Consider the following 72089-nt stretch of genomic DNA (forward strand, 5'->3'; position numbering starts at 1 on the left):
CCAGTCTTCTTTCTCTCTTCTCTGGTAAGAAAATCTAACCATCTTGCGATTTTTTGTTTGTTTTACCATTCGTTTCTGTTTTGTATGCTTTTTGCGAACATTTTTCTTCATTTATCTGCTCTGCTTTTGTACTTTCTATGAAGAAACCAGTAGAACTTGTATGTGTATGAACTGTTATGTAGAAAAACAAGCCTTAGATCCAAAATCACATTGCGACCGAACTAGGATTCTGTTTGCCCCTAATATGTAGATTTCTGTAGTCAATAACCGAGCTAGAACTTGTAGGAATGTCAGTAGTTTATCCTGAACCACTCTAGCCAAGATAAGATTACCGAATAAGCTTGCACATACCGAACTAGGTACTTCGGTCTCCAACCGAGGTAAGACCTTGGGGCCAAGCCGGCTTTCTTAGTTCTGAAACCGAACTCAGAAAGCCGCCCCTAGGGGCTCAGCCGGAGTAACTCTCCCCACACCGCAACCGATTTAGGCCTTGGGACTAAACCAGCTTTCTTAGTTTTTTAGACTGATCTCAGAAAGCTGCCCCCAGACGTTAAACCGGTCTAAACTGCTCAAAACCGAGCTAAGAAACCTTCTGATGAGCCGAGGTAGAGCCAGCCCACTAAACCGAAGTAGGATTTGTATATCTTGCTTATCATTTGTAGCGCGGTCCAACGATCTGTGCTTAACCCCTTTGTTTTCTACTGTGCAGACTTAGGTTGTCCAGGCACTCCTGCGTGTGCTCAACCGAGCTACTGAGCCTAGTTTTTGTACCGAAATAATTTATTCATAAATTATACAATAAATGGGTAAGTATAGATATTTAGTCGAAACCCCTGGTGGCCTGGCCGAATTTAGGCAAGATTACCAGATTCCTGATGATGTCCATCTGGCGTTGGCCGAAAAAGATGCTACCCCCTGGAACAATGAAGGCTTCGTGCCCTTTACCCTTCAATCCATAATAGAAACCGGACTACGGTTTCCTGTCCAACCGCTAATCTGCGAATTTCTTAGACAGACTAGGTTATGTCCCACCCAACTATCCACCAATACATACCGTATTATAATGGGGATAGCCGCATTAAACCACCAAACCGGACTGAATCTTGGTCTAGCCGAGATCTTTCATCAATACTCTATCGGCTCAAAGAATGCTGGGTGGGTCTACTACCTTAGAATTCGCCGTCGCCGAGAGAAGATAATCAAGCACACTCCGGACAAAGATCTTAACGATGATGATTTCTTTTGGGTCTCTGGGAACTTTGAGGATTTTCAAGCTCAAATTCCTGGCTGACCTATAAATTGGAAAATGGGAGAGCCTGGTAATTTTACTTCGGTCTTCTGCTTTGTAAGTTATCTCGGTTGTTTAGTCTATTAGCCGAACTAACACTTCTCTTTTTTGCAGATTTCGCCCATCTCCATTCCTTGTATAGCTATCCCAACCTCGGAGTTTTGCGAGCCGCATTTCGGGTTAAAAAAAGAGATTGGGCCAAGCTTCTAAATTTCGAACCGACCTACCGCTACAGCGGTCGACGGAAAGCAAAGGTAACCGATTTTCTTCTCGAGGAAGACCCAGAACCGGACCCAACTTTGCCCGAGATAAGACTTGTTCCACTAACAGCTGAAGAAGAAATGGCAAAGAAAAGCAGAGTTAGGGCCCTCCTGACCGCAACAACCAGGGCCGAAGTAACACCAACTACTGAGGTTCAGCCCGCCGTCGTAGCCCTTCCTTCACAACGGCCTTCTTCATCTCGCCCTTCAAAACGCGCCCGATCTATGTCAGCCGAACAGCAACTTGTTGACGAAGTCGAATCCGTCCCCCAAAGTCCTCATCCTGCCTCCCAACCAGAGCAAACTGACCGAGCTCGTTCTCCGAAGTGGGCTCCGCCTTTGATCTTCAATGACCGAAACATCAAAGCCACTGATTCGGTCGTGGCTGAAAAAGACCACCAACTGGCCTTTAACCTGGCCAAAAGTGTGTGCCTCCCCAAGGACATGGAGCACCACTTGAAGCAACTGAACACCGAAATGAAATCAATTCGGTCTGCTTCCAAGTCCATGATCTTGGTAAGTAGCTCTGTCTGCTTTATCCTGTCTAAATTTTTCAAACTTTTACTTCGGCTGAGATGAGATTTTTGTTTTGCCAGGCCTTGCAAAAGAACAATGTCACTTATAGGAAAGTCCAAGAGCTCCGCAAAACCACAAGGCAGGCAATGGCGGAGGCCGAAGCCAAGTCAGCCGAACTACTACAAGCCGAAAAGAGGATGGCCGAGCTAGAAGCAGAAAACGGCCGTGTTGCCGATCTAGTTAATTCGGCAGAAGCGGAGAAGCAGAAAGCTGCCATCGTTATGAAGGACAAGTATTTGCGGGAGTTGGTGAAGCTTGAGAGGAGGAAAGACGCCGAAATAGGCGAATTAAGAAAAAACATGGTGGAAGCCGAAAAGGAGGGCTATAAACAAGGTTACAAGAAGGCCGAAGACGCCTACGTCAAACAATGTGACGCTGCAAAGGAGCTGTTCTTCAAATGCGGCTGGAGGGCGGCAGTGGAGAAGCTCGGTCAAGATCAACAGACCGAGGTCTTCAACCCTCCAGATTATTTTATACCGAAGTCCCTGGCGGAGTACGCGGCTGCTCTGCAACAACAGTTTTTGGAAGACTCTGACTCTGATGATGCCTCTGATGAAGATACTCCGGCCGAAAATGTGGACCAGCCAGTTCGGTCGGTGCCCACTGCGGAAGACCTAACTGTTGATCCTCCCAGTGGAACCGTAGCCGAAGTGGCTCACCCTAGTGTGAATGAGCTCCCTCCGGAGACCGGTCTTCAAGTTGATGCCGATGCGGTTTTCGACGCTGAAATTGATGAACTTTTCTCTTGATTTTTTACTTTTTCTCCTTTGTAACCGAACTAAGCCCCCTTGTAATGACTTCTCTTTGAATGAAAATTTTACTTCTCTTATTCCGGTTATTATGTGTATGCTTGCGTTTGTAATGTCTTCCTTTCACTCCAAGTGTTATTTCGGTTTTTGGTTGGTTAAACTATACTTACCAGCCAACCACTCCTTAGCCGACATAATTACTTCGGCTGAGGAGTATTAAGTGTTGGTTTATTCCAGCCAACCACTCTTCAGCCTTACACTTACTTCGGCTGAAGTGTAACAAGTGTTGGTTTATTTCAGCCAACCACTCTTCAGCCTTGCACTTACTTCGGCTGAAAAGTTACAGGTGTTGGTTTATTCCAGCCAACCACTCTTCAGCCTTGCACTTACTTCGGCTGAAGAGTTACAGGTGTTGGTTTATTCCAGCCAACCACTCTTCAGCCTTGCACTTAGTTCGGCTGAAGAGTTACAGGTGTTGGTTTATTCCAGCCAACCACTCTTCAGCCTTGTACTTACTTCGGCTGAAGAGTAACAAGAGTTGGTTTATTCCAGCCAACCACTCTTCAGCCTTGCACTTACTTCGGCTGAAGAGTAACAAGAGTTGGTTTATTCCAGCCAACCCCTCTTCAGCCTAACACTTACTTCGGCTGAAGAGTTACAGGTGTTGGTTTATTCCAGCCAACCACTCTTCAGCCTTGCACTTACTTCGGCTGAAGAGTTACAGGTGTTGGTTTATTCCAGCCAACCACTCTTCAGCCTTGCACTTACTTCGGCTGAAGAGTAACAAGAGTTGGTTTATTCCAGCCAACCACTCTTCAGCCTTGCACTTACTTCGGCTGAAGAGTAACAAGAGTTGGTTTATTCCAGCCAACCACTCTTCAGCCTTGCACTTACTTCGGCTGAAGAGTAACAAGAGTTGGTTTATTCCAGCCAACCACTCTTCAGCCTAACACTTACTTCGGCTGAAGAGTAACAAGTGTTGGTTTATTCCAGCCAACCTTTAAGTTAGTTTTTCCGGCCAACTTATAGTATTTGGTTATTCCGACCAAATGTCCTGCAGCCTGGATCCTTATCCTGGGCTTAGGAAGGGTGTTGGTTTAATCCAGCCAACCTCTAAGTTAGTTTTTCCAGCTAACTTAGAATAACATGTTTGCAATATACTTAAGTCTTGAGAGCTAATTTTTACAAAGAGTAATTTGTGCCAAAAAGAATTTCTCATTTTATTGAAGGAAGAGAAAATTACATGTTTGAAAAAGAAAAGCTAAAAGTAAAATAACTTGAGATTGGCCGTATTCCATGGCCTAGGGATTGCCTTGCCATCCTTGTCTTCTAGGTGGTATGCCCCTTTGCCGGCTAACCCAACCACCTTATAGGGACCTTCCCAATTTGGGCCTAACTTGCCGTCTCCTGGGACCAAGGTGTTTCCCATTACTTTGCGCAGTACCCAATCGCCAATTTTGAATTGTCTTGGATGAACCTTTTTGCTGTATTTTTTGATTAACTCTCGTTGGTATGCGGCGATGTGGACCAACGCTCTTTCTCTTCTTTCTTCTGCAAGGTTGAGTTCTAAGGCTATGGCTTCTCCATTTAAGTCTGGGTCAAAATTTTTGCTTCGAATTGTGGGAAGGCCAACTTCTAGTGGGATCACTGCTTCCATGCCATAGGCTAAGGAAAATGGTGTTTCTCCAGTTGATCGCCGAGGTGTGGTGCGGTAAGCCCATAAAACATGAGGAAGTTCATCCGCCCACTTGCCTTTTGCTTTCTCTAGCCTTTTCTTTAGTCCGTCCAAGACGACTTTATTTGATGCTTCAGCCTGCCCATTTGCTTGAGGATACGCCGGTGTGGAATTGTAGAACTCTATCTTGTATTCTTCACAAAAGCTTCTGAAGATTCTGCCGTCGAACTGAGTTCCATTGTCTGAGATCAGTGCTTTTGGTATGCCAAACCGAGTGATAATATTTTGCCAAACGAACTTCTTCACATCTTTTTCTTTGATTGATGCCAATGCTTCTGCTTCCACCCATTTTGTGAAGTAGTCAGTTGCTGCGAGAAAGAATTTTCTGCCTCCGGATGCTGTTGGAAGTGGTCCTACTATGTCTAAGCCCCACATTGCGAAAGGCCATGGGCTAGTTAAAGGTAGGAGTTCTCTTGCTGGTTGATGTATTTGGTGCGCGAATTTCTGGCATTTTTCACACTTCTTCACATATTTCTCTGAGTCTGCTTGCATATATGGCCACCAATATCCTTGTGAAATAGCCCTGTAAGCGAGCGACCTTCCCCCTTGGTAACTTCCACATACCCCTTCATGTATTTCGAACAGGAATTCTTCTACTTTGCTGGGATGAACGCACTTGAGGTAAGGCCCAGAGAACGACTTCTTATATAATGCCAAAGATGGAGATAGCCAAAACCGCTGCGATTTCGCCCTTATTCTGTTGGCTTCTTTTTTCTCTTCTGGTAGGATGCCGTCTTTTAGGAACAGGATGATGGGATCCATCCAAGAGGGCCCTAATTCTGTGCAATACACTTCTTCTGCTTCGGGGTCTTCTATGCTTGGTTTTGGTAAGAAGTCGACGAGTAATGGATGAGGGATTGATGTATCTGCCATTGAGGCAAGGCCTGCTAGCTCGTCCGCTCGGCTGTTTTCCTCCCTGCCAATTTGTTCTATCCTTACCACATCAAACTTCTTGATCTCCGTTCTGACTAGCTCTTGGTACTTGGCCATTCTGTCATCCTTTGCTTCGTATTCGCCAGAAATTTGGTTTACCACCAGCAGTGAGTCACTGTACACCATTAGTTCGGTTGCTTTCATGAAGTGTGCCGACTTGAGTCCTGCGAGAAGCGCCTCATACTCTGCTTCGTTGTTGGATGCTGGGAAGCCAAGGTTGATTGCTTGCTCTATAACCAGGCCGTCTGGAGAGATGAGGACTACGCCAAGCCCTGCACCATGTCGGTTGGATGCTCCATCCACAAAGAGCTTCCACATCTCTCCAACGAATAGTTTCCAGCAAGTGGAAGGATCAGATAATGTCGTGAGGTCAAGAAGGGTGTTTTCTTCAAAGTCCAGGTTGGCTGTCTGCCCTTCGTCCTCTGTTTGAACTGCTGGTGAGCCTTTGTTTGGCTCCTCCTTGTTGTCCTTAGTATGGTCTGCCTTTGTGCTTGATGGACTACCTTCCACTAGGGGTTGCGCTATTCCGGCGTCAACTTCCGTCCCTAGTTCGGTTGAGTCAGTCAGGTCGACTGGGCAGATATGATGACTTCCAGGAGTAAACTCTGCGACGAAGTCTGCCAAAGATTGAGCTTTTATTGCGGTCTTGGGTTGGAACTTGATGTCGAATTGTCCCAACTCTACTGCCCATTTTAAAATTCGCCCACTGAAGTTCGCCCTTTCAAACAGAGCTTTTAATGGAAAGGCTGTGAGGACGACTATGGTGTGGGCGTGAAAGTAATGCGCCAACTTTTTGGATGCCATCATTAACGCTAATGCTAGCTTCTCTAAGGGCAAGTACCTTGTTTCGGCTCCCAACAATGTCTTGCTTACATAAAAGATGGGCAGGTGTTGTATTCCTTCTGCACGAACCAACACTGCGCTAACTGCGTGCTGAGAAACTGCCAGGTATAAAAAGAGCTCTTCACCAGGAACTGGAGTTACAAGTAGTGGTGGGGAAGACATGTACTCCTTCAAGCTTTCCAGAGCTCGGTCGCATTCTTCATCCCACTCAAACTTGGCTCTTAAAGCTTGGAAGAATGGTCGTAGTCTGTCTGACGACCTGCTTATGAACCGGTTTAGCGCAGCCGCCATACCAGTGAGATGCTGTACTTCTTTGACTGAGTTTGGTCTCTCCAACTCCTGGATTGCTTTGATCTGAGAGGGGTCTGCTTCTATACCTCGGTTGGTCACCAGGAAGCCCAAGAATTTGCCAGATCCAACTCCGAATGCGCATTTGGATGCGTTGAGGCGCAACTTGTGTTTCTTCAGGATCTGGAACATCTCGCCCAAATCTTTCAGATGGTCATTCTTATCCTTGCTTTTGACCACCATGTCGTCGATGTAAGCCTCCATTGTTCTGCCTAACAATGGTTCAAACATCTTGGTGACCATCCTTTGGAATGTCGCCCCTGCGTTCTTTAGGCCAAAGGGCATGACCTTGTAGCAATATAACCCCCTTGGTGTTGTGAAGGATGTGACCTCCTGGTCTGGTTCATGCATGGCGATCTGGTGGTAGCCTCTGTATGCATCCAAAAAGCTAAGTCGGTTATGTCCTGCCGTTAAGTCCACCAGTTGATCTATCCTTGGTAGAGGGAAACTATCTTTTGGGCACGCTTTGTTGACTGTTTTGTAGTCGACGCAGACACGCCATTTACCATTCTTTTTTGGCACTACGACGGTGTTGGAGATCCATTTTGGGTAGTGCACTTCCCTTATCGCTCCTGCCTCCAGCAGGTTGCCTACCTCTTCTGCCACTATTTCGGCGTGGTGGAGTGCCGATCTGCGTGTGCGTTGAATGACTGGTCTGGCGGATGGGTGGACATTGAGTTGGTGACTGATGAAGTTTGGATCAATGCCTGGCATGTCGTAAGGTGTCCAGGCAAACACTTCGATATTAGAGGTCAAGAATTCCAAGACCTCTAATCTCTCAGCGCTGGATAATGATGAGCCAAGCAAGAAGAACTTATCCGGGTTCTTCTCATCTATTTTTACCTCCACCAAGTCTTCCACCGCTTTCTGATCAGCCTCTTTGCCGACGTCCGCGAATAGTTCATTACTCTCTGGTTCTTCCACCGAATGAACGTATCCTTTGGCAGCTCGGCTTCCATTTGCTGTGGCGAAGCACTGTTTTGACATGATCTGATCGCCATAGACTTCTTCAATTATACCGGCGTCATTGGGGAACCGTATTACCTGATGGTATGATGACGCTACCGAACGCATGGCATGCAGCCATGTTCTGCCCAGGATGATGTTGTAGGTGGAGGGGACCTTCAATACCCAGAACTCCACCTGTTTTGATACACTTCCTGCTCTGACTAGAAGGATTATTTTGCCGACAGGCCACTCTGGCATGGAGTTGAATCCAATCAGGGGAGAAACTGCAGGTGCCAAGTCTTTGTCTTGCAGCTTTAGTTGTTTGAATGTGTCGTAATACATGATCTCACATGAACTACCCTGGTCAATCAGAATCCGCTTGACGTCAAAATTCTTGACTCGGAGAGTGACAACCAGGGCATCATTATGGGGGCAGTAAATTCGTTCCAAGTCCTTATCCGAAAAGGACATGACGTTTGTTGCTTCTGTCCTCCCCTTCTTGATGGCGGGTTGGGCACTTAATACTTCCCTAAAGTGTTCAGCCTTCTTGATTGAACCTCTAAGCTCGCATACGCGCTCAGGTTCAAAAACTCCATGAATTACATTGATAATGCCTTGTGGTGGTGCATCGTTTGGCATTCTGCTGGGTTGGTCATTATGATCTTGGGGGGCCGGATGCGCTCCTCCTTCAATGTATTCGTCCAAGTGGCCTGCTGCCACCAATTCTTCTAAATGCTGTCTTAGTGACGTGCAATTCTCAGTTCGGTGCCCCTTTTCTTTGTGGAAGGTGCACCGTGATCTGTCGTCGTAATTCTTCTGAGCTTCCCCAAGCTTGGCTGGCCACTTGACAAAAGGCTTGTCTTTGATTTCGCTCAGAATCCGATATATTGGTTTTTTGAACACCGTTGTTATGGCAGTGCGGATTCTCAACCATCTTTTGTCTGGGTCTTCTCCGTTATCTCGTCTGCCACGTCCATTCTTGTTGCTTCGGTCAACCGTGTTGACCTTGGCAGGGGTTTTCTTTTCCGATGCTGCGGTCGTGCTTGATCTTGCTTTAGCACGCGCGCCATCCTCTTCTACCCTGATGTGCTGATGCACTCTTTCCATCAGGGCCTCCATGGTGAGGGGTGGCGTCATGGTGATCGAGTCCCTTAATCGGTTTCCTACTGGTAGGCCTCTTTTATATTGCGCAATGGCTAGATTGGTGGGGCAGTCTCCAATCTGGTTGAATGTCTCCCAGTAGCGGCTGTTGTAAGATCTGAGGGTCTCTTTTTCACCCATGTCGATGGAGAGTAACTGGTCTATCTCCACCGGTGTCTTAGTATTTGTCCGAAACCTTGTTACGAACGCTTCTGCCAATTGGGCCCAGGAGGCTATGCTACCCTCTGGGAGCTTTTCGAACCAAGTCAAGCCCAGGTCGCCCAGACTTGATGGGAAAAGTATGCACATTAAGGCCTCGTTTCGCCTGTACACGGCCATGACTTGGCGAAAGTGGCTCAAGTGTGAATACGGGTCCGTCTTCCCTTCATATGTATTGAACTTCGGCTGAAGGAAGCCTGATGGTAGGGGTGCGTTTTCGATCGCTGGGACAAACGGCGAGGTCTGTAGTCTTGCCAATGCCTTGTCCGTTGGTTCGTAGGCCGGTCGCGGTATTGGCATTCCAACCTCGACGCTTCCGTGCGTCCGAGGAGCCAACCGTTGTAAGGCCGAAACTCGGTGTGGATCCCTTGCCCTGGCATCTTCCTTGCATCGTGCTTTTTCTTCTAGCACGGTTCGTAAGTCGGATGACCTGGGTAGCTCGGTTTGTCTGGATCTGGTTTGGTGTGAATGTGAAGGCCAATACGTGCTTCCTTCAGTGTTTGATCTTTCGGATCTCGTCCTCTCAGACCTGGAGTGACGAGTCCTTGAAGATAAGCAGTGAGTGTCGCCTGTCCTGAGGCTTCTGCTTTCTCCTTGAGAGGGTGTAGTATTCCTACTACGACTTTCTGAGTGGCGAGGGGGCGTCTTGTGCTTGCGCCCCTCTCCTGTCGCCACATCTTTGGTCTTCATCTGGCGTTTCAAGGCCTTCATGTCCGCCGCCATCCTCCGAATCAGTTCATCCTGTTCCTTTACGCGATCTTCCAGGGCTTGAGGATCAATCCTCCTCCTTTGCCTGTCGGGACTTTGAGAGTGACGAGGGCTGCCATTCCGCCTTCCCCTGCCGCTCCTCCTGGAATTATGTTGTTGGGGCTCCAAGTCCGCCATGGGAGGGACAGCAGGTAATCCCTCACGCCTTGCGCCCCCTTCTGGAGTTAGTCCGTCGACGGCGGACTGCGGCAAGTCTTCAATGTGTGCCATTGAATGAGAAAAGGAGAAGCTTAGTCAAGAGGTTTTTGTTCTTGTCTGTTATTCCCACAGACGGCGCCAATTGTACGGGGAGGAAATAATTCTCCTCGTATAATCCTGTTGACCAAGTCCATGCTTCTCCGTACGACGTCGCTCTGTCACCTGAAAACACAAACGTGAGCTAGCCGGCGGGTGTGTGCCGGAAACCTCTCCGATGCCTAAGTCAGAAAACTTGACAAATAGACAAAGCTCTAAGTTCTCAGAAAGATTGTGTTCAATTACCTCCTCCAAGGTGATGCTTGTGAGCTTTTATAAGTTTCATATGGCACAATCCTAGTAGGACTTGTATTTCTCCATGTAGAGTCCTCCTAGGATTCATTCTCCTAAGGATAATGCTTATCCTTTTACACCCTCCCCCACTGCTTAAACCAAGTGGGATGGTTTTCTTTATGGACGAACTTCCATTTGACCGAAGTAAAATTGGCTATACCGAGCCGCAGAGGGCCGAACTATCCTTAGCTCGGTCTTCTCCTCCAACTCTTTACTTCGGCTACCCTGTTCAACCTTGATGTGCTTAGTTCAAACTTCCAAGTAACAAGTTCTGACCGACCTAACCAGATTGTGTCACGACCGGACTAATTCTGAAACCGGTCTTCCCAGAACATACTGCGACCGGACTAACTCTAAGACCGGCCCTACTTCGAGTTGTCTCTGGACCGGAGTAGCCTTACTCTTCCTTGGGCCGAAGCAACTATCTCTTCTTGAGCCGGAATAAACTCACCTCCTTGGGCCGAAGTAACCTTGCCCTCTAGGCCGGAGTATTCAGTACGGCCTTTTTACCTAGTCAGCTCGGCCCAATTTTCCCAAAAATTACCCTCTCATTATACATAGTATTGGCCACCACCAGGTCAGAAGCTAACGCAAAATCTAAGATTCTCTCTCCAGCCTCATTTCTGTCACCAAAACTGTATCCACCATGCATCCTTTCATAACCTAGTTTATCTCTGCCCACATGGCTATTAAAATCTCCACCTATAACCAGGTTTTCTCCTACGGGTATCTCCTGTAAGATCTCATCCATCATAAAGCCCTATAGAAACAAAGCAAGCAGAGAACAATAACTCGATTGTTGTATGTACTAAATGAGATACACTAAGATATAGTTTTATTGTGTTAACAGAAAATGCTTGTGTTTATCATCATGACTACTGAAATTTCTGTCTGTTTTTATAGTTTTTCTTCAATTTTTCCCCCTAGTAACATATAGATTCCACTCCACTTATATTCTGCAAAATTAAATTGACTACTTCTCTTTTTGAAGTCCTGTCTCTCCCATACCATGTTTCTCAAATGTCACAAACAACACAATACTAATGTGAGAAATATAGAAACTTGCTCCTTATTGATTTTCTTTCTTTTGCTTCAACCTTGTACTTCCCCTTCAACAAAATATGATAACCTACACAACAATTGTATTATGTTAGGATGACAAAGCAGTAAAATTGTATTGGTTGACTGGAATGTCGATGACCATGTGAGACCTCAGTTGATAGAGATCAAAAGTTGGAAATATGGCATTGATTGGGCTTTCAGGTCCTCCTATTGTTAGGAAGAGGGAAGGATACATGGAGAGATTTGCCACATTTAAACTATGCACTTCTTGTAGAACTGAAGATGAAAGTGGAAGAATGACCTTTGCAGTTTAACAAGTTGATCATGGTTATGACTAAATGCTATCAATTCGGCTAATATGAAAAATTTGCCCCGCTTAGGATCTTCAGCCAAATCACGACAATGAACGATCTTTCTGGATATCTCTAGCTACTGTTTCTTGTTCAATTTAATTAAAAATTTTTAAAAAATATTCTGTATCGTCAAAATGTCAAATGAGAAGAAAAACTGCTGATTGAATTCTCATCAGAGTGAATAGATCAGTGGCAATTTGTCTTACATATTAAGTCATGCATTGTGTCACACACCTTGTTTATTGTACCCAAATGAGAACCATCAAAATATCTACTAAAATATTGTTGGAAAAACAATCTAATTGGACATTAAGAACCCAAGAAAAAAAAAAAAAGAATTTTCAACAAAGTTTGATGACAATGCACGAGAAACATTCTCAGACCACCTGCAGAGGCCTGAAAGCTTCCCAGTTACTAATCACTGCTTCACAACCAACAGACAAACCTAGGAAGAGACACTTGAGAAACCTGAATCATATTTAGCATAAACAATTTGTCGATCCTACCATAACGATTTGGACTATACTAAGAATTCACTGCCAAAAAGGAATTCAACACCCTACTGCGGCTATACTAGAACTGTAAGGGCAGCTTGAAGGGAAATCAATTTCAAAAGCAACCATTTGATTCCTCAACATACCAATTACAGTGGCTCACATATTATGAACATAACTGGAATTTTACAGTGGGGACTGCATTTCCAACTGATAAAAGATCTGAATGAAAGAAATCACATGAAATCTCTATTAATCAGGTAAAATAGGATACACTATGCAACATCATACAATTAGCAACAAGTTTGAAAGAACTCCTACGCGGCCATTGCACAAAAAGCTTTCGCTCCTGCATTTGTTTTTACTTGATCTAATGAAGTACAAAATTTACTGAGTCGTGTTACAAAGCAGAATCAAAGTAATGGTCTGAAACCAAACCCACACTGATAAATTTAAAAAAAAAACAAAACAAAACAAAAAAAAAGAAACAAAAATCAAGCACGTCTTTTACTCAAACGCCATGAATTGGGTTCATGGTATCTGTCATAAAGAGGTTCAACGCGTTCTTGACGCTTGCGTTTGCTCATTTTTGTGGGATCTGCCACTTTGAAGAATCGTGGTGCCAGTTCCACAAGCCATTTAGGGTCAACAACTGTGACCTCACGCATGTACTCCTTTGTAGTCATTACCAGCTCATGGTAGATCACCCAGTCAGGCTGTCTCTGGAAAAGAGCACTGCTCGGGTGGATATAAACTGGCTGGTTTTCTACCAAAGTTCTATAACCTTCTTGTGGATCTTTTCTCGCTGCATGGAAAAAAAATCCTGCAGCAATTGCCTTCCTTATCTTGGTGAAATTCTTCCCAGCAGTCACAACATCCAATTTATACCTGCAATACAACATCAATTAGTAACTTACGAAACATTTGAAGTCTAGAAGGTAGAATCTTACTATCAGTATGAATATGACATACAACATGAAAACCTCTAACTCATCTGCCTAACTTTAGATCACACAAATAAATTTTTTTTTTTTTTTTTTGTGGATAAATAACAAATAAATTGTAGAAATTTAATGTATAAAGAGAAATAGAGAATTGAGAAATAGAGAATTGTATTATTGATTGATGAATAGATTGTTGTTACAATGGATTGATTATATAGATGTAGGATAGGTGGTGGTAGGTGAGGAGTAGGTGAGTGTAGTAGGTGAGTGTGTGGTAGGTGATGGTAAGTGTGTGGTAGGTGATGGTAAATTCTAACAGCCCCCCGCAAACTCAAGGAGGATAGAAACTAACCAACTTGAGTTTGAAGAGAGGAACAAAACAAGAAAATACATAAAAATAAAAAAAGATAGGAGACACTGTATGGTCGTGTCAGACCGTTGGTGAAGACACTGAAATGTGGTGTCATAACGGTGTAGAGGACACTGTATGGGGGTGTCATAACCATGTAGAAGACAGTTTATGGGGTCATGTCGGACCGTTGTAGAAGACAGTTTACGGGGTCATGTCGGACCGTTGTAGAAGACAGTTTACGGGGTCATGTCGGACCGATGTAGCAGGACAGTTTACGGGGTCATGTCGGACCCTTGTAGAAACTAACCGGAATCAATGTCGGGACAGTTTACAGAGTCTTGTCGGACCCTTGTAGAAACTAACCGGAATCTATGTCGGGACAGTTTACAGAGTCTTGTCGGACCCTTGTAGAAACTAACCGGAATCTATGTCGGGACAGTTTACAGAGTCTTGTCGGACCCTTGTAGGAGCTAACCGCAATCAGATATTGAGGCGAATCAGTATACATTGAAGTCATGTGTGGAAACCATGACTGCGGTCACAAACTTGTCGCACCGGCTGCAGAGTAGAACAAATGAGGTGCAGCAGTTAAACGCCCAACTGGCTCTGCTGTTTTAACATAAATTTATCTATTATAAAATGTAATAACCCTCACGCTATCCTAACCATACTCATATGCATTCATGTGATTCTGTCTTGTAAACTTGCATTTCGAGTCTTGTCCTTGGTCGTTTAAGTGTTACAGCATGTTTTGTACCTTGCTTGGTGTGAGTTTAGCCGAGGTCATTTTCAGTTTAGAATTATCTTGGAACCACTTTGTTTGACCTCCACCTTCGCCCTGACATATTGGCCGAGATGTCATTATCTAGGCCGAGGTGTTCATCACCAAGGCCGAGGTGTGTATTATCTAGGCCGAAATGTTACCTTTGCACCTAAGTGATCTTGTCCCGGAGTGGTATGACCTAGACCAAGGTGTGGCACATCTAGGCCAAGGTGTGGCACAGCTTAGTCAAGTGTTGTCCTTCCTAGCCGAGGTCATTGTTTCCTTACTTGCCGATGCCTTGCTTTTAGCCGAGATCATTGCCTACCGAAGTGCCCATGCCATCTTGCTTGTTGAATACACTTTGTCATAGTTTTGTCTTGTCACTCAGTCACCTTTTTGTGTAGCACCAACCGGCCGCTGCCACGTGCCCCTGTAGAGGGTTAAGTCAGCCAGCAGATTTAGAAATGTATCATTTTGCTGTGTTTCCTTGTCATGAAGAGAGAGAGAGAAGCTCTAGAAGAAGAAGAAGAGGTTTTAGAGTGAGAGAGTGGGTTTTCGAGCTTGACTCCTAGAGATCAAACCGTTATATTCGCGTATTAAGGTTAGATTCTTGATGTACTCTTGTCGTTCTTATTGATCATCTAGCTGCATTGCACGATCGAACCTGTTCTGCATGTCATGCATCGATTTAAAGTTGGTTTTAGAAAAAGAAAATAGTGTTCATGTGTTCTTGAAGAAAAAGTCTTGTTTGATCTGAAAGTTTGCATTAAGATTCATGTTTTTATGTTTGTTCTCACAAGATCCTTGAATATGGGTACCCAGGTCCATGTTTTTGAACTCACAGCATGGAATCTCAGATTTTGTAATAGCAAATTATGATCTTTGCATTCATCTTCCTTATGTTCATGTTTTCCATGTTCATCGTGTTCTTCAAGAGAGGGAAACCCAGATTTTTCCCGACTTCATTTCCTTTGAATGTGGCCATCGAGGCCACACCTCGGCAAAAGGGTGTGGAACCTCGGCCTAGACCTGGTAGTTGCCCAGCATGTTTTCCCGTGATAAAGAATTGTGTTTGTTTTGATTTGACTTAGTTTTGAGGAATGCCGAGATCATCTGCATGCATGTGAAACTTGTTTGAAAGTGCATTCAACAGACTTTGCCATGTATTTGTAGGATTTGGACTGGACTTACCTTGACCCCGACGTTTGAAGAACTAAGTGAGTGATATTTTTAATAAAGCTATGTTATAATGCTTTGATAAAAGTCTTGTTTTGCTTCGTTTTGAAAAGTATTTGTAAGCATGAATGGTTATTCCTAGTTGAAAAATATACATACTACATTGTTTTGATGACATTCTTGGAAGTCCATACGTGCTAAGGGACTATAAGCATTTGTAGCACAAAGTTTGGAAGTCCGTACGTGCTAAAGGACTATAAGCATTTGTAGCACAAAGTTTGGAAGTCCGTACGTGCTAAGGGACTATAAGCATTTGTAGCACAAAGTTTGGAAGTCCGTACGTGCTAAGGGACTATAAGCATTTGTAGCACAAAGTTTGGAAGTCCTTACGTGCTGGAGGACTCTAAGCATTTGCAGCACAAAGTTTGAAAGTCCGTACGTGCTAGGGGACTCTAAGCATTAGTAGCACAAGTCCTTAGTGTCAGGGGACTATAATGCAACGACACCATTGAATTGAGATATCTCCCTTGTCTTGCCTTGTTTGCCACTGACGGTTTACCTCGTGGGTTTGTTTGCCGAGATGTCATCACTTGTATTATAATGATGTTAGTAAACATCCTTGAAATTTGACAGATTTGCTAGATGGACTTAGTCCATCCTTTGACTTGCACTAATTACGTTATGTATTGTTTGATAAAGATCTTGAATATCAGTCATGCAAACCCTTTATTACTTATACCATTCACTGAGTATCCAAGCTCACCCTCTCTATATATATGTAGGTGATGAGCAGGAAGGCGGTGACGCCTAGGTGTTACTCGCGAGCTTGTTTTGGGTTTTTGTTACGTCGGCCTAACTTGTGTTCACGTCGGCAATCTTGAAAATTATGCTTCTCGGCTTATAATACTCGTAATTTACACCTGTCGACTGGAGAAGCCTTTTGATCAAGATGTAATATGTACTTTGTACTTTATTGTATTTGTATCCAAGTTGTAATATTATGTAAAATTGTATGCCATTCCATGTGACTTACACACTGCTCTTATGGACCACTTGTATTTTTTTAAATTATTGCTTCCGCACTTGTGAGCCCCATATATAATTTATACTCTGATTGTGTGTGGATTTTGAAGGTTGGCCTTCGGTAATCCCAGATTACTGGCCATCACGGCACCAAACTACTAGGAGCGGTTTGGGGTCGTGACAGATTGGTATCAGAGCCAAGTTTCTTATAGTGCGCTATTCACACACTTGAGTCCTAAAGAGCATAGGATTTCCCTTAGGAAAATTTTAGGATCGCATCATATTGCTTGCTATGTGACAATGTGTGCATCATCTCGGCATGACCATTTGTTATTTGCATACATGATTCTTGGTTCAGTTGTTTTAAAGTCGCATTTTGCATACTCATAGCATCATGAGGAGAGGTAGACCACCAGTTGGCCGAGATCAATCAGAGGATAGATTGGACAGACTAAAAAGACTAGTTGAAGGTTTGACCCGTGAGTTGAGGCAGATGAGGCAACAGAATGCAAGTGCTACATCTACCCAGGCCGAACAGACGGATGGCCGACATGCAGCTCCACCTCTTCCAGTGCCCCAAGTGCCTCCACAGCCAGCCCTGTATGGGGAAGGGACGATGACTTTGATTAAAGAGTTCAAGAAGATGAACCCACCGAGATTCTCAGGGGGCATAGAGCCGATGAAGGCCGAGGCGTGGGTTTTGGAAATGGAAAAGCTGTTCGAGATCTTTCCCAGCACCGACACTCAGAAGGTGACATTAGCAGCATTCACATTAGACGACGACGCTCGAAGGTGGTAGATGATGATCCGGGAGGCTAATCCTGGTTTAACTTGGGCCAGATTTTTAGAACTGTTTTACAACAAGCATTTTCCGCTTAGCGTTCGAGATCACAAGACCACAGAGTTCCAGACTCTGACACAAGGCAACAGAACAGTGGCAGAGTACGACCGTGCCTTCACCGAATTGGCGAGATATGCGCCTCATATGGTCAGTGATGAGTATAGGAAAGCCAGGAAGTTTGGAAGTGGACTACGTGGACCAATTCAGGATCGGGTCAACATGCTCAATATGCTGACTTACGCCGAGGTGTTAGACAAGGCCATCTTGGCAGAAGCTAACTTAAACCGATATCAAAGTTCGGGAGAGAGTCAGAGGAAGAGACAGAACTATGAAGGTCGTCGGATGCCGTTTAATGCCAAGAAGAAGGCGAATGTGGGCAGTTCCAGCAACTCAAATCGGGATGGTAATGCTAAGCCGACGTGTGCGAGTTGTGAGAAGCCGCATCTCGGGGTTTGTCGCTGGGCGACAGGAGCCTGCTTTGAATGTGGCGAGGTAGGCCACCGCGTGAAAGACTGTCCTAAGGCAAGAGCTGATGATGGTAAGAAAAATGGGAGCACCTCGGGCTCTGCACAAGGGAGCAACGTCGGAAGGACACAGATGAGACAGGGCAGAGTTTTTGCTCTAGTGCCAGGAGACACCCAGAATGCTGAAACGGTAGTATCAGGTACACTCTCAATTTGCTCTCAAGTTGCATACGTCTTGATTGATTCGGGCTCTACACATTCATTTGTATCTGTTAAATTTGCCGGGAAGTTGAACAGACCGTTAGAACCCCTTGATTATATGCTATCTGTATCTACTCCATCTGGGGGGACTATAATTATTGCATCTATATATAGGGCGTTGTTGTGGTGATTGAGGATGTAGAATTATTAGCTGATTTGATGCCATTAAGCATGACTCACTTCGATGTCATATTGGGAATGGATTGGTTAGTAGCGCATCATGCATCCATTAATTGTGTTACTAAGAGCGTTACACTGAAGACCCCAAACAAAGCCGAGGTCTTTTTCCAGGGTAAGGGAGTAGTACCCCCACCCTACTTAATCTCATCCATGAAAGCCTATAAGTTGATCCAAAAGGGGTGTCAGGGTTATTTGTGCAGTATACCAAGTGATTTGAATGGAAGTGTCGAATTAGCCGACATACCAGTTGTTAAGGAATTTCCCGACGTCTTCCCAAATGAGCTGCCTGGTCACTTAGTCGATAGAGAAATAGAGTTTACTGTGGACCTCGTGTCGGGAACACAACCTATCTCCAAAACACCCTATAGGATGGCCCCAGCTGAACTTAGAGCTGAAACTACAGTTACAAGAATTGTTGGATAAGGGATTCATTAGGCCGAGCACTTCACCATGGGGAGCACCCGTTTTATTTGTTAAGAAAAAAGATGGCACACTTCGCCTTTGCATTGATTACAGGGAACTTAATAACGTAACCATTAAGAACAAGTACCCATTGCCTAGGATTGACGATTTGCTTGATCAATTACAAGGGGCACGAGTCTTTTCCAAGATTGACCTTAGGTCGGGCTACCACCAGCTGAAAGTTAAAGCCGAGGACATTGAGAAGGCTGCTTTTCGGACAAGGTATGGCCACTACGAATTTTTGGTAATGCCTTTCGGAGTGACCAATGCTCCTGCAGCGTTCATGGACTTGATGAACAGAGTCTTTAAGCCGTATCTCGATGAGTTCGTGGTTGTTTTTATTGACGACATATTGATCTATTCCAAGAGTACAATTGAGCACGAGAATCATTTGAGGCTTGCCCTGCAAATCTTGAGAGGCAAGAAACTGTACGCCAAGTTGAGTAAGTGCGAGTTTTGGCTTTTCAGTATCTCATTTTTAGGGCATGTGATTAATGAAGAGGGTATATCAGTTGATCCGAGTAAGATTGAAGCTATTGTGAATTGGCCGACGCCGACCAACGTGTCCGAGGTTCGTAGTTTCCTAGGCTTGGCAGGTTATTATAGAAAGTTTGTGAAGGACTTCTCAAGGATAGCAGTACCATTGACACAACTAACTAAGAAAGAAGGGAACAGCATATGAATGGACCGATGATAGAGAATCAGCCTTCCAAGAGTTGAAGACGAGGTTAGTTACGGCACCAGTTCTTGTACTCCCGTCAAGTAATGAGGAATTTCAGATTTTCAGTGACACTTCACATAAGGGTTTGGGTTGTGTATTAATACAAGGGGGCAGAGTCATAGCATATGCATCTCATCAGTTGAAACTTCATGAAAAGAACTATCCAACCCATGATCTAGAGCTAGCAGCCGTGGTGTTTGCTTTGAAGATTTGGCGCCACTACTTATATGGAGCCTCTTGCCAAGTTTTCACGGATCACAAGAGTTTGAAGTACTTGTTCACCCAAAAGGAGTTAAATTTGAGGCAGAGGAGATGACTTGAATTATTGAAGGATTACGACATGCAGATTCAGTATCACCCAGGTAAAGCAAACTCGGTAGCTGACGCATTGAGTAGAAAGTCAGTGGGAAGTTTGGCATGCCTAGCTATGATTTCAGTGGAGCCGACTACTATTGGAGAAGTAAAGGCAAGGCAAATGGAGGATGGATTCCTGAAGAAGGTAGCCGACGAGATTACCACCAGGCCGAGGTCGGGTTACACCCTTGAGAATGGAGTGCTTAAGTTTGAAGGAAGATTGTGCGTGGCCGACGTCCCAGAATTGAAAGGAAGGATTTTGCAAGACTCTCATGGATCCAGATTTGCAGTTCATCCAGGGAACACAAAGATGTATCAAGATGTAAAACAGACCTTTTGGTGGCCGAATATGAAAAGAGAGATAGCCGAGTTCGTGTCTCAGTGTTTGTATTGTCAACAAGTGAAAGCGGAACATCAGAGGCCGGCAGGACTTCTCCAACCTTTGCCGATTCCTGAGTGGAAATGGGAAGACATCTCCATGGACTTTGTGATTGGATTGCCGAAGACACAAAAAGGAATGGATTCGATTTGGGTCATAATCGACAGGTTAACTAAGTCAGCACATTTTTTGCTGGTTAGGACTTTGTTCAATGCTGATCGACTTGCTGTGTTGTATATAAACGAGATCATTAGACTTCATGGTGTGCCGATGTCCATCGTGTCAGACCGAGATCCAAAATTTGTTTCTAGATTTTGGCAGAGTTTGCAAAGGGCTTTGGGGACCGAATTGAGGTTTAGTACAGCTTTTCATCCCCAGACCGATGGCCAAATAGAGAGAACAATTCAAACGTTTGAAGATATGCTTAGACTATGTGTATTGGACTTCAAGGGAAGCTGGAAGGTGCATTTGCCATTAGTAGAATTCGCTTACAACAACAGTTACCAAGCTAGCATTAGCATGGCGCCGTATGAAGCCTTGTATGGAAGAAAGTGCAGATCGCCGATATGTTAGACCGAAGTAGGAGATAAAGCTTTGATCGGCCCCGATCTAGTTCAAAGGACAACCGAAAAGATTAAGCTTATCCAACAGAGAATCAGAACCGCTCAGAGCCGACAGAGAGTTACGCCGACCAGAGAAGAAAGGAGTTAGAATTCGAAGTAGGGGATCATGTGTTCCTGAAGACCTCGCCAATGAAAAGAGTTTCAAGATTTGGGAAGAAGGGTAAATTGGCACCCCGTTACATTGGGCCGTTTGAAATTCTTGAGAAAGTTAACCCGGTTGCCTACAGACTTGCTTTACCACCGAGATTAAGTCAAGTTCACAATGTGTTTCATATCTCGATGTTGAGGAAGTATATATGGGATCCACTACACGTGATTGATCATTTCGGGATTGTGGTTGATGAAGGCCTAAACTATGAAGAAGAGCCGATACGCATCATCGATAGACAAGTGAGACAACTGAGAAATAAGACAATACCAATGGTGAAGATTGAATGGAAAGAGCATTACGGCAGGGATGCTACATGGGAAATGGAAGAGGAAATGAAAGTCCGATACCCGGAGATATTTTCGAATCAAGGTAACTCAAGTTTGGGGACCAAACTTCTTTAAGGGGGGTAGGATGTAATAACCCTCACGCTATCCTAACCATACTCATATGCATTCATGTGATTCTGCCTTGTAAACTTGCATTTCGAGTCTTGTCCTTGTTCGTTTAAGTGTTACAGCATGTTTTGTACCTTGCTTGGTATGAGTTTAGCCGAGGTCATTTTCAGTCTAGAATTATCTTGGAACCACTTTGTTTGACCTCCACCTTCGCCCTGACATATTGGCCGAGATGTCATTATCTAGGCCGAGGTGTTCATCACCAAGGCCGAGGTGTGTATTATCTAGGCCGAAATGTTACCTTTGCACCTAAGTGATCTTGTCCCGGAGTGGTATGACCTAGACCGAGGTGTGGCACATCTAGGCCAAGGTGTGGCACAGCTTAGTCAAGTGTTGTCCTTCCTAGCCGAGGTCATTGTTTCCTTACTTGCCGATGCCTTGCTTTTAGCCGAGATCATTGCCTACCGAAGTGCCCATGCCATCTTGCTTGTTGAACACACTTTGTCATAGTTTTGTCTCGTCACTCAGTCACCTTTTTGTGTAGCACCAACCGGCTGCTGCCACGTGCCCCTGTAGAGGGTTAAGTCAGCCAGCAGATTTAGAAATGTATCATTTTGCTGTTTCCTTGTCGTGAAGAGAGAGAGAAGCTCTAGAAGAAGAAGAAGAAGTTTTAGAGTGAGAGAGTGGGTTTTCGAGCTGGACTCCTAGAGATCAAACCGTTAGATTCGCGTATTAAGGTTAGATTCTTGATGTACTCTTGTCGTTCTTATTGATCATCTAGCTGCATTGCACGATCAAACCTGTTCTGCATGTCATGCATCGATTTAAAGTTGATTTTAGAAAGAGAAAATAGTGTTCATGTGTTCTTGAAGAAAAAGTCTTGTTTGATCTGAAAGTTTGCACTAAGATTCATGTTTTATGTTTGTTCTCACAAGATCCTTGAATATGGGTACCCAGGTCCATGTTTTTGAACTCATAGCATGGAATCTCAGATTTTGTAATAGCAAATTATGATCTTTGCATTCATCTTCCTTATGTTCATGTTTTCCATGTTCATCGTGTTCTTCAAGAGAGGGAAACCCAGATTTTTTCCGACTTCATTTCCTTTGAATGTGGCCATCGAGGCCACACCTCGGCAAAGGGGTGTGGAACCTCGGCCTAGACCTGGTAGTTGCCCAGCATGTTTTCCCAAGATAAAGAATTGTGTTTGTTTTGATTTGACTTAGTCTTGAGGAATGCCGAGATCATCTGCAGCATGTGAAACTTGTTTGAAAGTGCATTCAACAGACTTTGCCATGTGTTTGTAGGATTTGGACTGGACTTGCCTTGACCCCGACGTTTGAAGAACTAAGTGAGTGGTATTTTTAATAAAGCTATGTTATAATGCTTTTGATAAAAGTCTTGTTTTGCTTCGTTTTGAAAAGTATTTGTAAGCATGAATGGTTATTCCTAGTTGGAAAATATACATACTACCTTGTTTTGATGACATTCTTGGAAGTCCGTACGTGCTAAGGGACTATAAGCATTTGTAGCACAAAGTTTGGAAGTCCGTACGTGCTAAGGGACTATAAGCATTTGTAGTACAAAGTTTGGAAGTCCTTACGTGCTGGAGGACTCTAAGCATTTGCAGCACAAAGTTTGAAAGTCCGTACGTGCTAGGGGACTCTAAGCATTAGTAGCACAAGTCCTTAGTGTCAGGGGACTATAATGCAACGACATCATTGAATTGAGATATCTCCCTTGTCTTGTCTTGTCTTGTCTTGCCTTGTTTGCCACTGACGGTTTACCTCGTGGGTTTGTTTGCCGAGATGTCATCACTTGTATTATAATGATGTTAGTAAACATCCTTGAAACTTGACAGATTTGCTAGATGGACTTGGTCCATCCTTTGACTTGCACTAATTACGTTATGTATTGTTTGATAAAGATCTTGAATATCAGTCATGCAAACCCCTTTATTACTTATACCATTCACTGAGTATCCAAGCTCACCCTCTCTATATATATGTAGGTGATGAGTAGGAAGGCGGTGACGCCTAGGTGTTACTCGCGAGCTTGTTTTGGGTTTTTGTTATGTCGGCCTAACTTGTGTTCACGTCGGCAATCTTGAAAATTATGCTTCTCGGCTTATAATACTCGTAATTTACACCTGTCGGCTGGAGAAGCCTTTTGATCAAGATGTAATATGTACTTTGTACTTTATTGTATTTGTATCCAAGTTGTAATATTATGTAAAATTGTATGCCATTCCATGTAACTTACGCACTGCTCTTATGGACCACTTGTATTTTTTTAAATTATTGCTTCCGCACTTGTGAGCCCCATATATAATTTATACTCTGATTGTGTGTGGATTTTGAAGGTTGGCCTTCGGTAATCCCGGATTACTGGCCATCACGGCACCAAACTACTAGGGGCAGTTTGGGGTCGTGACATAAAACCAGTAACTTACACAAGTTTTTTCTTGTCCTATCTGCCTAAATGAAAATTACACAATTGTCTTCTATTTTTTACTTATTGACAATATGTACACGACACAATCACCTCCATCCAAGACCAGTAAAGTTTATGAAGTCAAAGCAACTTACACAATTGCCACAATCAAGCTAAAAGTAGCAATTGTCCGATAGGATGTGTCAAACTTTTATAGCTTCATGCATCCATATGCAGATCAAGGTTGTTAAAATCGGGATCCTAAGTAGGATCGGTGAGAGGGTCTGGTGGATCGGATCGTAGGATCGGTGAGAGGATCGCAAGATCCTACTTTCTATTAAAAAAAAAGATAAAAATTAAAATTAAAATGATACATATTAAAAAATAAGGTGAAAAATCATAAAATCTACGATCCTACCTACGATCCTACCTACGATCCTATACGATCCCATACGATCCTACACGATCCCATGCGATCCTACACAATCCCATGCAATCCTACACGATCGTACTGGCGATCCTGTTGTAACATCAATCCTACAACGATCTGGGTCGTTTTGGCAAAGTAGGATCGTAGGATCGTACGATCCTACGATCCGGATCGCGATTTTAACAACCATGATGTAGATTAAACATGTTAGGTATAGTGATATCACCAATTAATATAAAAAAAACAATAAAAGATATGGATTCCATCATAAATCCCTATAGAACAAAGCAAGCACAGAAAAATAACTCAATTGTTGTATGTACTAAATGAGATGCACTAAGGTATTGTCTTACTGTGTTGAAAGAAAATGCTTACGTTTCTTATCATGACTACTGAAATTTCTGTCAGAAATAGTTTTTCTTCGATTTGCCCCCCAGTAGCATATAGATTCCACTCATATTCATTCAAAATTAAATTGTTTACTTCTTTTTTTTAAGTCCGGTCTCTCCCTTCTCATATTTCTCAAATGTCAAACAGCACAATACTATGTGAGAAATATAGAAACTTGCTCATTGTTTCTTTCTTTTGCTTCAACCTTGTACTTCCCCTTCAACAAAATATGATAACATATACAACAATTGTATTATATTAGGATGACAAAGCAGTAAAATTTTATTGGTTGACTGGTATGCCAATGACCATGTGAGACCTCAGTTGATAGAGATAAAAAGTTGGAAATAAGGTATTGATTGGGTTTTCAGGTCCTCCTATTGTTAGGAAGAGAAAGGAATACATGGAGAGATTTGCCACATTTAAACTATGTACTTCTAGTAAAACTGTTGAAGATGAAAATGGAAGAATGACCTTTGCAGTTTAACACATTGTCCATGGTCATGACTAAATGCTATCAATTCAGCTAATATGAAAATTTTGTCCTGCTTAGGATCTTCCACCAAAGCACAATGAAAAAATATTCTGAATCGTCAAAATGTCAAGTGATAGAAGAAAAGCTATTGATATAACTCTGAATTCTCGTCAGAGTGGATAGATCACAGGAAATTTTATTAGATATTAAGTCATGCATTTTGTCAACCACTTTGTTTATTGTCGCCAAATAATAACCACCAAAATATCTACTAAAATATTGTTGAAAAACAATCTACTTGGACATTAAGAACCAAAAAAAAAAAACCAAAAACAAAATTTCAGATAAGGTTTGATGACAATGCACAAGAAACAATCCAGAACACCTGTAGAAGCTTGAAAGCTTCCCAGTTATTAATTACTGCTTCACAACCAGCAGACAAACCTAGAAAGAGATAATGAAGAAACCCGAATCATATTTAGCATAAACAATTTTTTGAGCAAACGAAGACACCCAAGCCCTTAATAAAATCTTAGTATTTGAGCAAAGGGGTATTGCTTGTTGCATCAGTAAAAAGCTAAAGCTAACAAGTGTGAGAACATGGGTATGTTTGGTTTGCATTTGGGAGATGAGTTTTAGAAAAAAATTTCTAAAAAATTGTTTGGTTTGAGTTTTTCTCAAAAAATTTTCAAAATCACTTTCTCTCTCTTACACATCAATCAATCACTTTTTCTCTCTCCTCTCTCCTTCTCAATCACTTTTTCCCTCACACGCATCTACTCAAATTCTCCCAAAATATCAAATCATCCCAAACTCCCAAAAAAACAACTCTCCCAAAATATACAACCAAACAAACCAAAAAAATTTCTAAACTCTCTCCCCAAATTTTTTTTCAAAATCAACTCTCCCAAAAACAAACCAAACAAACCCGATTATGTGTCCAAGGGTAGCCCTTCATGCAAATTCAAATAGTACAAAGGTTATGCCTGCACAGTCTTACCCCTCTCAATACTCTCAATTAATGAGGCCAACACTGGTAAAGTCTTTTTTGTTTGTTTTACAAACCAAAAGCAAGCCAATGAGGAGCATTTTTATGTGTTCATCAAATGTCAACAGTAGTATTAGTATGGCAAATGACAAAAACCAACAATGATTTTTTCATTTCAACGTTACCTCAAATGCTGAAATTGCTTTAAGTTAGTAAAAAGGAAAAGGAATAGTTTTCTAAGACTGTTTTGAAGAAAACAAATTCAATCATTTGACATCCTTGAAATTGCTATCAAATATACGTTCTTTTCTATTTTTCTTTTGATGGGTCTGGAGAATGAGAAAGAAAACTCTGAGTACAAGCAATCTTTAGGAGGGGAATAAGCCCAAAGGGGGAAGCTTATTCATTCTAACTAGGCTAGCCAGCCAGTATGCTGCATGATTAGCTGATCGGGCCGATCCAGGCAAATCGAAAAGGCCTTGATGATATCAAGACAGGTTGGCTTCATCATTTATGGTAGATGATGGGTTTCTTAATGCTGAGATGACAGCTGAGTCTGATTCTGACACAGTGCCTGCAAAGAAAAGATTGCCGCCATCTGAGCTACCTCAGGCCTATAGCTTCTGCAAGAGTCACCAAGAAGGCATGAATTTCCTCCCCTACCTGAGATGGAAGCTCCCAAATGGTATCTGAGGGCAGTACTATTGCCCCTGTTTTTCCAAATTGAACTAAATCCAGCCAGTGGATGATGAAACCAGTGATTGGGTGGTTCATATTGTTCACATGCTTTCAATTGATTTTCAGAGATATGGTGGCAAGAAAAGGGTAAAAGCATTGTGGCTTTTTGTGGTATAAGCAATCTTTTGGGTCATTTGATTGGAAACAAATGCAAGGATTTTCTAAGACATATTTGGGGACTTAGATTCAATGTGAGATAAAGATTCAGAACTAGTAATGACGAAGGTTGTTAAAATCGGAATCCTATATAAAATCGGTGAGAGGATCTCGTGAATTTAATTGTAGGATCGGATTGAGGATTATAAGATTCTACTTTCTGTCAAAAATAAGGTAAAAATGCAAATTAGAATGATACATATTAAAAATAAGGTGAAAAGTCACAAATCCAACAATTCTAGTTACAATCATATACAATCCTACCATAACAACAATCCTATAACGATTTGGACCATTTTGACAATTTAGGATCGTAGGATCCAAATTGTGATTTTGGTAACCATGGCAATAACATTCAGGCTGACAGGCTGCCAAGCCAGACTGCATGCGTCCATGGGCATGGGCATGGGCATGACATCAATGGTTTCAAACACTGAATGGTATATGCAGTATAAGGACTGATGAGATACCTTCTTTTTCAAATTTATTTGGCTGCTATCAACGGCATGATAGAAGGAAAGCTTTACAGCGGATCAAAATATATATATATATATATTTTTTTTTTGGGGGGGGGGGGGGTGGAGTTAGAACATTGTTATTGATCTATTGAATACCAAACCAAACTAAGCCAAGCCTTAAATCCCATCAAATGAGGTCCGCTACATGAATCCTTCTTCTCTACGAAACCCTATTAAAGACCATTTCGTTAGTCAAATTAAGTAGATCCAAATATCTATTTGGGTCCCGATGATATCCCTATTAAAGCTTGAAAGTGTTTGGGTAAAAAATGAGTTGCTTGGTTGACTAGGTTGCTTAGCAAAATTTTGTTGATTTGGAACATGCCAGATGAGTGGAGGAAGAATATTTTAGTACCAATCTATAAGAATAAAGGAGATGTCCAGAATTATAACAACTATAGAGGAATCAAGCTAATGTGTCATGTAATAAAAGTGTAGGAAAGGGTGATGGAACGCCGATTGCGAGATATTACAGAGGTGTCAGAGAATCAATTTGGGTTTATGCCTAGCAGGTCAACAATTAAAACGATCTATCTTTTGAGGGAAGTAATAGAAAAGTATAGAGAAAAGAAAAGAAAAGAGACATTCATATGGTATTTATCAACCTTGAGAAAGCATATGATAGAATGCCCCGGGATATAATATGGTGGGTGTTAGAGAAGAAAGAGGTGACAAAAGGTTACAGTGATATGATTAAGGACATGTATAAAGGGGTAGTGACCACTATTAGATCGTTTGTTGGAAAGACAAATAAATTTCCTATCACTGTAGGGTTACACCAAGGATTTACCTTAAGTCCTCATCTTTTTGCTTTAGTTATGGATGAGTTGACGAGAAATATTCAGGACGACGTGCCAAGGTGTATGCTTTTTGCAGATGATATCGTGTTAGTGGATGAGACTAGAGAAGGAGTTAACACAAATTTGGAGAATTGGAGAAAAACTCTTGAATTTAAGGGATTTCGAATAAGCAAAACTAAGACAGAATACATGAAGTGTAAATTTAGTACTAGTAACAATGAAAGTAGAGGAGAAGTGAAGATTGAGAACCAAGAACTGCCTAAGAGTGAACATTTTCGTTATTTAGGGTCGATTATCACAACAGCAGGGGAGATTGATGCGGATGTGACCCATAGGATTAAGGCGGAATGGTATAAGTGGAGAAGTGCGTCTGGAGAACTCTGCAATAAACGAATACCCACTAGACTAAAAGGTAAGTTCTATAGAACGGCTATTAGACCAGTGATGTTGTATGGAACGGAATGTTAGGCAACCAAGAAACAACACGTAGATAACATGAGTGTGGCTGAGATGAGGATGCTAAGGTGGATGTGTGACAAGACTAGACAAGACAAGACAAGACAAGACAAATTAGGAATGAGTGTATTCGGGAATGGGTTATCAAATGCTCCTCTTAAAGGTTATCAAATGCTCCTCTTAAAGATTATCAAATGCTTCTCCCTCTTCTTATACATAGTATTAGCCACCATCAGGTTAGAAACCAACGCAAAATCTAAAATACTCTCTCCAGCCTTATTTCTGTCACCAAAACCGTATCCACCATGCACCCTTTCATAGCTTAGTTTATCTATACCTACATGGCTATTAAAATCCCCACCTATAACCAGGTTCTCTCCTACAAGTATCTCCTGTAAGATCTCATTCATTTGCTCCCAAAAATCTCTCTTAGTCTGATCATTTAATCCTACTTGCGGGGTGTATGCACTAATAACGTTCACTATATTCCCTCCAATAACTAGTTTAACTAACATAATCCTATCCACTTTCCTAATGACTGCCACTACATTCTCCACAAGACCCTTGACAATTATGATTCCTATCCCATTTATGCATCTATCCTTACCACTATAATACAGTTTAAAACTGGTATCCTCAAGGGAACAGAAAACTATACTTTAAAATTATATACCATGATTAGACGTCAATTTGAGACTATAAATTCTCATCAAAGAAAGAGCTCCCAAAAAATCTAATTTATAATGGACAAAGCTTCCTTAACTAAGGAACCTAGCCATACCAAAAAACATGATGTCAGCCATACAAAATAGTTGTAACAAAAAATTGAATCTAAAGTCATACAAATAAAATCCAAGCCACTCTACTGTGTAAAACTACCACGAATGTAAGAATTTATCATTGAAATATCAGTTATATTTATTTATCAAAAAAATAAAAGATCAGGAACATTGAGTTCGAAATGTATACTGAAAGCATTGTTTTTTGGTAAACTAGTGGCCTTTATCAAAAGAAAAGAAAATAAGATGTACAATTACCAAGGTTGCATGTGCGCTGATTGTGTTTAAACAATCTTTGACCAGGGGAGCAGTTGCACAAAGAAGCAACCAAAGTAAGGATAATATAATGCTTTGCATATTATGAAGGCAAATTTGTCCAAGTTCTTTTCATTCTACTCTCAGTATGTAGCTTGGTATGCTCTTATACGGGATTCTAACTAACCAAACTAAGCATGTGTCCTAATTAGGCGGGTTCAGCTACATGAATCATTGTTATCCATTCCACTCTGTCAAGGTAATATGCTCAATTGAGTTTTATAATTCATTTTTCTTTTTTTTTTTACTATTGTATCTCATGTCAGTCTAGATCTTCCCTCCTAACATTTCCATTTATGATGATCATATCTCTCTTTCTTACTGTTTTGCATCTACAAATCTCCATTGTACATGATCAAACAATCGTAAAACCTATTCATAGAAGATTTTGACAAGAAATAAAATTTTGACTAATTGGCTGATAAAATCCATGATTTTTTCTTCTTTTGATGGTCACTGATGAGAACAATTGGTGATCTCTTAACAGGTTGAGGAACGTCGATTCATCCATACAGCATTTACAAGAGATACTGAAATTTCAGTGTGGACTGAGGAGTGTTTATAAGGACACAACTAACGTACACATTTAAGTGCATCCATACTTCTCTCTACAGTATATATATTTGCATCTACAGAAATTGTAGTGCTACACCACAATGCTCCAGATAACTTTAAGCTTAGTTAAGGTTAGTAACATGCTAGACAAATTTAACAAGGCAATAAGATAATAAATAATTGGGAGGATGGGTGGGTGGGGGATTCCTCTTTTGATAGAGTTTTTCCACCTCTTTATAGATTGGTTCAATCTTGGAATGTTTCAATTGCGGGCTATTTTGGAAAGATGGTTAAAAGTCATCTTTCAGCTTTTAACCCATTTTGGGTCACATCATCTCTCATATTTTGTACACATTTTTTTTCAAAAAAAAAGCTAAAAAACTAGCTTTTAACCATCTTCCCAAAACAACCCATTGTGTGTTCTAACATGGCACCAATTTCTTGGAACTTCAATTTCATTAGGAATCTTAGCAATAGGGAGTTCCTTGAATTGGTTTCTTTGCTGTCATTGCTTAATGGGGTTTCTTTGGTTCATCAAATTGGGGGAAAAAGGGTATGGAGCATCCATTCTTTGGGGATATTCTAATGTAAATCTATGTTTGATAGGATTATTGATGTTCCTTCTATTCCTTTATTTCCTCTTCACAAAAAAAAAATCTGGAAAGTTGTTGTTCCTTATAAAGTCAAGTTCTTCATGTGGTCCTTATCTCATGGAAGTGTCACGACCAATGATATTCTCCAGAGAAAAAGGCCCAATCATTCTCTTGGTCCTCAATAGTGTATAATGTGTAAGAGGGATGCGGAATTGGCGGATCACTTATTCTTACTTTGCCCGGTGGCTCTTGCACTATGGCAGCGTCTCTTTGGCCTTTGTGATGTGCAGTGGGTTGTTCAGCGCGTGTGCACACATTTGCTGCTAGTTTTCTTTGGTGGGTTTGGAAGCAGTAAGAAGGCAAAACATTGTGGTCTTGCATTGTCTTTGCTATTTTTTGGACCATTTGGTTGGAAAAGAATGATCAGATTTTTATTGAGAAGCAATCTAAGGAAGAAGCTATGTGGGATAGGGTGAGGCATCTCGCACCAGTTTGGGGTTGTGTGTCTCCCCCTTTCAAGGGCATATCTCTTTTTTTGATCACTAGGAGTTGGGCTGCTGTTTGCCATTCTTACTGGTGGATTGTTTTCTGTTTTAGTTGTTGTTTCTTCGGTTTTTAGCTTTGCTTTCTTGACTTTGCATGAGGACTTCTTGTCCTCCCCTTGTTTTCAACTTTTATTTCAATAAAATTGTTTTGTTGCTACTCAAAAAAAAAAAAAAAAAAGATAATAATAATAACAAAAGATTAGAAGAAAAAAAAAAACACTAAGCAGGGACACTTCAAAGTGGGTGCTGGTTCTGTGTCCAACACTTGTCGAGCACCAACATGGAAAGGAATAAGCATGTCCATGTGTGAAGCATGCCACATGGGTGTCAATTTTCTAATTATTATTTTTTGCAAGACAGGAACACTTAACGTATAATTGAGTCCTATGTTTGGACATACCTTAGGACACTTTCGTGGGTTTTTTTATAATTTTAAAAAGTTGATAGGAACACTTACGTACAATTGAGTCCTATGTTTGGACATACTTTAGGACACTTTTGTGGGGTTTTTTTTATAATTTTAAAAAGTTGATTTGGGGTCAAAGTAAAATATAAGGAAACAAGGGGGAAAAGTGGAGAAAAAAATATACCCACATATAAATTGATGTCTCTTATATTTTTGTGCCCTAAATTTATATTCATACACATAGTCAATATATTTTAAGCCATATTTCTTGCTGTGTCCATGTCCTATTTTTTTTCTAAAAATCCATGTCTCATGTCTATGCTTCTTAGCACAAGACAAATATAGTAGGTTTCGAGGAACACAATAGATATTTGCCCAAGAAAACATGTCTGTACAAGTTACAATTGAAAAGCCCAGCCCACACTTCTCCTTAACACCCAGGTATTAAGGAGAGGGCAACTGAAGCCTTATAACCAGCACAGATAGAACAACTCTAGGCGATATAGAACACATTCTAACAGTTACCTCATAAAAAACAAAAAAAGTAGTCAACACGGTTAAAATGATGCTTGAAAACATCCAAACAGCAATCTAATGATACAATTCACAATGAAATGATGGAAAACCATTGGAACAACCATTCAATGTCTTTAGAAAGGAACTTTCCGTTGACAAAAGAAGTACTCGTATTGTCCAAATAAAAAGGAAGAAGAGAAACTAGTCAAATAAAAGTTGGGTTGCTATGTTTTTCATCTCAATTCTCCTTAATATTATCAGCAACAGAACAGGATTAAGACAAACACAGAATAATTCAAAGGAAAAAGAAGCATGTAAAACATTTTGAAGCAAGAAATGTGTAAACAACAAAATGAGCAAAAGCCATTAGTAAGAAAGAATTATTAAGGCAGAATGTAACACAAAAAGCTAGAGAGCATACTTGTCCATGATGCTGAGAAGCTGCTTCCGTACATCCTGTGCCCTCCTCAAGGATCGAGACTGAACAAAGTTCTCAAAACACCATGGACCCGAAAAATTCTTGGCTTTCCAAGCCTCATAAACAGCAAGTAACGTCAGATGGTCTCCCTCAGGTTGGAAAAACTTGGCTCTCTTTTGATCTGCTTGGGCTTGTTTCTCCCTAGGCCTGTAGAAGATGTTTCCAGTCTGAATCATTGCAGTGATTGTCAAAATCTCATCACTACACCCAAGATCTACACTGGCAAGTAGCATCTTAGACAATGGTGGTTCCATTGGAAATTCAGCCATTTTCCTACCCAATTTAGTCAGAAGGCCCTCCTCATCAAGAGCTCCTAGACTGTACAGTTGTTCCATGGCAGAAATGAGAGCTTGAGGCGAAGGTGGGTCCATGAAATCAAAAGCTAGAAGATCATTTATCCCCATGGCTTTCATAGTAAGTGTGACCAATCCAAGATTCATCCTTTGGATTTCTGGAATTGATGAGGGTGACATCTCATTGTGAAAAGCACTCTCAGTGTAAAGGCGATAACATTTTCCAGGCCCGGTTCTTCCAGCCCGGCCAGCTCGTTGCTTGGCTGACGCTTGTGAAATAGGAGTTATGATCAATGAATCAAGCCCTTGTTTAGGATTGTAAACATTTTGCTTTGCAAAACCCGGATCAATCACATAATATATCCCATCAATGGTCAAAGATGCTTCCGCAATATTGGTTGCTACAACCACTTTCCTCTTTCCTGGAGGGGCAGGATCAAAGATTCTGGATTGCATTTCACTTGGAAGAGCACTGTAGACTGGTAAAATAATTAGTTCAGGAACATTTTTACCCAACCCTTTCATCCTCTCATAAAGAGACTGGCATGCATGATCAATCTCTTCCTGACCAGTCAAGAAGAGGAGAACATCACCCTCGGGTTCTGTCAAGTGAATCTGTAAAACAGTAATTAGGGATGCATCTAGGTAGTCACTTTCTGGCTGTTTGGTGTAGAGTATCTCAACAGGATAAGTTCTTCCAGGAATTGTGAAAATATTGCAGTTAAAGAAATACCCAGAAAATTTTTCCGCATCTAATGTGGCAGATGTGACAATCAAACGAAGGTCAGGTCTCCTCTTCACAAGCTGCTTCAATAGTCCAAAAAGGACATCAGTATGATTTGTCCTCTCATGAGCTTCATCAAGCATTACGACTGAATACTGAGATAAACTCTCGTCAACCAAAATCTCTCTCAGAAGCATACCATCAGTCATATACTTAATCACCGTATCTGGTCCGGTACAATCCTCAAAACGAATGGCATACCCAACTTCCTCACCTAAACGGCAACCAAACTCTTCAGCAACTCTCTTGGCCACAGACATTGCAGCCACCCTACGGGGCTGAGTACATCCAATCTTGCCCTTGGTAGTGTACCCTGCTTCAGCTAGATACTGAGTCGTCTGTGTTGTCTTGCCTGAACCTGTCTCACCAATTACCACCAGAACCTGATTATCATGCACAGCCTGAATCAATTCATTCTTCAATTTGTAAATAGGCAAGCTGTGCCTCTGATCCTGGATAGAAAGCTTTGATCTCTGCCCAAAAGTCAGGGCTTTCCCAAAAGCATCCTTTTTCCAATCGGGCATGTCATATGCTGATAAACCAACTCCCCTAAGCTCCTGTGCAAGATGCCTCTCACCTGTCTCTGGCATTGGGTCTTCCCACGGACGATTGAGATCTTTCGGGATAGAGTCAAGCATTGTTCTTTGCTGCTGTTCCCTTACTTCTCTCCGCTCTTTTATGAGAGCAGACTGAAGGGCTGCTGCACGACTCAAAGACCCTTCCGGATTCTTGAAAATTTTAACAGGTGACATGTCTAGAGAGTATCGGCTCTGTCCTTGCAAGAAGGCTGGTTCATCTTCATTTAGCTCAATTTCAAGCTCTTCCTCAGCACCCTCTTCTTGATAGAGAAACCCATCTCCATCTTCATCATACATGGGATTCTCCCTAACATCCATAACACCCGCAGCAATCAGTTGCTTAGCTTCCCATTTTTCTGGTGAACTCATTCTCTTCAGTGGCCGGCGTGATGGGATAGCATCATCCTCTTCAACGATTCTAATCCCTGAGAGACCCGTCCTAGTTGTTGGGCCCCGATTATTCACTCCTGAAGGGTTAGTCCGAAAAGCATCATCATCCGAGCTCTTCTTCAATGGAAGTAAATCTTTACCACTATTTTGATCAACATCCCGCATTGAAAGACTCAACTTCTGACCTGACACTGATATCACTTTCACATAAACCTCCTGATCGCGTTTTACAAAATCCTTGGTATTGCTAATCCTTCGATTCGCGATCTGTGAAACATGGACCAGACCTTCTTTTCCCCTAAAATCAGTGAGCTGAACAAAGCAACCAGTGTCCATCACTCTTGACACTCTGCCCCCGTAAACCTGATACAACTCAGGTTCATCCGAGTGATACCTATTGTTCCTTCGATCCCTCCTATCATCATCTTCCCTATTATCCCCATCTTCTTCATACCCATCTCTCCTATGCCTATCGTGCCGATCCCTATACCTCCCCCTATCTCTATCATCATCATCATGGTGGTTTCTATACCTGTCACCCCTATTATCACCCCTCTCAACCTTGTCTCTCTCTCTTCGCCTCTCTCTCCTATCTCTGTCTCTACCTCTGTCCCTATCCCTGTGGTTTATAAGCTCCTCTTCTTCGTCTCCGCGACCCCAAACCTTCGATTCCATCTCGATTTCTTTCTCAATCTCCTTCACTCTGTCTTTACTGTCCCCAATCGCCAAAGCAGGAAAAATTGATTTCTTGCCTTGAGAGCCATCAGTCTTGGATTCCTTAACAGATTTGGACTTGGGTTTGGGAGGCAAAATTGCGTGAATTATAGTTAAAAGTGTGCGGACAAAATAATCGGGCATTTCAGCACCGTTTTCCTTCAATTCAACATCGAATTCCTCAACTGTCTGGCATTTTTGACCCATATCCGTGATGAATTCGGCCAAAACCTTGTCCCCAAACCCTAAATGAGACTCCAGCTCTGTACATACCTTTGAGACCAATGAGAGGTACTCTAGCTTCTTCAAACCACCTTCCAAAGCCATTGTTCCTCCTCACACAATACGTATATATATATAGATATTAGCAGTGTTGAACCATGGGTACCTGATAGAGAGAGTAGAGAACGAAACCCTGCTCGTGTTGCTCTGGTTTCAAATCCACGCCACACTCACAACCACATCCACAGATTCAACACAAACCACTCTCTGCAAAGACCTACCCGGCATTGCTCGAGTTTTTCTATGTATAATTTGGGTAAATTGGTTTGCTTAAAAAAAATAAAAAAATTAGGGTAAATTACATTGACACTTGATGTTTATATTTATTATAATTTTTCTTTCTTACCTTTTAAAAATTACATTTCCTTCTCTAAAGTTTAAAATTTCATTATAGATTGTTCCCTAAGGTGTAAAGTTTCATAACAGTTCTCCTCTCACCGTAATGATCATCATACATCAAATTAAATTAATAGGGAGTCAATGTAATTTTCCAAATATAAGGAAAAACTGTAATAAATATAAACCTTAGGGGTGTGTCAATGTAATTTACCCAATAATTTAATGAATGTTTTATATAATAATAAAATTTCTTGAATTATTAATTGAAATATATTTTTGACATTATTAAAAATTATTAATTTATTTGATAATTTATTAATAAAATGAGTTATTTGTTATGAAATTAAAAAATTTAAGAGACTAGATATACTTTTCAGAACTACGTAGGACAATTCGTATTTTAAACAAATCTCAGAGAGTGTATTTATAATTTAACCTTATAATTTAGTCCTTGCATTTGCATGTTTTACTCACTATGCCCTCGTTTGGTATGTGGGTTTTTTTTTAAAAAACTTTTTGGCTAAATTAGTAGTTGGGCATATGCGTTACACGTAATATGTGATTTTTCATCAATTGTTAATGTTGTAATTATGTGTGTCTCTTAAATTGGTATGTGATATGTATACAAAATGTAGAGACTTGTATAGATAAATTGACCTATATCCAAAATATAACTAAGCAATAAATGAATATATACTTGATTGAAGAATTTAAATGATAAATAAAAATTTTTATAAACATAAATATTAATTTATAGCTAAATTATTGAAATCACAATCTTATCTTAAACAATAAACAATAAGCAGATCATTTAAATATATAGTATTACACAAATATTTTTCTATCAACTTTCTGCTTTAATTTTTCATATCCATACATGTAATATCATTGAAGGTATGAAATTAATTGCACAATTACACAATTTTGTTTAATAGTTCATCTCATAATATAAATTCATTGAGTCCACTATTGTATATTATTTGCATACTATTAGTGTAAGAATGCATTAATATCAACATATAATATATTTTTATACATTAAGAATTGTTGAGTCTCGTTTCCTGTACTACAAATATCTCACACAATGAAAAATATAACATTAGTTATTAGTATAATTTCATTTATGTAGAAAATGTAGAATAGTGTTTTTAAGAAAATATAATGATATTATAATTTAATATTTCAATTGATATAAGAATTTCATAATTATTTTCGCGATGTTTATATATACATGCTTATAAGGGTTTGTAGGGTCACTTTTATGAAGTTGTCAAGTTACATAATTTATTATGGCAGTTGTAAGTAATTAGCATATAAAAAAAAATTGATCGAAACTTTTTATTTGATATACTTAGTTTCTGTATCATTGAGTTGCTACGATAATGTTTGGGTATCATTTGATTTTTATTTTATTTTTTGTAATTTGATTAAAATGTGTACATGAGATATGTTGTTTTTCTTAAACTTCACAACAGATAGAACAATTAATACTTGAACTTATCTAACTTTGTTTTAAGAGTATCTTGCAAGATCTTCTGTAGTTTTTGTTTCACCGTCTTCTTGTTTTTCTTCTTTCTCACTATTATAACTCATTATAATAAAAATATTTTGATGAGTAAGAATTTGAGACGATATCATATTGTTATGAATTTTTAAATCCATTTTCTCTCAATAATGTAATTTTTTATGTGAGAGAAAAAAAAGTATAATTATTCTCGTGATGGAGGTGTCTTGTAAAGTCTTAGTTTGTTATTGAAAGTGTTTGTTGTCGAATACTTGTTTGTATAACATATATGTATATATGTATTGAACATAAATGATACGAGAACAATACACAATTCTGCAATTTTTTCTAACAAGTATAACTATGTTACTAAAGCAATATATATTAGAAAATTAAAGTATCTGATGGTAATATAGTATTGCAGATTGATAATGTATAAATGTAGTAACATATATAAATTCACATTTATATTTTTTTATATATATTTATATCTGTAGACATTGACATATATAAGATATCACACAACTAATACGCGAAATCTTTTGTAATGAGACATTAATTATTCATAATTAAATAGTTCGTTATAATGTAGATGTTTAGTGTCACATTTTTTTATTTTATTTTTTATGTATGCATCATTTGTTAATTAGATTATTAAATTCACATAAAAATTGAACGGAATTTGTGAATAATTTGTGTAAAATTAGATATTAGTGAAGAATTTTTTTAAAAAAATAGGAGTTTATAGTGTTTGGTTTGGTTTGTATTTTTAAACTTTTGTTTTGAATTTTTTGATTTTTATATTTTTTTGTCTTTGACACTTTTTTTTAATAAACTTTTTATTTTCTTTTTAGATTCACTTAATTTAATACTTTTTTTTTATTTATTTTATTTTATTTTTAGATTTAGATTTACTTAATACATGTAGAAAATAATTTGTTATGTATTCTTTTTGAAAAAAAATTTATTAATATTAAAATAATAATAATAATAATAATAATAATAATAATAATAATAATAATAATAATAATAATAAAAATATTACAATTCATAAAATATAAATTAAACAAAAAGAAAGTGTATGAAGATAACCTGCGAAATTTTGAGATGCAGCACAAATCTCTGTTATAAAAACACATGTGTTTTCCTCTGTCTACATTCATACAACTTTAAGATTCAACCAAAGATTTTCACAATGATTTAATCCATGATGAACAATTGTAATATTATGTATATCAGTATAGAAGTAGACACAAGAAATATGAAAAAATAATTATTTTTTATTATTTAATCATCATCAATGTAAAAAATAGGGAAACGACTTCTTTTTTCCATTTGATGAGGAGAGAAACGATTTGTTTATATTTATTTAAGACTCCTGGAAGTAGATATATCATTTTTGAGTGTTAAACTCCAAAAAATAAAAATAAAGTTGGTTTATATAGGATTCTGTATGACTTTTAGAAAATATAATAGATTTGAGAGGGTAAAATTGAAATTTAAAAAAAGTAAAAAATATGACAGACTCTTTACACTTTTATAATAGTAGTAGATAATAGACAGATTAGCCACAAAAAGATAAAATAAACTAAAAAATTAATAAGATAAAATGTTACATCAAAATTATAATCATTTTACTTTTTCTCTCGTTTGGGAACAAGCTAATTTAGTAACTTTTTGGCTATTTGGTAAAAAGGTAGGTAAAAAAAACTTGTATGTTTGGGATGATTTTTTGGCTAATTACGAAAAAATGTGCAAAAAGTAGAGAGAAAAGAGAATCTTTGACTTTTTGGTATGGATTGTTGGCTTTTTGGCTAATTTAGTAACTTTTTAGCTAATTGGCTAAAATAGCCTCTTGCCAAAAAAGTCAACCCAAACAAACTTTTTAATCTTGTGCTAAAACAAAAAAATTAAAAAACCAACTCACTTTCCAAACGAAGCCTATGCTTGTTTGATATAAGGCCTTTAATGAAGTTTTAGATTTAGATCTAGTTTAAGGCTGTTTTACTAATATATTAAAATAGTTAAAAGGTCACTATAACAAATTATTATTATTTTTTATTTCTTATATATATTTTCATAAAAATTGAAAAAAACGATTAAAATAGTCAATTTTTAAAAGAGCCTTTAATCTTGAGCTTTAGGGTTGGTTTGGGATGTCCTAAAAAAGTGCACTTTTTGACTTATTGGTGAGTTTGGGTTGGGTTTGATGTGATGTGTTAGAGAGGTAATATGATTTAAATAAGATGGTGTGACTTAAATAAGATAGTAACTTTTTAACTTATTTAGTACATGCCAAACTAGCCCTTACTCTTGTTTTGTTGGCCCATCATACCATGCCGATGATAAAATGGAGGTGACTTGTGTTAGCCTGACGTCTTGAGAACATAGTAAGTCGTAGCTGAGTCCCTTAGGTTGAGTCTGGTGGCAAGGATGTTACTTGTGCATGGAAAAAAAAAAAAAACAAAGAAGAAGAAAGTTTTGTAGGGCTTTTCCCATATTAAGTTAATGGAGTTTTCTTAAGTATGCAAGTGCACACCATGTGCCACTTACACAAAAAGTGTAAGTGTAAGGTGTAAGTATAAGTATAAGGTGTAAGTGTAAGGTGTAAGTGTAAGGTGTAAGGTGTAAGTGGGTTGCACATGGTGTGCAACCTCAAAAAAGGTGTAAGTGTAAGGTTTAATTTTTTACAAAAGGTGTAAGTGTAAGATGTAAGTGTAAGGTATAAGGTGTAAGGTGTAAGTTGCACACCATAACCAAACCCTAAGTTAATTTATCATTTTAATTTTTTAATTAGGTTTAGTTTGGACGGAATTTTCAAATTAGGTTAAAGTGCTATTACAAGTCACGCTTTCACTGTTTGGGACTAAAAATTTGATGAACAGTGAAAGCGTTATTAGAAACCACGTTTTTAATTAAGAAAGTGTAGTTGCAAACCACGCTTTTAATATAAAATTTTTTCTGAAGAAAACGTGGTTCCAAACCACGCTTTCACTGTGCATGTCGTTTAATTTGTTTTCTGAAGAAAGCGTAATTTAGAACCACGCTTTCACTGTGCATGTTCATTTTTTGAAGAAAACGTGATTGTGAATCACGCTTTCACTGTTCACTAAAAGAAGCGTGGATTAAAACCACGCTTTCACTGTTCACTACAACAAGCGTGGATTGAAACCACGCTTTCACTGTTCATTTAAATTTTTTTTCTTATTTTTTTTTGTTAATTTTTTTTTTAATTTTTTTTTCTGTTGTCATTGTTTTGGTGATAATGTAATTCATTATTTTTTTTTCTTTTGTCTTTGTTTTGGGTTAGAAGGTGTAATTCAGATTTTTTTTTTTTTTGTCTTTACTAAAACCGATTTCATGTAAATTTTTTTTGTTTTGGGATAGAAGGTGATAATGTAATTCATAAATTTTTTTTGGCTTTACTAAAGGCGTTTTCATGTTAAATTTTAATTTTTTTTCTTTTGTCTTTGTTTTGGGTTAGAAGGTATTATTCAGAAATTTATTTTGGCTTTACTAAAGCCGTTTTCATTTAAATATATATTTTTTATTTTGTCTTTATTTTGGGTTAGAAGGTGATAATGTAATTCAGAAAACCGGTTTAGTAAAACCGTTTTCTAGCCGTTTCCATTAATTTTTTTTTTTTTCCTTTTGTCAATGAATAATGGTTACATTATTGGGTTCTCACAATTGAGAAGATAAACAAGTTAAGAGAATGTGTATTTCTCCTAAAATAAATTTTGTCAACATTTTTGTAATAAAACTTAATACATAATATACGAAGTCACTAATTTACTAAATACTCATACAAGAATGAAAACAACATAACTGAAGTTGCAAATGTAACAGTTTTCAGTTACATAGGTAGTACAGACATAAGTCTCCCACAAAAATACATTCTGGATACCATGAACTGAATACACAATACATACATCCTAGACACCTTGAACTGAACACACAATACATAAACATAACAGTTAGACAGACAAATATTAGGCAGACAATCTGACAAACTCATTACAGAAACACTTAGTCTAACACAGACATTACATATTAATGCATGACCTAATATTGCCGAAGTGTAGACATTAACACCTAATTCGCGCTTAAATCGGCAGGTGGCTTAGAGTCTGAATAATCCGAAAACTCAGCGTCAGAGACAAGTCCAAGATCCTTCATGATACCCCCTTGATAGCCGCAACATTTGGTTCTGTTCTGTTCTTCTGGGCATCCTTCTTAACTATGTATAGCTGCATATCGCGGGCTAACCTATGGCCCATTTGAGAAATCTCACGTTGTAGTCTTTCACATAGTCGATCAACATCATTAGGATCTTCCTTTTGGATTTCAACAGAACGTGCTTTTGGCACCTTCAGTCGATTTTCCCGACATAATCTTTCCATTTGCACTCGCTCTATAAATAGTGTGGGCCACTTCAGAAGTCTAGCGTCTGCTAAACCATATCCTGTTTGATTATCTGATAGATCCATACATGAACCTCGTTGAACTGGATAATACTTGGGCATCAAAAAATGTCGCTTCCCAAACCTATCACGATAACCACAAGCATAATCTAAAACAAGTATTCCCACTCCCTCCCATGAATCGTCTTCAGCATCGCCACGTCCCCTTCGCCCTCCTTGTCGTGAACTGTCACCCCTTTGGAAGTTCCTACCACCTCTGCGATTCCCACTCCCTCCCATGAATCGTGTAGCCATGCTAATTTTTTAAAACAAATGAATGATAATTTCGTAGGGCGAAATGAGTTGTAAGATTGTGTCTTCACCTTTAATCGTTTATATAGTTGGTTATGAACGACTTTAGAAAGATGCCTCTACATGACAATCCCATATATACGAAACAAGGTATGAGTTGTCACTAGAATGAAAAAATAGAGAAAAACAAATACTGTGTACCAGGTCACGTGACTTGACAATTCATCTGTATATACCGACAAAATAAGGGCATGCTCACTGTAAGGTAAATCAGTAAATTCATTGTTGCCATGTGACTTTCTGAATTGAGAATCCCATATATATCAATAAGAGATGAGTTGTCACTATAATAAAAAAAATCGAGCAAAAAATCGAGAAAACCAAAGCCTGTGCACCAAGTCACGTGACTTGACAATCCATCTGCATATATGGACAAAATAAGGGCATGCTCACTGTAAGGTAAATCAGTGAATTCACTGTTGCCATGTGACTTTCTGAATTGAGAATTCCACATATATCATTAAGAGATGAGTTGTCACTGTAATAAAACAAATTGAGCAAAAAATTGAGAAAACCAAAGCCTGTGCACCAAGTCACATGACTTGACAATCCATCTGCATATACGGACAAAATAAGGGCATGCTCACTGTAAGGTAAATCAGTGAATTCACTGTTGCCATGTGACTTTCTGAATTGAGAATCTCACATATATCAGTAAAAGATGATTTGTCACTGTAATAAAAAAATCGAGCAAAAAATCAAGAAAACCAAAACCTGTGCACCAAGTCACATGACTTGACAATCCATTTGCATATACGGACAAAATAAGGGCATGCTCACTGTAAGGTAAATCAGTGAATTCACTGTTGCCATGTGACTTTCTGAATTGAGAATCTCACATATATCAATAAGAGATGAGTTGTCACTGTAATAAAAAAATCGAGAAAACCAAAGCCTGTGCACCAAGTCACATGACTTGACAATCCATCTGCATATACGGACAAAATAAGGACATGCTCACTGTAAGGTAAATCAGTGAATTCACTGTTGCCATGTGACTTTCTGAATTGTCACTGTAATAAAAAAGGAAGCTTATGTAGGCAATGTTGTGTTTCACTTAGCTATGCATCATTCGTTGTTACGACCAACTATTTGTATTTCATTGAAAAGTATGACTATTTGAAATTTTGTTGTCATTTGGAATTATTTTAAAATCAACTTTTGAATATTCAATTTGTAATATTTTGGGAAACATTTATAATCTCAACTTTTAAAATCAACTTTAAAATAATGATGGATCTTGTGAGTGAAACGTGGGTTAGGTAGGAGTACTTGGCCACCAATGTTTGTGAATATCATGGTGCATTCAAATCTGTCCAGAAAACTGGTGCATTCAAATCTGTCCAGAAAACTGGTGTTACACAGTAATTTCGGAAGTGTGGTTCTCTTTTGGTATAAATCCGAAAAATATCAAATCAGCGTCATTAGAACTGGTTACAAGTCTAGTTTCTTACATTTTTGGCCTTGCGTTGATTGCTATTCTATACTAATAGAATCGTCAATTTCTTTAAAAAGGTGCAGAAAACAATCTGTTTGGGTATAATTAATTGTAAATAGTGATTTTGACAAGCAAATCAAGTAAAACCAATTGGGTTTTAAACTTAGTCCCCCAACTGGACCAACCACTTGGCTTTGAGCTTGTTTGTCTAGCCCCCCAAGTTTAGTTTTCTATCAATCCCCCATTCCTTACCAGAGTCATCATTTTGACTGGACTTCCAGGAATTGGAAGGCGACTCTTTCTTCTTTCCTAATGGAGATTGAAATTATTTACGTAGAGGATCCCTATTTCACGAGCCCCAGTTAAGGAAAGCTTTTCACCGAGCTACCTGTTATGTTTTATGTGTTGTCGAAGGCGATAGTTCGTTTGTCTGAAATTTATTAGTCCCCCAACTGGATCAACCACTTGGCTTTGAGCTTGTTTGTCCAGCCCCCCAAGTTTAGCTTTCTGTCAACCCCCCATTCCTTACCAGAGTCATCATTTTGACTGGACTTTCAGGAATTGGAAGGCGACTCTTTCTTCTTTCCTAATGGAGATTGAAATTCTTTATGTAGAGGATCCCTATTTCACAAGCTCCAGTTAATGGAAGCTTTTCACCGAGCTACCTATTATGTTTTATGTGTTGTTGAAGGCGGTAGTTTGTTTGTCTGAACTTTATTAGTCCCCCAACTGGACCAACCACTTGGCTCTGAGCTTGTTTGTCCAGCCCCCCAAGTTTAGTTTTCTGTCAACCCCCCATTCCTTACCAGAGTCATCATTTTGACTGGACTTCCAAGAATTGGAAGGCGACTCTTTCTTCTTTCTTGATGGAGATTGAAATTATTTGCGTAGAGGATCCCTATTTCATGAGCCCAAGTTAACGGAAGCTTTTCACCGAGCTACCTGATCTGTTTTATGTGTTTTAAGTATTCACATAATTCAACATACATTAATCCATTCATTAATCCAGAACATTCATTAACTCATTACAATTCAATAAAGAAAGTCATGAACTAATAAATGTGCAGTTATAAATGTAGTTATTTCATAAACTTCAAGTTCATAAAACAAATACTTGAAATACATCCGTACGTTAGATGAACAACAACATTGTCTTACACTCTAGTAACGAAGATACAAGACAACATACAAACATATATGAAAGATAAAGGTGTTTGATTTCTCATTCCTCATCTGACATGTAGTAGTCAGAGAGATATTTTTCATTGTTTAAGACATTATTTCGCTCAATCATTGTCAAATCTCTGTTGCTTGCTTCTGCCATTTCGGTGGCTAGCTGAAGCATGAAATGACGACATCTCCACATCAACATTCTGTTGTTCTCCTTCTTAATTTGGCTAACTGCTTTTTCATAGTCACTCACATTTCGTCTAGCCATGGTCAATGAACGACGATGAGGTATCGGTGCCGCAAAGTTACGTAGATCATTAAACAATTCTTTTTGCTCCGTTACCCTGAACGCCCATTCTGCTCGGATACCAGCATAATAATCCTTCGGACTCGAGTACTTTTCGCTCTTGTAGTCATAAGTAAATGGAGGTAGCAGCCACACTTTCGGATTTCTTTGCTGGCGTGAACTTCCTGCACCTCTTGAAGACATTGTTCATAAAATAAACAAACAAATATGTAGACATCCCCGAACGCCCCGGGAGGACGAACCCCCGTTCTGTTCATTTTGGGCTCGCTACAGTTCAGGACTCTCAAATTGTCACGGTTCTTAATCTGAACCAAAGAGTCAAAATCTAGCAAATCGTTTTTGAGAAAACAGATTTTTAGAAAAGAAGTGCCAAACATGGACTGCTTTGCCAGATATAGAGTCGCCACCTAAATATTTTTTATAGGAGAATTTAGGAAACCCTCACTCCGTGCCAAAGGCCACGTGTCCGTCATCACCAAAGATGCCTCAGCTCGGGAGCTTGGGTACGATTGGGGAAGGTTAGCTATGAGCACCCCCTCTCGCCCGATCCGAAGATCGGCCTCTACTAACCGTGATATCCATTTTTGAAAACGTTATGTGTTCTTATTCCGGTTATTAGCCTAGAATTACTATGTTATGCGCACATCAAACAAGTATAGACCAAATCGCCTAACTTGGAATAAAACATTGCATGTTTGTTTTGAAAATGGTTTGCTACTCGCAAGTAGGCCAAAATGCAAGTTTTGCCATCCTCAAGTGGGCTTTAGAAAAGATGGTTTTGCCACTATCTAGTGGGCTTGAAACTCACAGTTTTAATGCGTTATCCCAATTCAGTTAATTCAACCTCCATCCGCAGGCATTCAAGCAGTTATATCACACAAGCATCCAGTCTCATGGTAATCATGCTATTATGGCAACACTCACACGCATACGGTATGCTAAAACATAAATGCTTACCGAGAACTCCACGCCAGAACAGAAGCTAGTTAGTAATCACGTGCATGATCCTAGTTCATGTTGAGATGGCTAATGCAACACATACAAGATGCAACTACAATAGGCTCGGCTATCTTAAGATGGCATGTGATGATGCTACAACTAACAGGTATTCAACTTGGAATTGAAATACAAGTGCAGTTAGTATGATGTACCGAGCCCGGTGCATGTAGGACAAATGTATGGATGCACACATACATAGCATAAGGTATGCTAATTTAAATATGCCCTAATACTAACCATCAAAAACAAGTAAGTAAAAGGGAGAAAGAAGTGGGGGATTGGAAGACATGCACACATGCACCCACACTTATAACAAGTTAGCCCTCACTCGAAGGGACCGAAAGAATAATACAATTTAACCAACTAACAAGCTAATTAAATATTACAGACCACCTAATTAATTAAGCAAATTGACTAATCTAATGAAAACAGTAAACAGCCTCGAGAAGAAGGCCCAATGCAATGCGCGCTCGGCTCTGCTCGGAAAGTCACTGCCATGCACAAGTTGCCTCTGCTTTGACTGTTCTGCTTCTCTGAAAATTGCACAACTCCCAAGGAGCGCTCTATGGATATTGGGGAGCATCACCGACCAAGTGGGATCATCACCGGCCATTTTGAAGTGGTCATCGACCATCCATTGAGCTCTCGGCCAAATATATTTGGTCGGTCGGCAGTATATATGGCCGGCCGGCCAAAACTTCCTACAGAAACCTGTTTGACAACAGTAGAGGGCAGACAAGGCATGGCAATGCATTTTCAAAGAATTGTTTGCACCACCACCCTCTTTATCATGTTCATGACTCAAAGGAGGATGGTCCTCGATTCTCGGGCCACCAATCACGTATTTTCATACATGATGGCCCAAAGAATCAAGTGTGCATGTTGATATGGAATGCAATGCACATAATCAAGCAAATTGAACTCAACCTCTATCACAAGCAATTCAAGAGGTGAAGCATGTATGCCAATGCAATGCAATCCTAAGCATGTCAACTAGTGTGCAACATGGATAATGCTAAGAAGCATACAAGGCATACAATGGTCATGCAAGACATAGGGCATGAGACAATGTAACTAACAAGTATGCAAGGCACAATGTGGGTGTTCGAGCATGCAAGCAAGCTTGTGGCTTCATTCAATCATGCAACTCCAATCATGCAACAACACACAAATATGCAACAACATACAAGGTAGGCATACAACAATATGCAAAGGGGTGGGCTTAAACTAATTTAGGCAGCCCTCAAACAAGCCTAAAACAGTGGCCAAAATGATGCAACAAAGGCATGAAAACACACACACAAATATGCATCAACAAGGGCCTAAACATGGAGCATAAGCCATCAACTCTTCAAAGCATGAAAAGGATGGAAACTGCAAGCATATAAGCACATCATGAGGTCTGAAATAACATACCAAGTGATTCCAAATCACTGAAACAAAACAAGGATGGCATGCTAGAGAGGCCAAAACTTAAGGCATTCAAGAGGGATTGCATGGTAGCTATACAAAGCAAGACATGAATGACTCAAATGACCTAAAACAGTCCCTTAGCACATCAAAATATGCATATAAGCTTCACAAAGCTTAGCCAAAACACATGAGCATGGTAGTCTAAATGCTATGCATGTATTGAGGCAAATCATGGCATTACAAGGCATGTATGCTAAGCAAGCATGGTGTACCAAAACCAACTCAACACAATGCTATTTCATGGCAAAATAAGCATAAATATCAGTCAAGGCATGGTCAACACACACTTAAACTAGATGCTTCCTCAAGAGGCAAAAATGACCATTTTGAAGGACAACAAGGAGAGGGGGTGGCCCTCTCCTTCCTAGGACCTCAAGGCACCATCCTCACCTCTGAAATCCCTCAAGATTTCAGTGGTGAGGAAGCCCAAACACAATGGTCCCGGAGCTCAACCAAAATGGCACAAAACAAAGGCCAAACAAGCCTTAAGAGGGGTCAAACAACCCCAAAGCTTAAAACACCCTTAACAAACTATTTAGAGCAGACAAAAACAAGACTTTTATATGTTATATGATAAGCTCAAAAACAGATGCAAGATAGGCTAAAAAGCTTTACAAAAATGGGGTAAAAAAGGACAAAAGTCTTACCCTTGTAGACCCTCTTCACAAACAATGTTCCAGCAGCTCTTTTGGTTCCAAACCAGTCCAAAAGCTTCAAGGAAAGACCTCTGGTACCTCAGCAACTAAGAAAAGGTGTGATGGTGGGTGTTTGTGCACAAAAATGAGACTAAACACACACACTAAGCTCAAGAGAGAGAGATATAGAGATAGAGGATATATGTAAACCCTAACCCTAAAGCTCAAGCTCTGAAAAATGTTGTCTAAATTGTCTAACCCTAGAACAAGAGAGAAGGGGCCTCCACTTATAGAGGATTAGTCTTGTAAAGCTTCTAAAGGAAGCTAACAAGAGGGCAATCCCTCTATACACGTGTATGGAGGGGGTGACAGTGTATGCCAGCTGCACAAAAATATCTGCAAAAGCAGATGCACAGTAGTCGGCCGGCCAAAAATGCAATTGACCAAAAAAAGATAGCCAGCCGGCCATCTATAGTGCCGGCCGGCCAAGCATTTGGCCGGTGGCAACAAAACACAGCCAGTGGCCTCAAGCCATGGCCGGTGGATTGTGGAGATGGCCCACAAGCCATTCCCTGCCCCTCCAAGGTAAAACACAAGTGTTTGGTGCAAAACCAGACACAAAACAGTCGAGTCGAGAGATCCTAAGGCAAGGCGCGTAGCCGAGACCTCCAGGAACTCAAGACGAACACAAACATGGATGATCACCGAGTGTTCAAGTGGTGACGTCCAAGTCTTGAGGACGGTCAAAAATGGGGTGCCTACAGTTGCCCCTCTTTGACAGAACTCGAAAGTCATAACAATGACGGGAGTGAATGTCAAAGCCCAGAGACGACCCATTTTTGACAAGGCCGAAGACTTAGACAAACATGCAAGACAAACAAGATATGTGCTCGAAGGCAGGGGCAAAATGCAAGACAAAGCACAAAGCCGAACATAGCTTATGATCATGCAAAGAAAGCTGTAACGAAGCATAATAATGCAACAGTTTTAAGCTAGCATACACCAAACTACACTACAATGCAGAAAGGATGTAAGAGAATTATGCAATTCTCGATACGTCGCACTCGGAGAATACAGTACCTGTCCGGTTCGTCTGGTTGCAACAACCTCAAATGAACCGTACATACGATATCGTGCCTAAAAGAGAAAGAAAACTTAACAGGTATGATATCGTTAGCAACATGCATAACATGCAAAATGATATGTAATATATACAAAACTATGTACAATAATGCAAAAGAAAATGTAATGCAATTGAAACAATGCAAACGATATGCAATGCAATTGAATCATGATCAAATCCTGAGCGGTTCAAAACCACACAAATGTCAAATAGATTGATGGAGGTAACAAGTCCGTCTACCATAGAAAAGGTCACACAAAACTATGAGTGATGTAGACGGACACAAGAACAAGTAATTGGGTGGAATGACATAAGTGGGGAATGATCCGCTAACGAAAGAACATGATCCTAATGCAGGATGCAAAAATTACACTACAATGTAATATGTACAATGGGTATGGCGCGCGGGCCAAACCAAATCTTGCCTAGGAAAGGCATGGACACAAACAAACCACGTCTAACATAGAACGGTCATACAGAACTATGAGTGTATAGACGTGAAAAGTATGGGCACATACCAGACCAAGCTCAACAAGGAAAGGCGCAAACCCTAGATGGAGGTGATGCAATGAATGCATGCAAGCTACAATGCAACATCTACACTATGCAATGGAATGGATATAGTGGATTAAGGCCTATGACCAAACCGTATCTTGCCTAGGAAAGGCATGGACACAAACAAACCACATCTAACATAGAACGGTCATACAGAACTATGAGTGTATAGACGTGAAAAGTATGGGCACATACCAGTCCAAGCTTAACAAGGAAAGACGCAAACCCTAGATGGAGGTGATGCAATGAATGCATGCAAGCTACAATGCAACATCTACAATATGCAATGGAATGGATATAGTGGATTAAGGCCTACGGCCAAACCGTATCTTGCCTAGGAAAGGCATGGACACAAACAAACCACGTCTAACATAGAACGGTCATACAGAACTATGCGTGTATAGACGTGAAAAGTATGGGCACATACCAGTCCAAGCTCAACAAGGAAAGGCGCAAACCTTAGATGGAGGTGATGCAATGAATGCATGCAAGCTACAATGCAATATCTACAATATGCAATGGAATGGATATAGTGGGATGCATGACATATGCAATATATTACAATGAAATGCATAACGTATGCATGTTGTTGTTTTTTTATTTTTTTTTTTGGTTTTGTTTGAAATGCATGTTGATGCATGCTAATGTAAACGCGTGACAACGCACGTCTTGTGATATGCATGACAATGCAAATGATCTTGAATGTGCGACCACGTGTGTCGCTCGAAATGCTTATGAACTCGAATGCGCGACGACGCGCATCGCTTGAAATGCATGATAATGCATGTGAACTTGAATATGCGACGACGCGAGTCGCTTGAAATACATGTACAATGCAACTTACCAAAAGTCATTCGGGCATGACAAACATCGAGGGACTTGCACCTTCAGAGGATTTAAGGTCTCCTAGACCGAGCGTATTTAAGGTCTCGCCAGACCATAGAAAATGCATGATAATGCATGTGACCTTGCCAACAGTCGTTCGGGCATGACAAACACCGAAGGACTTGCACCTTCAGAGGATTTAAGGTCTCCTAGACCGAGAGTATTTAAGGTCTCACCAGACCATGGCGAATGCATAACAATGCAAGCATAATGACGTATAACTCAACACGTGTTTGCAAAACAATGTATGTGGGGCAACTTTCGAATCTTAAAAGAGACAAAAGGATACAAAAAAGATACACCTTGTACATATTCGAGTGCCATGCACAGAAGACACGGTCCGAGGTCAAAACGGAAGCCGGTTGAGCTTCGGAATGGCACTGTCTTGCACTATCTTGAGAAATAAATGCCCCAAACCACTTATCTGACCAAAACAAGAGTGTAGGAGGCTCACCGACCATTGGAGGAGATCACCGACTGTCCATCGGCCATAAAAAAAAAAAAAAAGTTCCACTGGCCAACAGCAAAACAACTCAAACAAACCACTGTCCATTTTGAATACTCGACTCGTACTCTGCTGGGGATTAATCTGCATACAGCGAATCCTGAACAAACAGTCCAATCTGAAAAGACGGAATACAAAAGTGGGATCGGCTGAAGTTAAAGCACACTCAGATGTAATCCGAAACCCAAAAGCTTCAGAGAGGCCCAGGTTTTTCTGTTCACACTTATCGGGGGTGGACCCTGCAGTTGTATGAAAGAACCAAATCATATTTTTGCACAAATGTGGAGAATGACACAGCACTATGAGCACAAAACGATTAATTTTTGAAATTGAAGAAGGGTTTTTCAAACCAGGGTAGTGAGCCTACAACTGGACACAGCGAGAATGACTCAACAGCGGAAACAAAAAAGATAAACAACCTAAACACAACGAGACACACTCGGAAAAGACTCAAAACAAAGATTGAGGTAAACAGAACAAAAGACACGACATACAGACGTGTTAATGAAGATGAGGGACCTCAGATCACGAGGAGCCAGTTTCTCTGGGTATTGTTTCCCACCCTTTCTCATTTGTGTGATTCTCACATCACTCAGCTCTCAGGCTCGGTTTTTCTCTCAAAACCCTTTGGCTCGCTTTTTCTCTCCACTTACACCTCTCTATTCTTTATTCTCTCATTTTTTTATCCCTCCCCAGGGTGATTGATGGATGAATAAGAAGTTGTGGGTTCAAACCCAACACTGTTAGCTCGCAGCTATTTCCTCCAGGGACTTCTAGTTGATGTTCCGGATGAGGGAACGGAGTACCTTGATCCATTCCAGTTCGTGCTTCGCATTTGGTTTGATACCTCGTTGCTTGGAGGAGGTTGAGGGCTTTCAGCTGTTTTACTGACAGCTTCAGTTGTGCCTTCTTCTGGCGAATAGAGTGCCCTTCTGGCAAGTATGTTGACTACGGGGGAAAGACTAAACACCTGACTCAACTGTGCCCCTAGTTCATCATTTTGACCATTTTTTTTCTGGTTTTCTACTAAAACAATCTTGACCAAGATGAGAGTTAGATCAACATACTTGTTCGATTTTTGATTTGAAAATCATGCAAGTCAGGCTATGAGCACTGAAAATTTTCCTTTTTGGGTCCAAGAAATGGTCCAGTTTTGAAAAAATGAAATAGTTTTCGAGAAAATAGTCAACCTCAGTAAAAATTTTCAAAAACTATTTTTGCAAACAGTCAATGCTCAAAGAGCACGGAACCTACTCTCGAGATGCACAACCTCAGATCGGAGGCAATGAAAAATTGCCCCTTGTTTGAAGGACGCTGCATGGCAACGAAAAGTTGCCCCTGGTTTGAACGGCGACTCATGGCAACGGAAAGTTGCCCCTTGTCTAGATAGTGCCGCAACATTTTACAAACAATCATCATTAGTGACGATCACGACCAAACTCTCGGACACGGAGAAGACGAAGATGGTCAAAACCAATATAAGGACACAGTCACTTTGAAAGTGCGTAGGACTGGACTTCAGGGCGAAGCTGCCTAGATATTCCAAACATGGGAATCAAGGATGATTAAAAACCATTGCATGGACTTAGTCGCTATGAAAGCGTTGGGGGCTGGACTTCAGGACGAAGTTGCCTACGTATCCCAAACATGGGAATCAAGCCTTACGTAGTTCTGGTTAAGGTACACTTGGGTATTTTAACCTTCACCTTTTAGGCTCTAACTTTTGCCAAGGCGCCTGATGCGGGTTTTCGACCTTGCGAGCTTTTCTTTCCTTTTTCTTTCTTTCCTTTCTTTTTTTTCTCTCTTTTGTATATTATTTTTTTTTTCTTTTTTTGTATTTTTCTCTCTTTTGTATATATTTTCTTCTCTTTTTTTTTTCTTCTTTTTTTTTGTATATATTTTCTTTTGCTGTAACTTTTGCTTGGGTCGCCCTTTCGGGTTTTCGGCCCATCAAGCCGCTCAAAGGGTAAAAGTGTAACAAGTCCATGCCAAATGGTTTTACGGTTTTGAAGCCATCCGCATCCAGGAGAGTGGCTGTTGCACTGACTTACTGAAGGACCCATCTTCGGCTCTTCGAGCAAATCGGACATTTTTGCCCCTAGTTTGGAGGGGTGCTTCTGTTCTAGCTTTACAGGCTTCTTCTGATGAGATCTGATCTTCTTGATCTGACTTTGGTGCCTCTTGTTCGAGGGCTGCTTCCAATCTAGCCACACAGGCCTCTCTTGATGGTCGATCGTTGAACACTCTGAATTGTGGTTCAAGGCTTTAAAACAAGGGCTCGAGTCTTGAGGCTGAGAGCGATCCTAAGCTGCACAATCTCAAGTGTGATCCCACACAGGTCTTCGCAGGACCGCGTAAAACATTTTGTTTTTGAAAGTTTTTAAAGAAGCGACAAATCGCTCGTGCTGCAGATAGTGTGGAACCAGTCTGGATCAAGCCAGGGTCCTTCTCAGTACTCACGCTGACAAGCATGATTTCAATCATTAAGGGCTTAGCATGCCTCTCTTTCTCTCAATTTAATCAAAGTTTGCAAAACCCGAGGAATTCCTTCCTCTTTGTTTTCACCGCAGTGTTCAAAAAGTTTTGAAAAACTTAGGTCAATGCAATGATTTTCAGGGCACAAGAGAACAGGTGGAATGTACTGCTGTTCCATTCAAGTCCCCTGGCACAACTAATTCAGAATAGTAGTAAGCATGGAAACATGATAGCCGTAGTTGTTTCATTCAGATTCCCTGGTTGTAACTGGCTCCACGACAGAGACAGACTCAAAAGAAAGCAAAAGGGTAATTACAAAACAAAACGGTGTTCGAGGCAACAGCTCCGGAATCACCCGACATTTTATTCAAAGGGGACTGACTCGCTACAACAAGACAGACCCATAAGCAAAAGGACTGGCTCAAGACAATGAGACAAACTCAAAACAAAACAAAAGGCTGACTCGACACCCAAACCAGAATTTACAAAACTAGCATTCGCAGATGCTCCAAAAATGCGTGCCAGATGCCACATCCAAAATACACCGAGCGCCGCCCGCAGGTGGTTCACTTCCTGATTACATACTCGCAGTATCAGTATCCTCAAAATCCACTAACTGGGTAGTAACGGACTTGGCTGAGGTGGGCGGGAGGATAACTTCGTTGTCGATCAAGTTTTGCACCTCATGACGGAGGCGAAAACAATTGCGGTAGCATGACCGGTTTACAGGTGGTACGCACAGTACAAGGTAGCATCATGTGTAGTAGGGAGATTCTTTGGGAGAGGCCGAGGCTCCAAGGGTTTAAGATGCCCCCTTTCGGCAAGGATCTGAAGTGCCTTTGACAATGGCATATAGAGAGCGTGAAAGACCCTGCGCCCTCGGGGCAGGTACTTTGAAGGTTGAGTATTCTTGCTAGACGCACTAGCGAAAGGGTCGGCAGGCGCCGCCTTGGCTTTCTGATCTTTTCCAGGTACAGGGTTGGGAGTCGAAGGAACTGTTCTGGCATGACGAGGCCTATTCCGATTTTCTAACTGGCTTGTACTGCTTTCGGTTGGAGTGGGGAAAACATCAGCCACAGCCTTAGCTACGACTGCGAATACCTGTTGTTTACTCATCCCCTCGGCTTTCAAAGCCTCGACTGCCCACAGCAGTTGTTCAATGGGATCGGCATCTGCCTTCATTTTGTTCTTGCCTCTGGCCTCATCCTGATCGAGGGTTTGGGTTGATGTTGATACGTCATTGTTATAGTTGGAGGCCACCTCGGGTTGGCTAAGTTCGATCACAATCCGTCCCAACAGTGGGGGCTCCTGTGGTACAAAATTCCCGGCATACGGTGCAGCTAGTGGCGAAGCTGACATTCCGTAAGTGAGATCCACCACGGACCTCTGGAGGTCACCTATCATTCCCATCAATTCGAATGTGGTGGGCTCACGAGCCTAATACAACTGGGGGGTCCAGACCGGGTGTGCGACAGGTGACCTGGGTGGATGCGGTACATCGACATTGGTCTCGCTTTGCAGAGTGATTCCTTGATCTAATGCGGCCGTCATAACCACAATCTCCTCTGAATTCTACGTCATGATAAGTCCGCTATACTGAACGGTGACTGACGAATCAGATATCTGTCTTGCCTCAGCAAAGGGGAACACTAGCTATTCTGTATCAACTCTCTGAACTGAAAGGAAAAACAAGCAGCGTTTCAGCCCAAAATGGATCAATCACAGATGTAGCCGAACAACTGTACTCTACTACTGACCATTGTTGCCCGAAATCACTGCCCCCAAAATACTGAATCGGATACCCACAGATTTAACTGATTCTCATAAACTGATACTGGTGCCCTCAGGCCTGATACTCAAACTTGCAAACTGATATGTACGTTCCCTGTAGAGATGCACTCTAAAAGCACATAGCAAGTAAAGAGAGCCAAAACACCCCTATGGAGGGGTAGGGTTTCCCTGTCCTATTTTTGTCAGGAGCTAGGGTTTCACTATGCACGCAGCAGTTTTCAAACAACCTAACATCAGGTAAGCAACCTGTCCTAGTTTGGGATAGTCACTATGGATTTCGATATGCACTAGGTCGAATGGTCGAAAAGGGTGCCCCGGTAAAACCGGGATTTGTGTTCCCATACTGTCAGAGCCCACAACCGGTCAGCCTTATGGCATGCTTTGACAAACTCAAGCCTCCGACAAACCGTTCAGGAATGGCAGATGACAAACACGGTGTCCTAGGCGCACCAATGCACATGCAATGCAAAGAGACACATAAATGAAATCAAAACAGGATATCACGAGTTCGAGTCAAGCTCTCTAACTCCCCAGCAGAGTCGCCAGAAACTGTAGACGTCCCGAACGCCCTAAGAGGACGAACCCCCATTCTGTTCGTTTTGGGCTCGTTACAGTTCAGGACTCTCAAATTGTCACGGTCCTTAATCTGAACCAAAGAGTCTAAATCCGGCAAATCGTTTTTGAGAAAACAAACTTTTAGAAAAGAAGTGCCAAACATGGACTGCTTTGTCAGATACAGAGTCGCCACCTAAATATTTTTTATGGGGGAATTTAGGAAACCCTGACTCGGTGCCAAAGGCCACGTGTCCGTCATCACCAAAGTTGCCTCGGCTCGGGAGCTTGGGTACGATTAGGGAAGGTCAGCTATGAGCACCCCCTCTCGCTCGATCCGAAGATTGGCCTCTACTAACCGTGATATCCGTTTTTGAAAACGTTATGTGTTCTTATTCCGGTTATTAGCTTAGAATTACTATGTTATGCACACAGCAAACAAGTATAGACCAAATCGCCTAAATTGGAATAAAACATTGCATGCTTGTTTTGAAAATGGTTTGCTACTCGCAAGTAAGCCAAAATGCAAGTTTTGCCATCCTCAAGTGGGCTTTAGAAAAGATGGTTTTGCCACTATCTAGTGGGCTTGAAACTCACAGTTTTAATGCGTTATCCCAATTCAGTTAATTCAACCTCCATCCGCAGGCATTCAAGCAGTTATATCACACATGCAGCTAGCCTCATGGTAATCATGCTATTATGGCAACACTCACACGCATGCGGTATGCTAAAACATAAATGCTTATTGAGTACTCCAAGCCAGAACAGAAGCTAGTTAGTAATCATGTGCATGATCCTAGTTCATGTTGAGATGGCTAATGCAACACATACAAGATGCAACTACAATAGGCTCGGCTATCTTAAGATGGCATGTGATAATGCTACAACTAACAGGCATTCAACTTGGAATTGAAATACAAGTGCAGTTAGTATGATGTACCGAGCCCGGTGCATGTAGGACAAATGTATGGATGCACGCATGCATAGCATAAGGTATGCTAATTTAAATATGCCCTAATACTAACCATCAAAAACAGGTAAGTAAAAGGGAGAAAGAAGTGGGGGATTGGAAGACATGCACACACGCACCCACACTTATTACAAGTTAGCCCTCACTTGGAGGGACCGAAAGAATAATACAATTTAACCAACTAACAAGCTAATTAAATATTACAGACCACCTAATTAATTAAGCAAATTGACTAATCTAATGAAAACAGTAAACAGCCTCGGGAAGAGGGCCCAATGCAATGCGCGCTCGGCTCTGCTCGGAAAGTCACTGCCATGCACAAGTTGCCTCTGCTTTGACTGTTCTGCTTCTCTGAAAATTGCACAACTCCCAAGGAGCGCTCTATGGATATTGGGGAGCATCACCGACCAAGTGGGATCATCACCGGCCATTTTGAAGTGGTCATCGACCATCCATTGAGCTCTCGGCCAAATATATTTGGTCGGTCGGCAGTATATATGGCCGGCCGGCCAAAACTTCCTACAGAAACCTGTTTGACAACAGTAGAGGGCAGACAAGGCATGGCAATGCATTTTCAAAGAATTGTTTGCACCACCACCCTCTTTATCATGTTCATGACTCAAAGGAGGATGGTCCTCGATTCTCGGGCCACCAATCACGTATTTCCATACATGATGGCCCAAAGAATCAAGTGTGCATGTTGATATGGAATGCAATGCACATAATCAAGCAAATTGAACTCAACCTCTATCACAAGCAATTCAAGAGGCGAAGCATGTATGCCAATGCAATGCAATCCTAAGCATGTCAACTAGTGTGCAATATAGACAATGCTAAGAAGCATACAAGGCATACAATGGTCATGCAAAACATAGGGCATGAGACAATGCAACTAACAAGTATGCAAGGCACAATGTGGGTGTTCGAGCATGCAAGCAACATGTGGCTTCATTCAATCATGCAACTCCAATCATGCAACAACACACAAATATGCAACAACATACAAGGTGGGCATACAACAATATGCAAAGGGGTGGGCTTAAACTAATTTAGGCAGCCCTCAAACAAGCCTAAAACAGTGGCCAAAATGATGCAACAAAGGCATGAAAATACACACACAAATATGCATCAACAAGGGCCTAAACATGGAGCATAAGCCATCAACTCTTCAAAGCATGAAAGGGATGGAAAATGCAAGCATATAAGCACATCATGAGGTCTGAAATAACATACCAAGTGATTCCAAATCACTGAAACAAAACAAGGATGGCATGCTAGAGAGGCCAAAGCTTAAGGCATTCAAGAGGGATTGCATGGTAGCTATACAAAGCAAGACATGAATGACTCAAATGACCTAAAACAGTCCCTTAGCACATCAAAATATGCATATAAGCTTCACAAAGCTTAGCCAAAACACATGAGCATGGTAGTCTAAATGCTATGCATGTATTGAGGCAAATCATGGCATTACAAGGCATGTATGCTAAGCAAGCATGGTGTACCAAAACCAACTCAACACAATGCTATTTCATGGCAAAATAAGCATAAATATCAGTCAAGGCATGGTCAACACACACTTAAACTAGATGCTCCCTCAAGAGGCAAAAATGGCCCTTTTGAAGGACAACAAGGAGAGGGGGTGGCCCTCTCCTTCCTAGGACCTCAAGGCACCATCCTCACCTCTGAAATCCCTCAAGATTTCAGTGGTGAGGAGGCCCAAACACAATGGTCCCGGAGCTCAACCAAAATGGCACAAAACAAAGGCCAAACAAGCCTTAAGAGGGGTCAAACAACCCCAAAGCTTAAAACACCCTTAACAAACTATTTAGAGCAGACAAAAAAAAGGCTTTTATATGTTATATGATAAGCTCAAAAATAGATGCAAGATAGGCTAAAAAGCTTTACAAAAATGGGGTAAAAATGGACAAAAGTCTTACCCTTGTAGACCCTCTTCACAAACAATGTTCCAGCAACTCTTTTGGTTCCAAACCAGTCCAAAAGCTTCAAGGAAAGACCTCTGGTACCTCAGCAACTAAGAAAAGGTGTGATGGTGGGTGTTTGTGCACAAAAATGAGACTAAACACACACACTAAGCTCAAGAGAGAGAGATATAGAGATAGAGGATATATGTAAACCCTAACCCTAAAGCTCAAGCTCTGAAAAATGTTGTCTAAATTGTCTAACCCTAGAACAAGAAAGAAGGGGCCTCCTCTTATAGAGGATTAGTCTTGTAAAGCTTCCAAAGGAAGCTAACAAGAGGGCAATCCCTCCATACACGTGTATGGAGGGGGTGACAGTGTATGCCAGCTGCACAAAAATATCTACAAAAGCAGATGCACAGTAGTCGGCCGGTCAAAAATGCAATTGACCAAAAAAAGATAGCCGGCCGGCCATCTATAGTGCCGGTCGGCCAAGCATTTGGCCAGTGGCAACAAAACACAGCCGGTGGCCTCAAGCCATGGCCGGTGGAGTGTGGGGATGGCCCACAAGCCATTCCCTGCCCCTCCAAGGCAAAGCACAAGTGTTTGGTGCAAAACCAGACACAAAACAGTCGAGTCAAGAGATCCTGAGGCAAGGCGCGTAGCCGAGACCTCCAGGAACTCAAGACGAACACAAACATGGATGATCACCGAGTGTTCAAGTGGTGACGTCCAAGTCTTGAGGACGGTCAAAAATGGGGTGTCTTCAAAATAATAATAGTAATTGTAGATATATTACTATTGTTATGACTTGAACAAACATCATACTGGGAGTATCGCTATTTATAGACATCATAGTGGGGGTTAACTATAGATGATCTAGTGACGATAATGCATGCTGGGGCACTATGGAAGAAGTGATACCCGTGATATTATTTTATATTATTTATTTTATGCAATCTTGAGTACCCGTGACTTTGTGTACCTGTGATGTAATCACGGACGTGGTTGTCAGATAAAATCATAATTGTAGGCCAGAGGATCACAATGCAATCCCTTCATATTCGAGCAGTGAGTTGTCAAATAAAACAAAATGCAGTGAGTTGCCACATCGCCACATGAAATTATTTTTTCATGCTTAATTTTTTAATACAGTAAGTAGTCACTTGGAATTGACAATTTCAGTACAAATTAGTGTTTTCAAAAAATTATAAATGAAATCATAAAATGAAACAGCGGCTTTAATTTTCTTTGTTTTAAAGTAATATTGCTCATAAACAACTATGAAACAGAGTACAAGTAAATACACAACCGTCCAACTCACTTCGACCTGCAAAACTATCGTTGTTTTTTTCACCAAAATTATAAAATGGTCACCTGATATGTAAACACGATTAGAACTTTGCAGCCTATAGTTTATCTTATTTTCATTTAATGAACTTCACAGTCATCCCATTTTCTCCTTTTTGCATTTTCTGCTTCTTTTTATATTCAGTAAATTACACTTCACTCCTTCAGTCCATCACATAATTGTTTATCAACACTATTGCCATGTGGTCGTATTAATGTGACTTAGATGAATTCTGAAATGTGAGAAAAAAACAAAGCATGTAAGTTGCGCTGCATAAAGTCACATGCATCACGTAATGTGAGGGAAAAAGTCACAACGTATACAAGCATGGCAAAGTCAAAAAGTCACATGCATTACTGCATCACTGCATAAAGTGACATGTATCACTGCATCACTGCACAAAGTCACATGCATCACTGTATCACTGCACAAAGTCACATGCATCACTGCACAAAGTCACATAGCATCTGAGGAAAAAACAAAGCATTCAAATTATTACGTCTGTTCAAGTCACTAGCGAGCATCACTGAGAAATGTTGGACGTATCACTGCGTCGAGCTACAATTTATTATCGTACCATACCTACTGTGCCCATGTGAATTATGCAATTCATAAAAATTTTGAGGGGGTGTCAGAACAAAATAACAAAACAATTAGACCTTTTGTGTTTAAAAAGCCACCATATGCAACCCCAAATTAACTCAAATCAACACATAGTTAACTTCAAATTAAATTGGTCAAATTTCTCCAATTAAATTAAAAGAAATATGTAAGGTAAAAAATGAAATTAAATATGTTGTCAAGGCAAAATAAATTGAATTATATTTGTAAGCGAAAAAATTAAATTAAATTTTCAAGCGGATTTGAACTTTGCTTAAAACCTTCAGATATGCACTGAGTAGTAAATAAAAGTCGAAGTGACAACTCCTATGAAGTTGATGCATAGTTGTTCAGGTCATCAAAGTTGACGTGACAACTCTGATGCATAGTTGTTTACAATAATTTCATACATGCAGCTACCATGTGTATATATGGTATAAATATCGCATCATACCACAACAAAAGTTTTACAGCTATTTCGAGCGATATCATCATGAGATATACGGTGGTTGATCTATATTCAGCAATGGGTCGCTATTGGGTTGCAGATGGAGATGAATTTCAATACCTATTAAATCCAAATTTGTGTTACTCACGTGCCACTGTCAATACCATGAGAGCTAAGTGGGAATTTCGCATAACTCGAGCAAATGTTCTCGTTGAGTTATGCCATGAAGTTAATATTAAATTTCCTCGCTGGTTAGCCATGCGTATGCGAACTGACACTCCACAATTGTTGCAAAGGGCATTGCATCGTATCCGCGACGAAGTTAATCGCATGACCCAATGTTTGCAAAGGTCCTCACTAATGAAGACCGCAAATGAGCGTGCTGAAGATGGGTTAATGGATGATGGACACCAATACTTCGCCTGGAGCATGGATGTTATGTATGAATCTGATATTGAGATGTCAGATGATGATGATAATGAATGAAATTGTTTGGATGAATGACCAAACCATTTATGTTGTAATGGATTTGTAATGCTTATCCACGACTTATCAATGAAGGGAGATATTTCAATTGTTTTTGAAGAGTTCTTGTAATTCTACAAATAACAAATACCTTTGCTTTCTCTCCATTATTGTTATTTTGAAGAATGTTTTCAATACCAGCCACCCCATGCACTCACTCTACGCACTCACTCTTCTCTTCTCTCTCTCTCTGACACATACACACTCATCCCACACACACACACCAAACCCCACACACACACACACCAAACCAATATAATTTTTAATATATATAAATTTTATTTTATAAAATGAAGACCAATATTAAATATATATAATAAAATTTATAATAGCAAATAATAATCAACTATATGAAATTAAGACCAATATTTTCAAAAAAAAATTTCAAATAATTTTTTTTTCAAATAATTTTTTTTTCTATTAATTTTTTTTTCAATTAATCTTTTATTTCAATTAAATATTTTTCAATTAAATTTTTTTCAATTATTTTTGTTTTCAATTATAATTTGTGTGATTCCATTGTTATAAATAATAAAAATAAATATAAATATTTTAGGCCTGAACAAACATATTTTTTATTTTATGTTTTCATGGGTTTTTAAACATTTTGTTCAAACCAAACGCATTTATAATTTATGTTTTTCTAAAAATAAACAAAAACCAGTTTTTAATTTTTTTGTAAACATAAACCAAAAACGTAAACGTTACCAAACGCTACCTTATTTATTTTTATTTTAGGGTTTAGGATTTATAGTTTAATTCTTAAAATTTATTTGAACTTCAATTTTATAAATTGATGTCTCAATTTGTTCGATAATTTTTTTGGTTTATAAATGATTGTCTCAATTTGTAAATTTGAGGAAAAAACGTAAATTACTATAAATAATGCAGAGACTACGGAGAATGAGAGAGAGGTAGAGATGTGAAAGAGATTTGTGTGATTCATCAAAATAAGTAAGAATAAAAAATTGTGAAATTATAATTTCGAATAAATAAGTATGACACATTTACATTATCTGTATAAGTTTGATTTACAAAAACTATATCAATTACTACAAATAAAAAAAAACTATACAGTCCATATCACACCCACTAATGCCCTAACCTGCCCCCAGTCCCACAACCCCGACCGTGGACTTCCCTCCTCGTTCTCCTGCGGTAGACTCTTTGAATATCTGGCACTCCTTCCCCTACATGTGGCCCTCCACTGACTGCCTGTGGAACCTGTGAGTGTGACCCCTCTTCTCCTGTATCTACTGCCCCTGATCCCGTCTCTGCTTGAAGATCAGATACTGCTGTGAGCTGTGAAACTCCCTCATCTGGTGCAACTGTATCACGATCTGCAGCTGGACCTCGACCTCTGCCTCTGCCTGCACCCCGACCTCGGCCGCGACGTCCCCCATGACCATAACCTCGGCCTCTCCCTCGCGCTCTGGGGGGGAGCTCAATATGGGCCTCATCCTCAACATGGGAGATGTCAATGAGAACTGCATCATGTGTACTCATGGGCGCGATCGAAGTAGTCCCTAGAAAAGCAGGTGGTAACTGGGTGGGTGGGGTAACAACAGCATGCATGTACCGGGGCGGTGTCCAACCAGGGTCAGCATGCTGGGTAGGATGTACGTATGGGGAATCTGGAGAAATGTATGGGGTATCATGCAGTGAGGTGACTGAAGTCCGAGGACCTGATGTGGCTGGCGCTGAAGTGGAAGGCACTGACGTTGACGGGACTGATGTGTCTGGAGCAACTGCTGCACTGTGTACACCGTAGTCCCCAAAATGCAGACGATCTACCCGATGAGCATGCTGGATCCCCTCGTACAATAACTCTCGGATCTCTGCAAGGGCCTGTAGACCAAGCTGTCCATCACGTCTAAAAAGGGCGTCCTTAGCCAAGTGATATGACCTCCTAGCTCGAACCACCTGAACAAAAAATCAGACATATTAGGCTATAGTTGACTGAAAGTAAATCAATTATGATATTAACAATTATCTGACACATACTATGATACTCACCAATGCCTCGAGAGAAGGCCCAACTCCCTGATATCCGAACTCAGACAGGTGGCTCGGATTACCAACTAGTAGGTGTGTATGTCGCCGATACCACAACATGTAAGGGTCGGGAGAGGGGAGGACCCCATCGCTCCAGTCAGCCTGTACAATACTGTCGCGACGGGCATCCCACAACTGTATGTATCGTATATGATGCACACTCCAGTCAGTGCCAACTCGACCACATCTATCAGTCGCATGCAACCGCCACTCGGTGTCGCACCGATCCAGCACAGATTGGACCCGACCAAACTGTCGAAGGACACGATCAGGAAGATGCCACTCAACCACGTCAAAACAAATGAGCGGTATTCTCGCCATCCATATCTCCTTACCTAGTCGGCAATAATCTGGGAGCGTCGGCAGGACCCCAACATAAGGCTGCCAGATAAACTACAAAAACGACAAGTCTATTAAAAATCGCTCATGAACATATACACTCCATATGACAATTAAAATTTAGGTATTTAAATTTCATACCTCGCCCTTTATCATCCGGTCAAGCTGGTCTCTATACACGACGACTGCGTGGGTCGATACGACCTCGTGGCCCATGTCAACCCTCCACCGGCTACCTCGAGATCCACCTGGCAACTACATATCTCCCTGGCCGATGGGAACCTCACCAGGAGCAACCAGTTGCTGCCAAGACGGGGCAATGCGAATCAATCTCTCCCACGCCCAAATCTGCAATAGTTTGAACGCAATTACAATACTGATATATGTCATACAATATGAATTGACATGTAATAAAATTCTTACTAACCTGTAGCAAGACAAGGGGTCCTCCGATCTCGTTCGCACCCACCTGAGCTGCTCGACATAGCATCCTATACAAGCATACCAAAGCCGCGACGCCCTAGCTATACTGGCCGATAACGTCAATGTCTCTCAACAGTGGCAAGTACATCAGCTTGGGCAGGTTCTGTGACTTATCAGGGAGAAGTACCCCCCAATAAGCCACAGAATATATGCTCGGGCATGTTGCTGTACTAACTCATCTGGAGCATGATCTGGAAGATGGCCCTGAAATTGGTCGGACAGCCACCTCACCCTCACTCTACCTGCCTGTAAGTCAGCAGGTGTAGGTGCTACTCCCAATAGCTCAGCACATAGGGTGATCCACTGGTCCCTCGCCAATGGTGGGTCAGGTCCAGTAACTGCTCGCCCATCAATCCGTAGACCATATAGGACAGATACGTCCTGCAATATGACGGTGGCCTCCCCGGTCGGGAAATGAAATGTTGAGTCTTTGTGCGCCACCTCTCGATGAGAGCAGTGATGAGTGGGTGGTCCAGTCTAATATGGCCTATACGATAGACACCATAGAATCTCGCGCGTAGTAGACACTGCAAGACTCTATGGTCCAATGGACGCTCCCACAGGCCGGAATCTCCCCGCCGGCATGTCACCACGGTGCGTGCCTCCTCCTGCATAACAGAATGAGTAGTTTAAATTATAACATTATCACGTAATATAAAACAAAATGCAGGGTATTTTCATTGTAAGTGTAAAGTCCAACAAACGTTATTGCATATCGGGTCCTCCCATATATTGTCAGCCCGATGTAGATGACTAAAAAGTGGGACCTCATCAGGTAGATGTGCCATGAAGCCTGTACAGTTGAAAAACAAATACATTTAAAAAAATTGTATTGGTGAGCATGTAATTTAACTATAACAATTAAACTCAAATTATTCCATACATGACGACTTGAAAAACAAATGTGGTTGATTATTTTAAAATTATCAATTTGTGTGCCACTAACATGGAAGCAATTCACTAAAATCTAAATTTATCAATTTATGTGCCATTAAATATGATAAGCAATTCAACAGAACCTATCGTTATCTATGCTATAACTAATATAGAAATCTTTTACAAAATCATTTTAGGGTCTTAGTTACATAAGCTTAATAATGACCAGTAACATGTGGATAGTTTTCGTACATAAATATTTGCGAAAAAATTGAATGAGAATTTTTTTTTTCAATAAGAGGTTGCTAATTACATAATTGTAGGCATATTTGACAAAACTTCATTATTGATTTTGTAATGGTAAAAGTTCCAATAAAGTATAAAATTTGTAAATTACGTAGATTTGATTCATAAATTGCAAATGTAAAAAATGCTTGCAGTAGTCGAAATATTAAAATCTTAAAATGATAGAAGAACTATGTGATTTTCACTAAAATTTTGTAATAGACATTTTCAATCAAGTAGAGAATAAAAAACATAGGCCTATATGGTATAGTTAAATGTTTTTACATTGTCATTTAGTTTAATTTATTTGTTTAGTGTGTTAATTGTAAATTTTGTCAAGGAAATCAAACAATTACAATATATAAAGAATTAAAAAATAGAAATGATCTATTACAAATAAAAAATGATCTATTTAAATGTACGACTCCATTTACAAATAATGAATTACAAAATAAAGAATTAAATGATCTATTACAAATAAAGAATTAAAAAATGATCTATTACAATATGTAAGTATTACATAGTCTTCATCGACCAAGTCACGCCGGCCATGTTCGCCTGTCATGACCTGTCTGCTGGCACTCACTGCAACGAGCGGTCAAACGCCTATCTGATATATCCATCTCATTCGGAATACGAGACATAGATGTACGACCCCGTTTTACTTCTCGCAGACGAAGTACATTAGGCATTAAGGTCCACTGCGGATCATCCCAATAATCTTGATGCGGTATTGGATTGAATTTAGTTTCCCAAACCCTCATGTATACAGGAAGCCTATATACTAGATCAACGTACTCGAATGGATTGTCACCGCATTCGGACATTACAGCGAGCATATGGGAACATGGATAGTGTCGTATCTCATATTTCCCACAACTGCACGTGGGTTGATTCATCTGCACAATTTGTATATTGCGACCTCGTCCATGGCGAAAAGATGTTTGCACCTCAAATATGTGGCGTGGCCTATCAGAAAATTGTAATATAAACTAATCAAGTTCATGTTTTTAGGTGTACTTAACTTCACAACATAATAACAACAATTTAGTTTATATTACAAACTAACCTGTCATACGATATCAACTTGAAAGTATTTGCCCTTGCGATGCCATCCTCAATAGTTTTTTGCATCTCTCTAGGGTATTGGAACTCATTTCGTACATCTATTTCAGCTTGGGCTACCATCTCGTCAAAATATTTTACGAGCCGCCGAAATGTAAATTCAACCATAGCTGAGATAGGTAAGTTCCTTGCACCTTTTAAGATGCTATTGAAGCACTCTGCATCATTGCTGGTCAATACCCCCCACCAATATCCACCGTCATACGAAAGGGCTCACTCCATAGGATTCATCTTGTGAACCTAATTGATGGCATCTTGGTCAATAGCATGTATCTGTTGTAAGTAACCATTACACTTTCATCATTGATGAGCACTCCTTGCTTTCCATAGAAGTTGTTGCAGCTTCTTATTTTTGAACCTAGTGTTAAAGCTACTACAAACATGTCGAAGGCAGTGCCGATGATATCCAACAAATTGGAGCGAGGGATTCAGCCAATGCCGCCTCACAGCAGCTAAAATACTATCAGCTCGATCAAATATGAAAGTCACTCCCTGTCGGTCCATGACAATATGTTCCTTGATATTTGAAATGAAGAATGACCAGGACTCCAAACTCTCCCTATCGACAACAGCGAATGCAAGCGGTAATACTTTGCCATTAGCAATGACAAGCGTTGCTACAAGCAACACACCAGTGTATTTCCCATATAAGAATGTACCATCTATGGTTATAACAGGCCTACAATGTCGGAATCCATCGATAACAGGTTTGAAAGACCAGAAAACAAAGTGGAAGACAGGCATAATGGTTGTACCTCCGGTATATCTATGCTTCCATTGCACGATGGTGCCAGGATTAGATGTTTGTAATGCATGCATGAATTTAGGCAACATCCTATATGATTCATCCTAATCCCCGAATACCATTCTAATTGCCTTTGCCCTTGCATGCCATGCCTTCTTGTATGATATACTATAGTTCATGGTCTTTTTGATATCTTCGATGACATTCTTAATTGGCATATCGGGTTCATTCTGCATACGACAATACCTATGAGTCAGATTATTTTGGTGTGAACACTATAAACAAACAAATATGTATATATATGTAAACATTTATTTTGTATACTCACCGCAACTTGTCCCAAAAGATGAGAAGCAATGTAACTGGAGCTAATATTAGTGTGGTCCCTGTTCAGTCGTGGATATAAACAATGGTGAGGACCCCTATACTGCTTTATTTCAAAAAGACCATGTATCCTACTAAGAGATGCACGCAACCACCATCTGCAATCGTGCTTACAAGCACACACCCAAACGTCTCGCTTGGAGGTTACGACTTTATACTCTCGATTATTTGTTGCATGGTACAATTTCACAGCATGTACGAGTTACTTCTTATCAACGAAAACCATCCCTTTGTCCAACTCTGGATTTTTAGCATTCCATATTCGGTTACGGGGAACGACATCGCGGTTACTAATGTCAAAATCACCACCCATGTGAATATTTTCATAGAAAGGGATTTCAGGTCTAGGTGGAATGGGGGCATTCTGAATATCAACGGGAGCGTCGACATCATCTTCTTCATCATCATCATCTGATCCGCCCAATAAATTTTCTTCATCACACATTTCATTCTCATCATTGTCTAGGGCGACATCAGGACCGTACATGTCACTGTCAGCAAACTGCACAGAATTAACCGTTTCAGCCATATTACCAGCAACTTCAACTGGAGTGGTATGATGGCTGTAGGTGGGCACATCTTCGGTGTAATTGTGAAATTCAGTCTCATATCTACCACGTGAACTTGATTCTCCACCATGGCCATGAAATGTCTGTTGTGTGTAGCCCGCTGCATAACATTCATTTGATTCATACATAGGAGACTGAAACACTGTCGTGTCAATCCCACGTGTCAGCAATGTAGTGAACGGATGAGAATCCATCTGTGTCATATTCAGGAGATTGTGTAAAACCTCTTTATCAATGTACACTTGCAAACAATTTGGTGGTTGGAAACTTCCACCGATACTTAATACGGTGTTCAACGCCTCATCGTCATTGATCGGTAATATTTTGTATTTGCTGGTTGCTTGCCACTGGAGATAAGGATATCTACATTTGAAGATCAATCGAACTATTTCCCCGTAACTTGCCACCTTCGACATAAACATCTCCTCCAAATTGCTAAGTGTGATGCCAAGTTGCACCCCATATATCCCTTTCGGCTCAGCATCATATGACACACCTTCATCGGGATCCCGAATTATATTTCCCCCCTAATAGAAGATAATTGGAACAGTTGCCATATACTTGCTTCAATGAAACAATAAACATTAAAATATCAACAATATACATATATCGAATTCTACTTCTAAAATAATTATATGAACTTTAAATCATTTAATTCGAATTAATTGTGAGGCAATAACTTTGTCTAAGTAATCAGTAATTGTAATCCAACAATCATTATTCAATTTCTAATTATAATACGAGTTAAAATAAACCTTATGTTTTGGATTTTTTAGCTTTTTAAGAAAAAAGCTTACAACACATAAAGAATGTTGGTTTGTTTGGACATAACTGTGTATGGAACTCCTGTGTTCAGCTTTTTCCATTATTTATTACAATTAACATAATTCTCTTGTGCACGGTAAATGTAAATTTTTCTTTTTTCATGTTTCTTCTTCTTTGTTTTGATAACATTTCAGTGTTGATTTGGTTTTTACAAGTAGAATTCCAAACAAGTTTTTTGTGTTAACAACCCATCCCTAAAATGAAATTTATAAAATATAAATTTCATTCACAACACTTAACAAAATTTCTAGTGTCACCACTAATTTTGAATGTCATGGTCAGTGACAGAGCCAAGGAATTAAATTAGATGGGACACTTATTAATTATAACATTGAAAATTTTTATAAAAATATTTCACATAAATTTTTACGATTGATTTGAAGAAAAATAAATATATATATATATATATATTTTTTGTAACTAGTATATCATAGATAATATAGAAAAAAATGTCATAGATATAAGTAGATATTGTTTGTTGTCATTGCTCTCTTGTCTTAATTCAAAACACTTATTCAGACTGATTCAAAAAATACCAGAATTCAGTATAATTTTAAAAACACTTATTTTGTTTTGTTTTCATAAATCTTGATCTATTTTTTAGTATTTTGATAAAGTAGACAGATATATCACACATTTAAAAAATCACCACCCAATCAAATATTTTTCTTATTCAGTGAGATTGGACAAAATTGGACAAGTCATACAAACATCTTAAATTATAGTGTAAGTTTTGTATGAAATTATTATTTTTCTGATTGAGTTAAAAGAACTCGATTGATTTGGACAATATAAAATAGAAGTTTCAAACATTGTTCTTCATTTTTTAAAACTACTGATCAAATTCTTTAGATTTATGGACAATTAAAGATAAGTTAATTTGATTTGCTCAAGCTTGTGTCATTACGGACCTTAATGACAAAGTTATTTCCTATGTGAAATAGTAACCCTCGTCCACTTTTTAGAGGTTATAGAGGCTTTGTTATGAAATTCAAACAAAAAGCTTATTTTGGCTCGTTCAATACCCATTGAAATTTTTTTTTCTCAATTTGTTAAGTTTTGTGACGAAATTTTAATTTCTACTATAATGCTATTATATGTATTACAAATTAAGCTCATTAAATTTTTTAAAATTTCTATTACAAGAATATAAAATTAAATGTTAGTATCTTATGATGAAATATCTTCAAATTATTCTAGTATCAAAGTTAATATTTTTTATAAAAATTATTAATTTCATTGAATTTATATTAAAAATAATATATGATATAGCGGTTTGGTTTGATTTTTTAAACTTTTTTTTGATTTTTTTGTCAAAATATAAATAAATTTGACAAAAAAAAAAATTGTTTGCTTTGATTTTGCAAATGGTTGTGGAAGAATGTGGCACCTCCCAAAAATCGGTTTTTTTTGTTGGTTGGCTTGGAGAGGCAGAGTACAATCCGGTCTAAGTGGAAACCTTTAGCGAAACCCAAATGAAAATAAATCTTAAGAATTTTTTATAATATTTTGGGTGCCTCACCCCAAATACGGTGAAATAAACCAAACGAAACTAAACCAAACAAAGCTTTATGTGCCAATCAAGTGGGCTACGATACGTGAATAATAATTTCGTCATTTCGTACTATTAAAAGCTATATGCTTGGTTAAATTAAATAAATTCATTTAATTTTTTTACTTACCACATCCCAAGTCAATTTACGTCTTCCCCTAACATTTCCTTTTACGGTGATCTTATCACATTCTTCTCTATCATTTCATTTGCTACTCTACATTGTACATACCAAACCATCTTAGTTTGTTCTCTCTGAACATATTTTCAATTGGTGCTACTCGTACCATTTAATGTATATTCATTTCTATTTCTCTCTGTCCAAAACTTACCAAACACCCACCTAAGTATCCTCATCTTAACTACACTCATTTCATGAGTTTGTTGTTTCTTAATTGTCCAATATTATGTGAACTGCAAAGTATCACTGGTCTTACAATTGTTTTATCAATTAACAACGTCAATTTTGTTAGCATCATTGATCACATAATATGCCAAAGGCACTCTACTTGAACCGACTTTGATTCTATTACAGGTGGAAATTTGTAACACAACATGAATCGTACA

At 39.9% G+C, this 72089-nt stretch overlaps 1 protein-coding gene and 1 long non-coding RNA gene across 2 annotated transcripts; both read right to left on the reverse strand.

The window, feature by feature from the left end:
* Positions 1 to 12471: 12471 nt before the first annotated feature.
* Positions 12472 to 36240, reverse strand: LOC114264674 (putative pre-mRNA-splicing factor ATP-dependent RNA helicase DEAH5). Its single transcript, XM_028205366.2, has 2 exons — positions 32848 to 36240; positions 12472 to 13132 (listed from the first exon to the last, which is right to left on the reverse strand). The coding sequence occupies exons 1-2, from the start codon at positions 35988 to 35990 to the stop codon at positions 12739 to 12741; spliced, it is 3537 nt and encodes a 1178-aa protein (XP_028061167.2). The 5' UTR covers positions 35991 to 36240; the 3' UTR covers positions 12472 to 12738.
* A 30454-nt stretch (positions 36241 to 66694) lies between these two features.
* Positions 66695 to 67643, reverse strand: LOC145790655 (uncharacterized). The gene is made up of 2 exons (XR_014329553.1): positions 67392 to 67643; positions 66695 to 67291 (listed from the first exon to the last, which is right to left on the reverse strand). It is a non-coding gene; the product is annotated as an uncharacterized LOC145790655 (long non-coding RNA).
* Between the last annotated feature and the right edge of the window lie 4446 nt (positions 67644 to 72089).

Source organism: Camellia sinensis, chromosome 5, assembly GCF_055761805.1.
Source record: "Camellia sinensis isolate YWXY chromosome 5, ASM5576180v1, whole genome shotgun sequence".
Taxonomy (NCBI): Eukaryota; Viridiplantae; Streptophyta; class Magnoliopsida; order Ericales; family Theaceae; genus Camellia; species Camellia sinensis.

What these genes read in the sequence shown, in the direction of transcription:
- LOC114264674 (XM_028205366.2), bottom strand. Translation starts at nt 35,990, where the DNA reads ATGGCTTTGGAAGGTGGTTTGAAGAAGCTAGAGTACCTCTCATTGGTC. An exon ending in CTTCTCAGCATCATGGACAA is followed by an intron (nt 13,133 to 32,847) that starts GTATGCTCTCTA and finishes GTTGTATTGCAG; the next exon opens with GTATAAATTGGATGTTGTGA.